At 44.6% G+C, this 72,089-nt stretch overlaps 1 protein-coding gene and 1 non-coding gene across 4 annotated transcripts; one reads left to right on the plus strand and one right to left on the minus strand.

Annotated features, from left to right (window-relative positions):
• Window positions 1-9,879: 9,879 nt before the first annotated feature.
• Window positions 9,880-45,336, minus strand: HAAO (3-hydroxyanthranilate 3,4-dioxygenase). Of its 3 annotated transcripts, XM_084828923.1 has the most exons (11): window positions 45,177-45,336; window positions 43,256-43,334; window positions 37,861-37,944; window positions 37,539-37,735; window positions 34,976-35,082; window positions 28,952-29,041; window positions 27,996-28,039; window positions 19,626-19,771; window positions 17,217-17,285; window positions 13,950-14,032; window positions 9,880-12,462 (listed from the first exon to the last, which is right to left on the minus strand). In XM_084828923.1, the coding sequence occupies exons 4-11, from the start codon at window positions 37,683-37,685 to the stop codon at window positions 12,384-12,386; spliced, it is 765 nt and encodes a 254-aa protein (XP_084685049.1). In that variant the 5' UTR covers window positions 37,686-37,735; window positions 37,861-37,944; window positions 43,256-43,334; window positions 45,177-45,336; the 3' UTR covers window positions 9,880-12,383. The 3 variants fall into 3 exon arrangements, with proteins under 3 accessions (XP_084685049.1, XP_084685050.1, XP_084685048.1); XM_084828924.1 differs by lacking the exon at window positions 43,256-43,334; XM_084828922.1 differs by lacking the exon at window positions 37,539-37,735.
• A 6,927-nt stretch (window positions 45,337-52,263) lies between these two features.
• TRNAI-UAU (transfer RNA isoleucine (anticodon UAU)) lies at window positions 52,264-52,357 on the plus strand. The gene is made up of 2 exons: window positions 52,264-52,301; window positions 52,322-52,357. It is a non-coding gene; the product is annotated as a tRNA-Ile (tRNA).
• The last annotated feature ends 19,732 nt before the right edge of the window (window positions 52,358-72,089 follow it).

A 72,089-nucleotide genomic window follows, 5' to 3' on the forward strand; every position in this document is an offset into this window, starting at 1 on the left:
GCTGCGGAGCACAGCCGGCCGTCCAGGATTCTGGGGGGAGGGACGGAGCGCCTCCCCCCCCACCATCAGCATAATCCGCGAAAGGTAAGTGATTTTCGTACATCCCTAATCTAAACACAGCATTCCATTAGTGTAAACGATGTTGTGCTAGTGGAAACTAGGTTTGGAACTATGTGCAAGAGGAGAAGCCAACTAAAGTTACCTTTGCACAAGCGCAGTTGCACAAATGATTGTGTGTTATGGCTGTGCAACCCATTGTGCATTGTGCTTGCACAACCCATGGTGCAAACGCTTGCACATAAATTTTGTCCAGCTGGTTGCACATTCTGCAATTGCTTGCAGAACCAGTTGTGTGAGTGTAATGGGCAACCATTTGCCAAACTGAAAGACTCAACAGAGCTCTACTAGCGTATTTGAATTTGTGGAATGACACCATTGGATGCTGCCCACTGAGTAGGAATAAATGCATAGTTGTTACAAGGGAGGCATATAAGAAGTGGGGTCCCCCAAGGATCTGTATTAGGACTACTGCCTTTTTAGTTGTTCATAAATGAACTGAGGTTAGGGGTGAACAGTGAGAAGTCTGAGGATGACACCAAATTATTCAGGTTGGGAAGGGATTTGGGGATTATTCAGGGATTCTGAAGAGCTTCAAAAGCATCTCTTCAAGAGGAATGGTCATTAAAATGGCAGATGCAGTTCCATGGGTTGCATCCAACAGTGTCATTCCGCTAGTGTAAATGACATCACACTCGCGGAAATCAAGTTCTGAACTATGCGCAAGGGGAGAATCCAGCTAAAGTTCTGTTTCCACAACCAGTTGCACGACTGGTTGCAAATCTTAGGTGGTTTGCTAGCATTTGTGCAAACACATATGCAACAGGAAAAGACAGCAGAGCTCTATGGCTGAATCTACACATAGCAATTACACCGTTATCATACTGTTATCGTAACTATTGGTACACATGACACCAATGGGCACCAATAGTTATGATAATGGTACGATAACGGCATAACTGCTATGTGTAGGTTCAGCCTACTAGTGCAGCAATTTCTTCTGTTAAATTCCATAGGATTTAGGGCTTGTGGTGGATAGCTCAGTTAAAATACTGACCCAGCGTATGGTCATTGTGAACATGTAAGGGATCATTAGGAAAGAGGTTGAAAATAAAGCAGCCAATATCATATTTATGCAAATCTATGGTGTAACCAGACCTGAAATACTCCACAGTTCCGGTCGGCACACTGCAAAAAGTGGAAAAAGTGGAGAAAAGGGCAATCAAAATTAACAGGGGTCTGGAACAACTCCCCTACTAGGAAAGCTTATAATGTCTTTTTTTATTTTTTTTAATTTAGAAAAAAAAGGTAAGTAAAGAGATAGATCATAGAGATGGATAAAATTATGCTTGGTTTGTGAAAAGTGGTCAGGGTTTTCTCCTCATAATATTTTTATTTTATTTGTTTGTTTATTTATGAGTTGCTTTTCAGGCCCAATACCCCCCACCCCCATGCTCTATTGCTACAACCCAGGATCATGCACTGAAGTTCAGTGGCTGGAGATTCAGGACAGACAAACGCAAGTACTACTTGACAAAGTGCACAGCTAAACTATCAAGGCTATTAATGGCTACTAGTCATGCTGGCTATATATTGCCTCCAGTATCTGAGGCAGTATGCCTCGGTATTGCTGTTTCCAGGGAACATGAGTGAGAGGCTGCTATTGCAATTATGTGGACTACTTGTGGTCTTCCTGTAGGCATCTCATTGGCCACCATGGGAACAGAATGCTGGACTACAAAGACCTTTGGTCTGATCCAGTGTGGCTCTTATGTTCTCATATGGAATTTATTTCCAGAAGATGTGGTGATAACCACCAGTTCACACAGCTTTAAAAGGGGATTAGACAAATTTATGGAGGATAAGGCTATCAAGGGCTTATAGTCATGGTGGCTTTACTGCCTACAGGATCAGAAGCACTACACTTCTGCATGCCAGTTGCTGGGAAAGAAGACGGAAGTGGAAGAAGAGGGCTATTACCCTCTCTTTGCGCTGGTGGGTTTCCCATAGGCACCTTGTTCACCACTGGGCGAAACAGGATGCTGGTCTAATAGGCCTTTGGTCTGTTCCAACAGGGGTTGCAACTGTATCTAGGAAACGGTTATGGTGAGGGAGTCAGAAACTAGAGAACTATATAGACTGGCTAAGTGAGTTAAAAGAGGGGAAGGAAGGAAGGACGGACGGACGGACGCAGTTATAGATGCAGAAGCACCATCACTGGCAACATACTGTTTAAGCATAGGGCTGGTGTCGGGAGGGGGCATGGTTGGTTACCTGCCAAGGATCCACACCCTAGCAGGGACCGACTGGCAAGAACCCCTCGAGCTGCTTCTCCTGTTCACCATTGTTCACCTGCCTCTTTGGTCCAGAAAATGCTGATGGAGAGAAGGAGGAGCAGGAGATTTATTGATTTTATTTAAAATATTTCTTGGCCACCTTTCAGGGCAGAAGCCCTCCCAAGGCAGCTTACACCAATAAAATAAATAAAAATGGTTAAAACATTAAAAGTGATAAAAACATAAAAACAATGATAAAAGCCAACAATAAATCCAGCATAGGGATGTACGAAAGTTCCGCTACGGATCTCGGGGAGGCCGAATGCCAGTGCATTCGGCCCCCCGAAATCGGTGGCGGAACAGCCTGCCCCCCCGCCCCCCCCCGGGAGGAGATTTACCTTGGGCGGATCTTCCTGGCGGCGGCGGCTCCGGTGGCGGTTCAGCGGTGGCGGTCGGTCTTCCGACCAGCTGCTGCTGCCGCCGCCATTTCCAGTTAAAAAAAAAAAAAGTGATAGGCTACGTAAAGATTTACGTAGCCTATCACGGCTAGGTTTTTTTTAAAAAAGTGATAGGCTACGTAAATGTTTACGTAGCTTATCACGGCTGACTTTAAAAAACAAAACAAAAATGCACGTACGCAAATGGCGGCACCCATGGCCGCCACCATTTGTGTTCCTTATTTTGGCACGTCTTAGTCTATGTCAAGATTTACGTAGACTAAGACGGCGAAAATAAGGGGAACGCAAATAGCGTAGACGCTACGCTATTTGCATTCCCCTTATTTTCGCCGTCTTAGTCTACGTAAATCTTGACGTAGACTAAGACGTGCCAAAATAAGGCACCCAAATGGCGGCGGCCATGACCGCCGCCATTTGCATACGTGCGGTTTTTTTTTTTTAAAAAGTCAGCCGTGATAGGCTACGTAAACATTTATGTAGCCTATCACGGCTGACTGCAGGGATACAAACGGCGGTGGCTACGGCCGCTGCCATTTGCATCCCTGCTAGCCAGCGGCTGGATGTCCAGCTGCTGGCGGAGCTGGCCAGCGGCTCCGCAGAATTGCTGCGGAGCACAGCCAGCCGGCCAGGATTCCGGGGGGGGGGAGGAACGGAGCGCCTCCCCCCCATTCAGGATTCCGTGGGGAGGGACGGAGCACCTCCCCCCCCATCAGCATAATCCGCGAACGGTGATTTTTGTACATCCCTAATCCAGCAACAATGGACAGTCATATCAAGAGAAGGCCAAGGTGATAGAATATGTTTTCAAGGCCTTTTTAAAAGCCTGCAATGACAGAGCATGGCGGACCTCCGATGGCAGCTTGTTCCAAGGGTGTGGGACCACTGCAGAAAAGGCCTTCTCATGTGTGATCACCCACCTGACTGCTCTCATGTGTGGACAAAGGAGAAGGGCCTTTCTTTCTGATCTTAAAGTGCAGGCAGGCTAATATGGGTGAAGGTGGTCCTTCAAGTAACTTGGTTCCAAACCGTTTAAGGCTTTAAAGGTCAAAACCAGCACTTTGAATGATGCCACTGCCTACTTGCTCACCAGCTCTGTGCCTGTCAATGTCAAGTAAGTGCTAGCAATGATGAGAACGAGGATGAGGAGCAAAAGCAGCTAGTGACAATGGTGGTGAGAAGACTGACTCACGGAGCGTGGGGGGGCATCGAGGGTGTCTTGCCCTTGGGCCCTCAAGCACCTGAAACTGGCATTGATTAGGCGGGCTGTTGAAACTTTGTTCCATATGGCTTTTTAGTATTTTAAAGCTCTTCGCTCTGTTTTTTAAGATTCTCACCTGCTCTCACTGTCTGCTGTTTCTCCTGTTTTAAAGTTTCAAAATTGTTCTCAATGTTTTACATTGTTTCTAAAGCTTTCAAATTGTTTTGAAAATGTTTTTTTATTATTTTTTATTTTTTAATAAAATGTTGCAAGTCGCCTTGGGGAACCTATTTGGACTGAAAGGCAATTCACACATTTATAAAAACTAAATAAAAATAACAAAACATAGTGGCAGGCAAGGGTCTGTCATCTGTTGCAAGCCTAGATCCAGTGAAAAAGTATGTTGGCCTATTGATGTTGGAGAATTCCGCCACGGATCTCAGTGAGGCCGAATGCCAGTGCATTCAGCCCCCCAAAATCCGTGGCGGAATGAAGCCCCCCGCCCCACCACCCCGCGAAAGGTGCACGAAACGGAGCACCTACCTGGTGCCGTTCACATTGCTTTGTGAATGGTGGCCATGTCTGCGGCTGCCATTCGCTTCTTCATTGTTGCCATGATAGGCTATGTAAATACTTATGTAGCCTATCACGGCTAATACACGGACACCATTTGCATCCCTGCGGAAGCCATGATAGGCTACGTAAATATTTACATAGCCTATCATGGCAAAAAAAAAGGGAACGCAAATGGTGGTGGCTACAGTGGCCGCCATTTGCGTTCCTGGTTTTTTGCCGTGATAGGCTACATAAATATTTATGTAGCCTATCACAACGAAAGACAGGGGCGCAAAGGGCGGCCGCTACGCCATTTGCACCCGTCTTTCGCCGTGATAGGCTACATAAATATTTACGTAGCCTATCACAGAAAAAAACCAGGAACGCAAATGGCGGCCACTGTAGCCACCACCATTTGCGTTCCCTTTTTTTTGCCGTGATAGGCTACGTAAATATTTACGTAGCCTATCACGGCGAAAGATGGGTCACAAATGGCGGCAGCTGTGGTAGCCACCATTTGCATCCCTGCACAGCCCAGCGGCCGGATGTCTGGCTGCGGGCATCCCTGGCTGGCAGCTCCATGGAGTCGCCACGGCATGGAGCTGGCCAGGGAGAATTTCGGGGGGAGGGACGGAGCACCTCCTTCCCCACCGTGGATGTCCCTGGACGAAACCAGGTAAGTGTTTCATACATCCCTATGTTGGCCTTAGGCCAAAGCGCCCTGGATTAAAATAACTGCTCAGCAGTGGACTCTTTTTTCCCATTTGTAAAATATGAATATATGTAGCCAATTGCAAGGATATGTACTGAAGACAAAATGAAAGGAAAGCAGTTTGCACATTTAATGTGAAATCCAGCAGATTACTGGGGAAAATACACATGTTGATTCTTTTGTCTCCCTTTCCTTTTTTTCTCACCAGCCCCTGATGAGAGAGTTTGGGAGAAAATACTCGGTTGCAAGAGGAAGGATGAGGTGGTGTGCGGTTCAACACGTGATCTGCCAGACAAAGGACTCCGCTATGAACTCCACTGTTGTGAGACTAATTACTGCAATGCAGACCATTAAGACAGCACTGAAGGCAACCTTAAAATGTCATCACAGAAATAAAAGGTTATGCTGCTGTCAGGTCAACCCTTTCCCTATCTTCTTTCCCATACGTTTTGATTTATTTGCAAACAGTTCCATTCACACAGAAGAACAGAAGCTGATACCTAGTGAAGAATCCTCACAGAATGAGTTAACAGTTTTGTTTTAAAAGGGGAAAAGGGACAGGATACTGTGATGGGGAACCAACTTCCTCCCTCCCAGGATGTGCCCCCGACATGAGGGCAAGAGTTCCCCATCTGCTGATGATAATAAGAACAGAGACACAGCTGAAACAAACACCACATTCACTGAACAAGAGCCCATTAACCTCCTCTGGTTAATGGCACTGCACCATCTCACAGACGTGTGTGTGTGTGTGTGTGTGTACTTTTCCCTGGGAGACCAAATCCAGAGTTTGAACATGGGGCCTCGTGTGTAGGGATGTCCATAATTTGTGAAATCCATCCCGTGTGTGTTTCGTGGATTGTGTGGTGTCGTTCGTTCTGTTGTCTGAACTTTTTTCGTCATGCAGAAAAATACGCAAATAATTCCGTAAGAAGGTTTGCAACAATTTATGTAATCTACCTTAGTACATAACATTTAGCGTACGGACTCCACACGGCCTGAGGAGGTTGGTCCACAGCAGATTCCACGGGCTGGATTCTTAGAAATCTGAGCTCATTTTAGTCTGTCTCGAATTTCTCTGTCATCCCTACTCATGTGTGCTAAATCTGTGCTGCCTCCTTGGAATCTGTCTCCGTTGACAGCCGGGGTGGGGAACCTCTTTCAGCCCGAGGACTGAATTCCATTTCAAAGAAGCTCTCAGAGTCTGCATTCCAGTGGTGGGTGGGGCCGAACACAATTGTGGTAGGGCCCAAACTACCAAAAATATCAGCCTATTTTAGCTTAAAGTTCTTACTGACAGTTGCGAAGCCTAAGAGAGGCATTTCAACCATTTAGCATGGGGGAAAAAACTGCACATAAACTGGGAAACCACCAAGTTTTCGGTGGTGAGGAAAGGGGCCAGGGCGAGGGGGCATGTCTATCTGGGGAGACCCGTAGGGCTGAATTGGGACTCCAAGCCTGAGTTTCTGCAACCCTGATTTACAGCCTTCTCTGACCTGGTCTGTGCAGAATCATAGAGTTGGGAGCGGTGTCGTGTAGGCCAAGTAGTCTAACCCCCTACTCAATGCAGAAAACCCAGAACTAGAGCATCCCCGACAGACGACTGTCTACCCTCTGCTTGTACACCTCTACGGAGGGAGAGTCCATCACCCCTCTAGGTAATTGGTTCCATTGTCCACACTGAGCATCAAGAGGGTTTGCCTAATGTTCAACCGAAATCTCTACTCCTGTATCTTAAACCTGTTCGATCTAATCCTTGATGGAATTATTTTGTATTGATGTCTCCTGTTAGAAAGGCAATTAGGGGAGAAAATCAAAAATGCAAAGCAGAATGAGTGTTTACCAGTCCCACGTGCACACAAGGCTTAGGATAAAAGGAGATCACACCCTTCTTCAGTAAAGAAAAGGTAACATGGCTTTACTTACAAATGTTCTCACATATAAAATGCAGGGACAGAGTGGAGTTTCAGGAAGAACTTGTTCAGGCCATTTTGTGTTCTATTACACAGGCAGGAGTGAGAGAGCAAACACATGTGCTTCCTGCAATGGCAGAGGTTAGAGAGAGAAAGCAGGGGGAGGGGAGGAGCAAAAGGAAGAAATCACATTGCAGGCTAGAGATCTTAAGTCCAGCTGTGGTCAAAATTCCCATGCATTAACTAACTGGAACACTGCCCTTCCAGTAACTTCCAATACTACAAGTGAGAAGGATCTTGGAATTGTTGTAGATCACAAGCTGAATATGAGCCAACAGTGTGATGTGGCAGCAAAAAAGGCCAATGCTATTTTGGGCTGCATTAATAGAAGTATAGCTTCCAAATCATGGGAAGTACTTGTTTACTTATACTCAGCACTGGTTAGGCCTCATCTGGAGTACTGTGTCCAATTCTGGGCACCACACTTGAAGAAGGATGCAGATAAACTGGAGAGGGTTCAGAGGGGGGCAACCAAGATGATCACGGGCCTGGAAACAAAGACCTGTGAGGAGAAACTGAAAGAACTGGTCATGTTTAGCATTGATAAGAGAAGACTGAGCGGAGATAGGATAGCACTCTTCAAGTACTTGAAAGGCTGCCACAGTGAGGAAGGCCAGGATCAGTTCTCGATCATCCCAGAGTGCAGGACATGGAATAATGGGCTCAAGTTAAAGGAAGCCAGATTCCGGCTGAACATCAGGAGGAACTTCCTGACTGTTAGAGCAATACGACATTGCAACCAATTACCTAGGGAGGCAGTGGGCTCTCCCACACTGGAGGCATTCAAGATGAGGCTGGACAGCCATCTGTCAGGGATGCTTTGACTTAGATTCCTGCATTGAGCAGGGGGTTGGACTCGATGGCCTTGTAGGCCCCTTCCAACCCTACTACTCTATAATTCTATGAGGTTGCAATATTCCCAACAATCCTGCCTTTTGGGACAGCAGAGAACAAGTCTTTGCCCACTTCTATGTGGCTGTTCTCCAGGCATTGGAATAATCTGGGCTGATAACGGGGTGTGTATGGGAAAGTCTATTTTCCTGAGTCTATGTAGTCTGAGAAATTCTCTGTAGAGTGGGATTTATGAGTATGGGTATTGGTTCTCTCTCTCTCTCTCTCTCTCACACACACACACACACGCACACTGCTTGCAGATCAGCCAAAATGTAACATACTTTTTCTCAATAACTTGGTTGAGAGGGCCAAGATATGAATGTGGGGTAAGATAAAATTACTCAGAATACCCCCCAGAAACATGCCATTTTAATTAGCGAAAAATGTTAGGTCTCTTAATAAATGCCAAGGACTACACTAGATTTAGCTCCCACTGAAATTAATGTCATGACTAACTTGTGCCACTGATGCCAATGGGAACTAAGTTCAACTAACTTAGTCTGGATCCAACCCCTAAAGATAGAAGTGCAGTCTGGGAAATAAACTGAGAATATATTGGTTCTATTTCTACCGCTTGCTCTAGCTAATATAATAGGCAAGGTTATATCTTGGTTAGCACCACACGGGGCATAACACAATGCAGAAGGCGTGTGTTAGAAATCAATTGTTCTTCCCTTTGCCCTCCTGGCTGATGATACACCATGGAATCCAGGAAGCAGAGCTTCTGCTAGCTTAAACTGAAGACCCTTACGTCTTGCTGCATATTTATAGGAATTTGACTGCAAAACTTGACCCAACTGTGTACTGCTTTCAGATATAAGACAGGGCAGAAACAAAGGTCAATGAATAGCAACAATATGCATTTTTGTTTGTCCTTTCTATGGTGTGAAGGGTGGCCAGATGCAAAAGGAGGCAGGGCTCCTGCACCTTTAATACATGTGCAGAGTTCTATTTATTTAAATTATTTTTAGGGAGCAACCCTATGGCTGCTAGTCAGTGACTAGATGGCCATAGATTATGTCAGTTTCTGGGAACCGACCTCAGAGCCTATGCTCCGAAGTCGGTTCCCTGAGAACCGACCTTCCCCCACTCCTGCACTGCCTCGCAGGCAGCTCAGAACGGCCCTGCACTCCGTGCTCAGAAGAGGACCACGGAGTGGTGAAAATCGGTTGATTAGTCACAAATGCAGGGCAGCTGAAGTGAGGGGGAGACGATTGCATTGGATAGGTGGTTGCCTCCTATGGGTAGTTTGGATTGCTGCCTTAGCCACCTTTGAGGGTAACAAAGAGAGGCAATAAATACGCAAAACTATAAAAATAGTTCTATACAACTGTTAAAAGTGCAGGAGTCCAGTTCCATTTTGCATCAAGCCACCCTAGTGGTACGACTGCGTACGACAATGCTCAGATACAGACTTCACAAATTATATGCAGCTTCCATTTCTCAGCTAAAAAGTTGCATGGAAAAATGTGTAGGTTTTTGTGCAGTTTTAAAAGAAGCAAAGAATGACGCTGAAATTGGATGGAACGGGCTTATGACTGAATAGATACAGAACTGACATCGACTGATTCATACACCCCTAGTTGCATCCCCAGCTTTCCACGACACTTTAGCATCTTCCTGTGACTGGGCTCTGAAACACTCACCCTCTCCTCTTCTCCATCACAGTGCTCGTTCCCACTGAGCTACCAAGTAGCTCCTATTCTTGTTCCCTCTAACCTTCTGGTGCAGTTTCTCCTCTTCTTTGTTTATCTTTACTGATTATATTAATTAAATTCCTTGTGCAAAAAAACAACCACCTGTTCCTCTCCTAGAGTCACCGCATAGTGGGGCCATAGTTGTATTATTAACTGGTTACACTGAAATGGCATTCTTTACTAAGTATGAGTCTTATTTAGTTGTAATAGACGTTTACAGTCATTAAGCCAACATTGTGTTTGTGGCTGTTTTTTGCAGTCGGTCTCGTCCCTGACAAATACAGTACATCTACCATTGCATATTTTGTGCAACGACCAAGAAATATTGAGAGCACAATCTTCTCCCACTGATTAGCTGCATGCAACCTGCTCAGTATATTTATCAACTGTTCTCATTCCCTCAGCTTTCAAAACTTTCACCAACTCCATATTTCTTGATCAAAACTTATTTCCCCAGCCATCAATTCAGTTCCTTATCCTTAATATGTGACACCCTTTGGCTTTTTCTTGCAGGAATCATACAGGGTCCTTGAATTTCTGTCTCAGGCTCTTACATTTGTTCCCCCTTTCCTTTTGGGTGCTGTGAATTCCTAAATTGAAGGTTTCAAACTATACTGAAATCTGCCAATTTAAAAAATTAAATCTGTTATTGCTGGTGATGCCGTCGTGTGTGTATGTGTGTGTGTGTGTGCAGGCATTCATGTTACAAGAGCTCACTCCTAATGGAACACTGCAATACATGATCTTCTGACTTTAACTTGTGATGGATTCTTTCACATAAAATAATTTCTACCGTTTTAGCCACACACAAACACTGTTTCCAACAACTGATGGAATTTATGTTATTATTTTTTATATAGAGCATCATCAGTGTGCATGTCACTTTACAGAGTAGAAACTGTTCTCTGCTTCTCTGTATGCTTCCATGATAGAAAGAAAAGAGACAATGAGCTTCACTACATGAGACTAAAATCCCACCTCCTTACAGGGGCTTCTGCTTCTGCATTCTTTGCAGGATTAAGATCGGCTTCTATTTACGTAGAATATTTACGTAGGCTAAAACGGGGAATCAAAAAGGGACACAAATAGCGCCCGCTACGCTATTTGCGTTCCCCTTGATTTTCGCCGTCATAGTCTATGTAAATATTTACGTAGATTAAGAGGGCAAAAATAAGGAACGTAAATGGTGGCGACCATAGCCGCTGCCATTTGCGTACGCGGTTGTTTGTTTGTTTTATCCAGAGCCCTCCGCGGCCGGAAATCCAGCTCCGGACGGCTCTGGCCTGGCCGGGCCTGGCCAGCTGCTCCGCGGAGCTGCCGCGGAGCACAGCCAGCCGTGGAGGGTTCCGGGGGGGAGGAACGGAGCACCTCCCCCCCGGCAAGTATTCCGGGGGGAGGGACAGAACGCCTCCCCCCCACCATCAACATAATCCGCGAACAGGTAGGTGACTTTCGTACATCCCTATGGGAGATTCGTTAGGGCAGTCAGTAAGATGCCTGTTCGTTGTGGATACATACCACACCTGGCTGTTTCAAGTTTAATTGAATTTATCAGTTAAACTTATGAGCCAAAAATGTGATGTGGCAAATGCTACTTTGAGCTGCATTAATAGAAGTATGTATGTATGTATTTATTTATTTCATTTCTATACCACCCAGTAGCCGAAGCTCTCTGGGCGGTTCACAAAAATTAAAACCAAACAGCACACAATAAAACAATTTAAAATATATAGAACATTAAAACCACAATATAACAATACAACCACAATAAAACCTAGCAGCAGTGCAGGAGTTTAAAATACAGATTTAAAACAGCAAAGCTAAAAATTTAGAAAGCTAAAATGCTAAAATGCCTGGGAAAATAAAAAGGTCTTCACCTGGCACCAAAAGGAATACAATGTAGGTGCCAGGCGAACCTCACTAGGGAGCTCATTCAAGTATAGCTTTCAAATCACGTGAAATACTAGTTCCTCTCTACTTAGCACTGGTTAGACCTCATCTTGAGTACTGTATCCAGTTCTGGGCGCCACACTTTAAGAAGGATGAAGACAAATTGGAAAAGGTCGGAGGATGGCAACGAAGATGATCAAGGGACTAGAAACAAAGCCCTATAAGGACAGACTGAAAGAATTTGGCATTTTTAGCCTTGAGAAGACTGAGGGAAGGTACAATAGCATTCTTCAAGTACTTGAAAGGTTGTCACAGAGAGGAAGGCCAGGATCTCTTCTCAATCATCCAAGAGTGCAGGACACGGAATAATGGGCTCAAGTTAACAGGAAGCCAGATTCCGGCTGAACATCAGGAAAAACTTCCTGTTAGAGCAATACGGCAATGGAACCAATTACCTAGGGAGGTGGGGGGCTCTCCCACACTGGAGGCATTCAAGATGAAGCTGGGCAGCCATCAGTCAAGGATGCTTTGACTTGGATTCCAGCACTGAGCAGGGGGTTGGACTCGATCCCTTCCAACCTTACTATTCTATGATTCTATTTTGTGAAATTACAATGCTAACTTAACTATTTTATTGTAATTTTATCTTGTTGATACGGTTTGGGTGCTGAGCTCAGGCATACGATCTTTTCTGCATTGGATCCTGAACAATGTAAAGAGCAATGGATCCTTTGTCTCTTGTCCACTGAAACCTTAAAACAGGAGCAAAAAATAGAGAATGGTACTGCCATTAGAATAACCTTAATCATAGCACAAGCTGTAGCATAATATAAGTAATGCAAAATGTGAATCATAAATATGATATGATTGTTGTATCTTTCCTGTTAAAACTACCCCTCTGTTAATCTTTTCATTTGGACTCAAAGCATTCCTTGTCAGCTAATAATAAACTCTCCCTTTAGGATATACATTGTTTGTTAACAATGCTTCAAGAGCTTTCAAGGATGATAATTGCTTTTACCGTGTAACCAAATACCCCACATGCCCTCATCTTCCTCCTGCTCAGAATGTAATTACTGGTAACTGCTACAATGAAAACAAATAATACGGGCTTTGGGGGAAATATTGCTTAATTAAGCAGTCAGCTATACAGAAAGTTGTCAAAATACATGGAAGCATTAGTGTGTCATAATTAGATTAGATTGCCATGATGAGGATGACCATCTTGTCACGGGGCTGGATAGATTAAACATATGGTTTGATTCAACAGTCAAGATGAGTGAGACCCTAGGTGTCAATTTTCCATCACAGACGTAGGCTCTACCAAGTTCAAAACATACTTCACAGATTACCTTTAAATAGGCAACCAATTTGTAGTATGTGTGTGATAAATGGCACAGGGATGGGACAGAAGCTGGGGAGCTGGGGGTCCTGGATCCACCATAGAGTTAGGCCTGCTTGCCTTCACACTGCTATATCATTGCCTCCATTCTAGAAGATTAGAGGTGAGACCATCCTGAAGAACCGAGGTTGGGGTAGTGGTGCTGTACAGCCCATTACACAGTGTGCAGTAGGAGACAGGAATATATGGGCAGTAGCCAACTATGTCATTCCACTAGTGCAAATGACATTGCACCAGCAGAAACTGGTCCCAGACTGTGCACGAGAGGAGAATCCAGCTAAAGATGTGCAATGTGCAAGTGCTTGCACAACAGAAAGACTTGCTCAGCAGACCTCCACTGAGTTTGAGGGATGACACTACTGGACACAGCCCCTTATGTATGCTCAGAAGTAGGCCACATTGACTTCAGTGGAACTTACTCCCAGGTGAGTGTGTCTAGGACTGCAGCCTAGATCATAGTTCGGACTTGACTTGTGGCACACTTGCCAGAAACATTTGGCCCATTTATGCCTGTTATCTTGCATATATGGGCTATTCACGGAGCTATTTTGCCTAAGACTAAATGTGCACATATTTGCGACTGTCATTTTCTTCTGCAAAATGGTGCTGGCGGATGGGTCCCAGGTGAGGGCGGGAGGCTTGGCAAGCATGGAAGGGGGGTCAAGCAGGGGCAGGGGCTCAACAGGCATGGCTTAGGGGTGCGGGCAGGTCCACTGGACTTCTGGACCCAATTGGGTGCCCACACCATCCCTAATGACACACCAATAGCTGGAAAGAACAGAAGGTCATTAGCAACATGTGGCCAACTGTGGACTGATGATAATATTCCATACTTACTTAGCCTGTACAGGGATGAGAAGGCTATCTCCAGTTGTGAGACTCAGGGTTTTACTGTCAATAGTAACAACAGATGTGTCTTCCTGAAATACCAGTGGGAAAAAAATGATAGGCTTTTAATTTATCCTGGACTGTCATTAGCCAGAGACACAGGGGGAAGAATAGCCACAGAGTAGGAGGTAAATCTTAATGAACCAATCTGTCAATCTAATCCATCAGAAGTCTAATAAGCTTACAAAAACAACTCTGAAAATGCGATACGGGATACTGTATATAGCAGCCTTGTTACACATTCTTCCAGAACTATCTACCAGACAGCTGACAAACATCCTGATTTCTCTGCCTTCTTGGGATTGCAAAAACAGGAGGGTTGTCAAGAAGCTGGATATAGCTGGTGGTTTAGGGGGCCATTGTGCAGGCTTAGTATATAGTAAAACTCTGATCCCATCCCTTGTGTATGACTGACAGCCTACTCCTTAGAAAACTCTTCTGGAACAATAAGATGGGTACCTATGTGCTGCACCCCATTATGATTTGATCAAGGTTTTGGGATCCATATACAATATGTAAGTACACATAAATGGATAGATGTGGTACTCTCCTTCTCGCCTCTACCTCCACTGCCCATTTACTTGCCCGTTCCATCTGGGCCCAATCTGCATTAATCTTCAGGGAGCAGGTGAATTTCAAGATGTATTTACTTTTTTACAACAGCAAGTTTTGCTGCTGCTTTAAGCAGCAGCTTGCCTGCTCCTGTGACGTTCATGGGACAAAATGCCCACGGGAACGGCACTACATCATGAAATAATGTTGTTCCAAGGTTCATCCTGTCTCAGAAATACAGTTGGAGCAAGCAAGCAACCATTTGAAGTGACAACACTTTTCTGTTGATTAGAAAACAAAAAAGCCTTCAGCCACCTCGTATGATAAAAAATTATTGAAATTCGCCTGCCCTCTCCGAAAGTATGTCACCGCTCCTCAGGTTTGGAAGGGTACCATCAGCCCCATGAAAGTGTGTGCATGTGTGTGTGGGAGGGGGGGAGAGGGGTATTTGGTCCAGCTTAAAGTGAAATAAGTTAATTTAGAACTTTAGAGAAAATATGAGCGGGTTTTTAGGGCTGTGCACCGCCTCGTTACGAAGCCCAAATAATGAGGCGAAGCAGGCTGTTTCGGAGCGAAAGCTTCGTGATAAGAGGAGGTTCAGAGCAGTACTGAGGCGCCCCATGGCAAAGCGCCCACCTTCCATGAAGCGCCTGCTCCGCCTCGTGTATTCAGAGCTCTACTGAATGCCTCAGCAGTCCAGACAGGCTGTCTCCAAAATGTATCAATTTCTCAATGGGGGGGGGGAATGGATTATTGAGCTGGTTGCTTTGGCAATGCGGCTATATTCTCACTCCCCAGCCAAACATTGCAGAAGGGTGTGAAAGATCTCTGCAAAGGAGAGAGGGCATTTCACAAGGGGTGAGAATGTTTGCAAACTCCCCCCTCGCTCCACATTTTAGCTCAGTCAGCACCATTATTAAATCCATTTCCCTCTTTGCGGTGCTATTTGAATAAAAGAATAGAAACAAATGGGAAAGAGGATTTGCTTTAAGCCCCACTTCCTCATGATAATGCTATACCTCTCCTAACCAGTACAGAGGAACTGTGAACAGAAGCAATCAGGCCAGGTTTTACAGCCCACAGCTCCATATAATGAAGTTGTCCTGAGGTGACTCACTTCTGTGGCATTGTTAATCAACTAAGCGAGCAGTTTACTGATTGAGATGTCTGCTTGAAAAATATAGGGCTCAGTTGTTGGAAGTCCTTTTCAGTCTTTTCTGTTTCTCATCAGATTTTTGAAATATTTCCAAGGACTGGAAAAGTGGTTCAGCAAGACAACAGGGAGCATTATGACGAGGAAGCCATTAATAATGAAAAGGGCTCATCTTTATCTTCACAGAGAGGTGCACTGTCAGCCACTTCACTCCTGCAAGGACTAACAGAGGTCTAGCCTGAGCAGAGTTATACAAAAGTAAAGCAGGGCCAGCATGAGCAGTAAGTGTCTCCACTGACTGGGTTGGTACAACATGCTGACCCACACTTGGTGGTTGAGTGTGGGTTGTTTTGAACCATGGGTTGTTTGTTGAACCAGGGGTTAGTGTGTTGTCTGAATGCATCCAGGGTGCCTTGTTAACCATGCAGTGCGGCTTATTTTTCTCGAACAAGCCACCTTAAGAACCACACTGCACAGTTAACAAGCCAACCTGCAGACAATGTCCAGGATTCAGACAACACACTAAACCACGGTTCAACAAACAATCCATGATTCAACAAACAACCCACACTTAACCACTGAGTGTGGGTTAGCGCATTCTGCGAACAGCCCCTTGTATACATTTAGACACCAGGTTAAGACCTTCTTCTTTAAGCAGGCATTTAACCTTTAACCCGTGGCTTTATTAATTTTACTATGGCTCCTCAATATTTTTTTTATATTTTACTATGGTTCATATTATATTATTCTCACTCATTATTCATTGTGATATTTGTATTATTCTGATACTTGTATGGTCATAAACCACCCAAGTTGCAAATCTAATAAATAAATATATATGCAGGGTTGGGCATTTGTAGAGGTTCATAGTCCATGGAGAGGATTTAAAACAGGGGAAAATAAACTTTCAATAAACAAATCAGTTTAAAACTGAGGGCAAAGGAATGAAATCCACAGCGCTAAAACAATAGCCCCCCACCATTATTTAAAATAAAATAAAACAGACCTTACCCAGGCACCAGAAAGATATTGGGCCAGTTTGCATGGTCAGAGGGTGGTTAACAAGCCACCGTGGCTTGTTAATCACCCTGCACATATATGTCACGCGCTGGCTGGATTTGCGTACTCTTGCCAGTGTGGCTTCTCATGTAATGCGAAATTGGCAAGGGTGGCTTGTTGGGTGGGTAACAAGCCACACAGAACCCATGGGCTGTTGTAGGCTTATTTCCCCAGTGTGAACATCTGAATAGGCCCATTAAAGTAGATAACAGGTGGGTCTCTCTGGCATCATAGTCAAGGGAGCCACTACTGAAAAGGCTTTTTTCTTTTAGCCACCAGCTGTACCTCTCTAGGCAAGGATGGTTGGAGAAGCATCAATGGTTCATTCATAACAGAATGACTTTTCTTTACTTGTGTCTGTGGCCTGAAGAATTTTTTAGACTTTACCTAAATAAACACAGTATTGTGCATAGTTAGTAAGTAGGGTCGGGGGGGGGGGGGGGGACATGTACCATCTGCCATATCCATATATCTGCATTTTTTCCTTCCTCTTTGGTTATTCCTGGTCCAAACATTATAACCTGGGAAACAAACCAAGAAAATGTGATGCATTAAAAAAAAAAATCCAATGGCTTTTAATATATATTACTATGAGAAACTCTTTGCTTGAATGCCAAATTATTTTACATAATTTGTGAGAAGATGCATTACCCCTGCTAATGGCTTCATATAACAGAATGCAAGAACAGATCACACCTACACAGTTCTTTCTGCACTGTTACATTTGCTCTTCCTGTACTCTTCTAATCTTCCCACTCTCAGCTTTGTACCTTTATCCATGTTGCATGCTACCCTTGGGACAGGCAATGCACTTGTCTTTAGCCAGAGACCTTCTATTTGTATTGTTGAACTTAATGGGGATATTTTTCTGGACTTTGAAAGTCACTTATTTCTCTCCCCACACGCCGGTCCTTCTAATCTCTCCTTAGTATCAACTACTTTTTGGAGACCAATTGATTTCTGGATTACAATGGTTAACCTTTCCAGCATTTGGCCTTTGCAATAATGCTCTGAAGGCTATGGGTAAAATCCAACATAAGTCCTACTTAGAGTAGACCCATTGAAATGAATGGGACTTCAGTTAGCTATGATTAACTGATGTTCCATTCATTTCAATGGGTCTACTCTAAGTAGGGCTTATGTTGGATTTTACCCTATGTGCACAGGCCCACATATTACAAATCTCATACGTGTGTGGAGAATTGGAGAGCCCTGTAGCTTAGTGGTACAATTCCCTTCAATTCCCTTCGTATCTCCAGCAAAGAAGATTGCAGGTAGCAGCATGGGGGAAAAAAAATCCTTGCCTGATGCTGTGGTGAGCAGCTGCCAGACAGCACTGCGCTGGATGGAGCTACTTTTTGACTTCATGTAAGTGGAGGAGAGAAGAGAAGGCACCAAATAACCCAAAAGCAAAAGCAATCTAAAAGGTGCAGCAGTTAATTTAGTGCCAAGTGCATTTCAAACCCCCTCATGGATCACTGCATTTCAAATTTGATATCTCTTCCTCAAAAGATATATATGACTGAGTTCTTCCAAACCAAAACTCCTCTTCCACTGCCGGTCAGGTGGTGTGGAACTGTAATACTTGAAACACATTGGGAAACCAATGATCTTCTGTGCACCTTTTGTCCCCTGAGTGTTTCAAACTCAGCTGCCAAAAGGCTCTTCTCATGGCAAGAAGCTCTAACAGCTTCTTGCTGTGGTGCTCACCCAAACGCAGGCAATGTATATACATCAGCCTTCCCTAACTTGGAGTCCTCCCTCCAGATATTGCAGACTATAACTCCAAGCATTCCTGACTATTGGCCATACTGGTTGGGGCTGAAGTCCAAAACATATGGAGAGCTCCATCAGTTTAGTGAAGGCCGTTTTAGACGGATGGAAGACGTCTGGAAGCTAGATTGTGCTTAGCAGGATAGTGCATACAGTTCATCCTCACAGGGCTACCTCTACCACTAGACACAGCGAGATGATTCTGGGTGTCATGAGACAAGTTGTTAGTTATGTAATTCATTTTTATTATATTTTTAATCCCAGGGAGATAAGCATATGGGGTTTTCTAACAAAATAACTCGGCCTTGGGTACTTGGCTCCTGGAGTTGGGTGTGGGGTGAGATTTCCTCTTCCACTTCAGGCAGCAAAATGTCATGGGCTGGCCTGGCCTGAATAAAACATACGAGGCTGTCTCTCAAATGGAGACTATCTGTTCATTCAAGGCTGTCCCTACCATCTGTAGTGGAACCCAGCCCCCGGAAAACCCTCCCTCGTGCAGTTTGGGAGGCAGAAAATGTAACATTTTTTAAACGCCTCCTGAGAACATACCTTTTCATACAGGCTTTCCCTGGGCCTGCTTCTGGGTTTTACTTTGGTTTTACATGATACTTTTAAACTTATAAAGGATTTACATCATGCCTTATCAAGCTGTATTTTATGGTTTTAATTGTGAACTGCCCAGAGAGCCCCGGATGTTGGGCAATATAAAAATGTAATAAATACATAAGTACATTTTACATACACTGATACATAAAATTAAGCAGGGTGAGGCAACTGCCTCAGACGGCAGATGCCAGAGGGCAGCAGTGGTGGCCCATCAGCTGTTCCTCCTGAGCCCCCAGCCATTCACCTCTCTTGGAGGACGGAGATGTGTGTGCCACACAGCCTGTCCTGCACCCACTAAATTATACTGCTGCCCTCTGGTGTAGCAGAGGAGTGTTGAAGCAAAATGAAACTGCACGTCCGGTCAACTTTTGAGCATGAAATGGACAGTGGGGGGGAATCTCATCCTTTACCTCAGGCAAGAAAATGTCTTGGCCCGACCCAGTGTTCACTCTTCTGACCCCTCCTGTTTGAAATGTTTTTACCTCAGTTTCAGAGCTGTCTCCAAAAAGTCTCAAGGATTTTTTCTGAACTATATCTTCTCGATGATCATTCAGCCAGGCTTGCAAGGAGAAGGGATCCATGACCCTGGTGTCATTTAGTGGGAAAGGAGTTTCTTTTTTAAGTTCATCTACACACAAAGAAGGAGGGGAAGAGTTTTCTGATTGCTTCAGGTGTGACTACAGGCACTTGCTTACTGGAAGGACAATGTCTGATATTGTCATATCACAGCTTTGCATTTTAGAAGAACACACACACACACATATTTATATATATGAAAGATAGAAAGACTAACAAAAATATATATTTTAAGTGAAACGTTTTGGCTTCCGCCTTCGTTAGTAGCTGAGCTGTTAAATGGATACCAGGAGTGGCAGTTTAAAATGCCTGGGGATGAAAATTCCTTAGGAGAAAAAAAACAAAGGTAAAACTGGAATAATGCTTGCAAATTGTCCTCCAGATTAAGGTCATTTGGACTAAGAGTTCTGAGTCTGTAGATCCAGAAGTTTTCCCTTTTGTCAAGCATGCTAGTTAGGGATGTTAGAGAATTCCGCCATGGATCTCAGGGAGGCTGAATTCCAGTGAATTCGGCCCCCCGGAATCTGTGGCGGAATGGAGCAACCTGCCCCACCACCCCACAAAAGCCCCGTGAAACAGAGCCTACCTAGCGGTGGCTCTGCCAGCGGATGAAGCAGCAGTGGCAGCGACGGCGGCAGCTCCAGCCGCTGCCGGGCTGCAAATGGTGGCCATCGTAGTGGTGCCATTTGCGTCCCTATGCCAGCCCGTGATAGGCTATGTAAATATATACGTAGCCTATCATGGGCTGGCGTAGGGACGCAAATGTTGTCCCCTACGCAGGACGCCATTTGCGTCCACAGCAGCCCGGCAGCGGCTGGAGGCCCCGCTGTGGGTTGGCCCGGCCGGTGGCTCTGCAGACTGGCCACGGAGCGGAACCGGCCGGGCAGGATTCTGGGGGGGAGGAACAAATCACCTCCCCCCCCGTCGAGGATTCCGGGGGGAGGAACGGATCGCCTCCCCCCACCTGCGGACCCCAGTGGAGCCAGGTAAGTGGGGTTTCATACACCCCTAATGTCAGTGTCTTTTGCTTGTTGTATTGGAAGTAACTGCAAATCAGAAAGACTATGTGCAGGTAAGTTGAAATGTCTTGCTGCAACTGCTCCAGTTTTTTTGGCAAGAATCGCAGATCTGTGGTTAGAGAATCTTGTTCTTAGGTCCGTTGTAGTTTTCCATACACGCGCGCGCGCGCACACACACACACACACAGGACAATTGAAATGATTTATCCATCTGCAAGAACATAAGAACTGCTGTTTTATATCAGATTCCATGTAGCCCAGAAAAATTCAGAAATAATTTGGGAAAGAGTGTCAGTATGGAAAAGTCAACTGAGTGTTGAGCTTGGCCTGGGGTGACCTGCATTGGAATGCTTGCTAAATTGCTGGTGCAGTCCTACCATAAGACAGTGTGAGACGGCGGCCTCAAGCAGCTGGTTTTAGGTGCCATGAAAGGGCAACACATTGTTATTTAATGTATTATTATGCCACGTTTTACTGCCAGGAAGGGGAAGAGGCACTTGTGGGATTTGCTGCCTCCAGTGCCAAAATAACTTGACAGGAGGTGGTACTGGCATGTTCTACTCCACCTCAGGCAGCAAAATGTCTTGAGCTGGCTAGGTCGTGAAACTCCGTGCTGGCCTTGGACCATTCACTTAGTCTAAGTTGCCTTACAGGGTTGTTGTGAGGCTAAAATGGGAAGACTCCAGGTGTATCACTCTCATGGGAGGAAGAGTGGATATCAATGTATGTCCCATTGATTGCAATGGCAGGCAGCGGTAAGTGCATACTTGGTTCTCCCACCGAGATAACTTGTAGTTAGAAGTGCTCAACTTGTGGTCTCTGTCTCCAGCAGTAGCCAGCCAGGAGCCTGTTCTATGGCAGATCTGCAGTGGACACTGCAATTCTATGCATGCCTAATCAAAAGAATGTCCCATTGAATTACTAAACTAGTATAGGATTGCAACCTCAAGTGTTCTGCCCTTTTTATTATATTGAATGCAGCTTCAGGGGGCTGTCTTCCTCTCCAGCTGCATTCTGGATCTAAATCATCCCCTTCCCAAGATGCTGCTTGCCCTGCGTGGGGACAACACAGATACCTGTACTTTCCTATGAAAGGACAAACAGCAGCTAGCTGGAGGAGGTAATTTAGATCAGGAATACTGAGTGGGGGAAAGGATTAAACACCCTTTCCCCAGAACTACTGCTGTGTGCAAATTGGTTTTCCTCGTGGCTGTTTTTCAGTTAAAAATAATAATGGAAGATTCAGGATGTAATCCTATGTACATTTACCTGCAAGTAAGCTCAGTTGAATATAAAAGGGATTACTTCCAAGTAAAATGCACAGAAGTCCACAGTCAGTTATGGATCACTGGCATCATATATAACTTAGCCCTATAAGGCCTAATGCTGGAGTCGCCAACGTGGTGCCCATGGGAACCAATATGCTCACAGACACATCTCTTGGGCCCCACCATCAGGCTCGCTGCCTCTCCTGATTTTTGTTTAATTTCTTAAGATCATTGTTGTTGTTGTTGTGAACTAGGAGGCTGGCATGCCACAAAGCGAAGGGCTGTCCTCCAGCATAATCTTTATTTGGGTTCCAAAGAGTGATTTTGGAGCTCAGACCCCACTCCTGCCTTGTACTTAGGTTCTTGATCAAGTTACCTTTCTTTTAATTTCAACAGTTTGCCTTCTGGTAACTGAGTGTTTTGTGACCAGTCATGTCCAACATGGCAACCATTTTGTGTATGGGCAAGGCCTCAATGGTAGCCATTTTGTGAGAGCATCCCCCCAAACTCTCACAATTCCAGATATGCCCACCAACCCCAAAATGTTGGGGACCCTTGATCTAATGGGTTCATGGTTGAAGGGAGATTTAAGAACATGTGCTGGATCACACCAAGGTCCATTTAGTCTAGCCTTCTGTTCACACTGTAGCCCACAAGAAACCCACAAGCAGGATATGAGTGCAACTGCACCCTCTTGCCCATGTTACCCAGCAACTGGTGTACAGCTCTCCATCTACACTTCACCAACTACCTTGAACCTGCCCGCCCATTCTCTGAGGATCTAAAAATCCTGCTTTAGCATAAATGTAGACAGGAATTAAGATGACATGCTTAGTACCACTGTTCATTACCTCCCTACCATGTATTTGAAAGCATTATGGAGGCTTCGTTGCCCAATGTGAAACAAAACCGGTTACAGCAGTTAATGAACTCTGTTTCTAGATTGTTTTTATGATGTCTAAAAGACTGGCTGCCATCTCAAATTCTGTTCTGAAGTTTTCAGGTTTGTGCCCTGTGAAATTAAGTACAGCCTTCAGTTAAGTGCAAAGAAATAAAATTCCCCTTTCCACCCCAGATTTATTCTTCAAAAGCCACAGGGTGCTTTCACAATATGTCTTTTGGGTGCTTTTTCAGTAATGGCCCAGCTAAGATGCAGAAAGATGCAATGCCTCTCAGTGGTATCCCTAGTATTCATTAAGCACGTAAGTTAACCATGTTACCAATATCAGTAGTGGGATTTGTCAGAGTGGGTTGCTATTGTATTCTTTCATCCTACTTTAAAGTCTTCCTGTATATGTGTTAAGTGTGTGAAGCAGGCCTAGGAAATTTAGGATGCTCTGTACAGGGAGCAACTGGCTTCAAATTCAACTTGGCAACTGGGAACTCCACTCCTGTACACATCAGTTGGTCAGGCAAGCAGTGTCATGAAATAAGACTGGCCATTTAGTGGCAGTTTGGTGTATGTAAACAGCATACTAAACCTACAATGCATTGAGGGAGCAAAGTAATTTTCATGCAAATTGACAAATTTTGCTCAAAGGTACATTTTTCTAGGGCAGCATTCCCCCACCTGGTGCCCTCCAGGTATTTTGGACTATAACTCCCAGTATTTCTGACCATTGGCCATGATTGCTGTGGCTGATGAGAGTTGAAGTCCAAAACATCTGGAGAGCACCAGCATGGGGAAAGGTTTTTTCCACACCAACCTAGCCAATATACTTTCGGATTTGGAATTGTGGAAGATTGTTGTGAAATCACAACATGGGGTAACTCTAGTAGACATTTAAGGAAGGGGAACAAATTTTATTTATTTATTTATTTAGATCCATCCATGTACATAGTGCTTTACGAATGTAGGCCCCTAGCATTTTGTGGATTGCCAGGTGCCTTTTGTTCCATCGTCCACGCATTGATGGAATTGGAGTTTTTTCCAATTTCCCAAGTTTGCACAAATTCCCATTTGTGCAAATCTCCACTTGCGCAAATCCCCCCAAATGCACAATTCCCCCCCATGCACATTTCATGCTTTAGCCTATGAGGAAATGTGCATTTTCAGCCAGTGTTTTTTAAATTTTATTTTACATATTTGTCTACAATTAAATTTGCGTAAAATTTTGGAGAGTAAAAAAAATGGTCTGCAGGTTCACAGAATCCATGTGACTCAAGAAAAGCTGGTCTGCTGTGGAATTTGTGGGTCAGATTCATAGAAATCTGAACTCATTTGATTCTGTTGTGGATTTCCTCGATATTCCTAGTCCCTGCCCCAATGAGTTTACAATCTGAAGCAGACACAGGGAAACAACTGAGGAAGAGGGACGTGGAGGCATAGGTAAGCAGGGGAAGAATATGAAGTAATGCCAGAAGGGCCAATACACTACAGAATGTGTGATTATTTCCACTACATTTACCTTGGGTTACTTACAATATGAGGAATAAGTGTATGGTTCCCTTTTTGGCAGAAGCCACTCATTTACCATCAGTTCTAGTTTTCCAGGGATAACACATTGTAAAATGTACTGTCTGCCATTAAACATTTAAAGCCTTCCCTAAAGTGGCGTCCACCAGACGTGTTGGACTACAGCCCCCATCATCCCCAGCCAGCACAATGCCTGTGGATGATGAGAATTGTAGGCCAATACATCTGGAGTGTATCAAGCTGGCGGAAACTGGTTTATCACATCTTCCATGAAAAAGCCTAAGAGCCAAGCATTCTAGCCTCTTTATTCCTATGAATAAACAATATGAACGGCTTCATTATTGTTAATACAACCGTGGGGCGGAGGGGGGACACTCTTGTAAAAAGTGGCCTTTTTTTTTTTTGCAGCAGCAGAAACAGGGGATGGGAAATAAACATCTTAAGGCACAATAACTCCTCTCTTGTTTTGTAATAATCTCACCTGAGAGGTTTGCCCAGTGCAGCAGTGTGCAAACAATAATCTGAGAGCTCTATTAATACTTCACCATGGGAAGTGAACCACGGAAGACCTCTTGTACATTATAGAAGGAGTTGCCGGAGAAGGCATGAACACGGTGGGGCAAAATTTCTTGTTTTTGTGCAAAGCTTTGTAAGACAGCTATGGCCTTTTTTTCTTCTTCTTTTTTCTTTTCGTCTTTTTTTTTTTTTTGGTTAAGATGCTGAAAGGCTCAAAGGAAGTTGGACAGTAAATTCATCTCAAAAATTATTTCCTGAAACTTGTCAGAATGAGAAGCTGCCAGCTCAGAGACAGCACCCTAGAGCTAGACAGTCCCAGGAGGCCATCCGAGCTAATTCCTGTCCAAAGAAGGCAGTACTACCCACTCAAACATAAAAAATGATAGAAAATGGGTCCATCTAGCTCAATATTATCTACACTTACGGACTTCAGATCTACTGGGTTTCAGGCTGGAGTCTTTCCCAGTCCTACCTAGAGATGCTAAGGATCACACCTAACCTGAGGTGTTTTGTGCCTCACTGCTGTGTTTTAGAGGTTCTCTACACAAGGCTGTTAATCTGCTGTTTATTGGCTGTATCTGCTTTTGGAATTGAAATCCGAGTACGACACAAGGAGGGTTTCCTTTCCTGCTTTTCAACTTCATAACTTCTAGGTGGCTCTGCAGTATAGCAGAATAGCACAAATACACAAGAGGGAATTGTGGTTTCTTTGGCTTTCACAAGTAAATGCTGCATTTCCCCTGCTCTAAAAAACCTGCTCATTAGAGAGCCAGTGTGGTATAGTGGCTAGAGTGCTGGATTGGGAGTCAGGAGATCCAGGTTCTAGTCCCCACTCGGCCATGGAAGTTCACTGGGTGACTTTGGGCCAGTCACAAGCTCTCAGCCCAACCTACCTCACAGGGTTGTTGTTGTGAGGATAAAATGGAAGAGGAGGAGGATGATTATGTATACCGCTTTGAGTTCCTTGGAGGAAAAAAGGCGGGATATAAATGAAATAAATAAATAAATAAATAAATTGGACACAGAAGCAGCACTGGAGGGTCAGGATGTCATCTAAAGAACTCGTAAACAACCAGGAGTAAGGAATGATGAGCACACAATAAATGCTTCATATAGAAAAGCCCATGCCTCCTCTCTGAAGTTTGGCTTGTTCCTCCAACTAAGCTATGGCCACCCCGCAAGAGATTAACCTATAAAACCCATATCACAGTAACCCTATTCAGGTATGCATTAAGATATGGACTCAAGCTTGAAAATGTACATATTTCCAGCCGCAAATTGTTTCTGGGCCTGCAAAGTGCAGATTGGGTAGATCTGTAAAATGAACTTGATGAGATTTTTCACATATCCCTAGATACAAGAAACACATCGGGGGCAGGGGGACAGTAGGCTTCACCCCGACTGATGTATTTCACCCAAACTGGTGCCCTCCAGGAATTTTGGACTACAACTCCCAACATCCCTGACCACTGGCCATGCTAGCTGGGGCTGATGGAAACTGAAGTCCAAAACATCTAGAGGGCGCCAGGTTGAGAAAGGCTGCTGTAGGGTGACCCCACACATAAGGTGGGGTCAGAGCCTACCACCAAGATGCCATCTCCCCTACATATGTTCATTGTACCATAATGAATGCCTGAAAAGGGCAAATGTATCACAACTAGGGAAGTATTAAGAGGAATGAAACAATCCTTCACATGATTTATGTACTGCAGCACGTGAATTAAGATGCCTTTTGAAAGATCCTGAAAAGGGCTGAGCTAAATATTTGGGAGTATCTATTACTGGGACAAAACAATCAGTTTTGTAGGATAGACTGTTTCCACCCTCATACCAACCACTGAAAAACACTTTGATAGTTAATAACATCTTTGAAAATTGTTATTGCTAATGTGTACTGCAGCCTTCTCCAACCTGGTGCCCTCCAGATGTATTGAACTACAACTCCCAGAATCCCCCAGCTAGCTATGCTGTAGAGCTGGGACCTGTAGAGCTTTTCTACATATGGTATTTATTGTGCATTCATGATTCCTCACTCACAGTAGTTTGCAGGTGCTTTACATGATGTTATCCTCCTCCAAGGCCTCTTCCATTTTTTGCAACCAGGATAGCGTGTATGTTTTTTCTAATGAGGAAAGTCTAGCATTTCTGTGAATGGTGGCATGAAACTCTGATGTACTTGCATAATTACTCCATACCACAGCACCACCTAGTGGTTGTGTAATGGAACATATAGAAAGGCAGGAAAAAAAAAAACCCCTGAAGAAAACAGCTGATTTCAATCCCACAAAGCATCCAGAAGCAGAAACCTCAGTAAAGTGGTGAGTTAAAAGCCTCATGCAGAAAAGCCTGTAGTCCAACACATCTGGAGGGTACCTGATTGGGGAAGGCTGGTCTACCGTTTTCTATACTTTCTACTGTACTGTTTGGCATTGTGATTCTCCAGCACAATGAACCTAGAACCTCAGATTTGGAGGGGTCCTTGTAGGCCATCTAGTCCAACCCCCTGCAGGAAATCCAGAGCTACCACTTTCCCAATGGACAGCTGTCCAGTCTCTGGCGAGGGAGAGCACATCGTCCATTTAGGTCACTGGTCCTGCTGTTGAGCTGATCAACATGGAAGGGAGATGTATGGAAAGGGAACAGAAAAAGGCAAGCCATTGGGGCCAATGATAGCTGTATACATCCAGCTGGCAGGAGAGCTGAGATCATTGTTATTGTGAATGTTTGAAGCATATAGGATCCTGTCCTTAAGACTCAGATACAAGGCTGATTGTGCCTTGGGAAGGCTGGGGAACCCCAGATCCCTGCTGAATTCAGCTAAGAAAAGAATGAGTCATCCTCGTTCACTCCCTCTCCCTCTCCCCGAAGTCTGGCACATACTCAGTTACTGGAACAGAAAGCAGAAAGCCAACATTTCTCATGCAATGGATATTTCATCTAAAGCAGTATTAGAAGTGAGAAAGTGATACGAGTTCAGTAAAATCAATCTAATTACACTTAAATTATCATCATTGCTTGCTGAATCATTGCTTTGATGCTGAAAGCAGTTTATATTACCTGGATTAGGCTTTCCAGTTTGATACTGCTTTGAGCTGAAAAATCTGGAACAACAAACATGAAGCATTTCTAACTCCTATGTTCTCTTCCACTTCCAGCTGTTATGAAAATAACAAAATAATAATGCAGAGACTTTCACAGAGTGGATAATTATAGATAAGGGAGAACCTGTCATAATTCTCAATAATTATTTCCTACAAGTGGGGCCTGCAACAAAATGTTGCAGTGTGGAATGCTCCTGTTCAGGGTTTAAGCCAGCCATGCCCTAAGAGAACATAAGAAGAGCCCTGCTGGACCAGATCAAGGGTCCATCTAGTCCAGCATTGTGTTCACACAGTGGCCAACCAGCTGCCCATGGGAAAATCACAAGCAGGACACCCTCCTTCCCATGCCCCCTAACAACTGGTGTACATAGGCATACTGCCTCTGATACTGGAGGTAGCATATAGCCATCAGGACTAGTAGTCTTTGATAGCCTCATCCTCCATTCCTACACCTCCCCTTCCTTCCCAGTTTTCCCATCTGTCACATAGTGTTCTGTAGTCACTGAGCATGCTCAGTCCTCACTGAGCTCTTTTCAGGATTCAAGTACTTTGGCAAACCTCAGCGTGTATCCCACCACCACCAAGCCTCCTCATACCTCCCTCTTTGCATGGATGGTGCCATATTGGTTAAAACTCAGAGAACTGAGATTGCCATTAGTATTTATGATGATAAATCATATACTTTTGTGAACTGCCCAGAGAGGTTTGGCTATGGGGCGGTATAGAAATATAATAAATGAAATGATACAAGATAGCCCTCTGCTAATACTGCTTTGTAATCATAAATGGATGAATAAATGAATGATCAGGGCAAAAGACTGAAAAAATTGTTTGTGCATTAGGACTACTATTAAAGTTATACATCCACAGCAATAGTTTACACTATGTGAAATAAAACCAAGAAGAACTTACTCTTGTATTAATGGACTCAGTTGTGTACCAAGGTCATCACAGTAAAACCATCTTTCAAAAAGGACATCAGTTGATTCTCCAACGTAGTATCTGACAAAGGAGCGGGGAGAGGGACTTTATTAAATTGTTCTGTCATATAAAATGGAAGGCCACAGTTTTTTGTTTTCTAAAGGTGGTTTGACGTATTATGCACTGGAAAACAAAGAAATGTATGATGCTTTGAATTTGATTTGAAAGTATCTGTGCTTGGGAGGTTGGTAAAACTCACAACCACTGAGAAACTTGAAATCTGATTTCAGATTAGAGTGAACTTAGTTTATTCAGAGGGCATGATTACGTGGCCACCGTTCCATGTGTTCATGTGTAAGTTGCCACCAAATAGCAGCCAAGTGGTGAAGTGGGGGTGAGGTGATTTCCATCAGGGCAGTGGCAGGGGGGGAGATCATATTGAACCCTTCCCCCTCTGTCCACAACTCTCACCCACTTCACAAGCCACGGTCTGTTTTTTTTTTCCTTTGGTGGGGCCCATATCCAGCCTCAGTTCCAGGAAAAGTGGCTGGGAGGCGCATGGGACAAGGGTTCAACACCCCTCATACCCAGCGCTTTTCCATTTGAATTTTTAAATTATTATTATTTATATATTGCATTTCCATACTGCCTTTCTGGAACCAATGAAGGTGGTTTACAACTATGCAAAAAATAAGGATAAAAACAAATACAAACACAATACAACATGAAAAACAACCTTAAAAGCATCGCAATTTTAAAAGCACATCTTGCCCCTTCCCAAATGCAGAGCAGGGGACCAGTCACAACTCCAGAGGAAGTGCATTCCAGAAATTGTCCATCCACCCCTACACTTTACTGCGGGAACAGGTAACTCCACGTCTCCACCCTAATATTTATTTCCCTAAAATGAAACCTAAATTAACAAAATATCAAACAGTCTAGTTCTTTGAAATAAAACTGGACTACCCTAAAATATGTGTGGAGGTAAGGTGCATTTGAATAATTAAGGAAGCCAGCTAAATAAGAACTGGATTAGCGTGTGTGTTTGTATGTGAGAAAGAAAAGGTACACAGATACAGCTCCATTAAAATAAGTTGCCCTAATCACATTAGAGACAATCCAGCTAGGGACATACGCATAAGCAGCCTATATCCACACATCGTCATCTCATCCAAGCCCTTCTGAATGGTGAGAGGTGCAAAAGGGGACGTGAATACATATCCAGGCCATTTGGTATTAACATCAGCTAGTCACCTGTGACTATGGCTGGATCTACACTTACCGCCTTTTTTTCGCATCCAATGAGGTTTCACTGCCCGCCTTTCACACTACGTAGTACCCGCCTCGAATTGGAACCGGAATTTCCCACTTCCGTGCTCCCACTTTCAATACCCTAATATCCCGGTATTTCCCCTTAATGTGTTCTGATGTTCTGCTTTCACTACCGTATCCGGTCATAGTCCCCTCCCCTGCTTGTCCATATATGGCAGTGTTTGTATTTCCCTCCTGTCCAATCACAGCTCTCGACGGCCCCATGTCTTCTTCTATTCTACTGATAGAATAGCTTCCTCAGCAGCCCCTGTTTCCTCAGCAACAAGCAAAGGGCTGGATGGGCATGCGCTTGTCTGATATCAGAAGCGAAGCAGGGTTGGCCCTGGTCAGTAGTTGGATGGGCGACCTCCGGGGAATCAGGCTTCCTGCATTTTGCGGGGGGTTGTTCTATCCCTTCAAATGAGACTAAGTTTTACCCCCTCCTATCCCCCGCTCCGGATGTTTTTTTAAAAATTAAGACATTATCCTCGCAGAATCGGGGCTTCTCCGCAATGTTTTTTTTTTCTAATTCAGGAATGATCTTCGAAGATTCAAAGTGGTGAAGCTTCACAAAAAACATTGCGGAGAAGCCGACCTCACTTAGCATCCGAGATCGGACAAGCACGCGCAGGAAAACAGCACCTTGCTCGAGTGTGAACTGAGCTCACGCATTTGATGAAGCACTGCAATGGGGGAAATGGGTGAGTGTGAATAATCACGTTTTAATGCGAGAGCGCTTAACCCGACGAGACACCGAATTCATTGCGATGGAGGGCGCAATGTAGATCGGCCCTGTGAATGGATTGTGGTGTTCGTGAGGTTTTTTTTCCCCATTGGCTTCAGTTACAGATGGACTGCACATAAAGAATACATAGCTGTGTCACTGCTAATTGTCTATCAAGTTTCATAATTATTCAGAAGTGTGAGCGTGGTGGAATGGGGATGGCTGTAGACCCAATCAAGCTCCATTAAAATCAACAGGACTTGATTATGTGAGCCTCCATGCTGCCAGAGGTTGTCCCATTCAGTTCGGGGGGGGGGGGCAGGGAGGAGAAACTGTATGCAGAAAGAAGGGCATGTGGCAGTTTCCTCAGCTTTGAACTGAATGGGGAAAATGCTATTCACATGCAGACAGATGTTCACGGCTGAACATCAGAAAAAACTTCCTGACTGTTAGAGCAATACGAAAATGGAACCACTTACCTAGGGAGGTGGTGGGCTCTCCCACACTGGAGGCATTCAAGATGAGGCTGGACAACCATCTGTCGGGGATGCTCTGACTTAGATTCCTGCACTGAGCAGGGGGTTGGACTTGATGGTTTTATAGGCCCCTTCCATACTATTCTATGATTCTATGGTATTTCTTAAAAGCCCCCATGTGCATATCAGAGGCTGCATTCTTTCAATCCATCCTGTTTACAGGGGCTTTGGCTTGGAAAAGGAATAAGGGTCCGAAGTTGAAACACACACACACACACACACACACACACACACACCGTCCAGTTCAGTCAAGGACCAGGCAATCTGCAAAATCAAGTTAGTCCAAGGTCAAAGCCATTAAGTTCACAGAGCGGCATGTCAGACAAGGATTTAGCAATAAGAGTTGTCAAAGGCAGTCCAGCGTTACTTATAGAAGTTTCAGGCAGAGGAATCATGGGGGGCGGGGGGGCGGGGGGAGGGATGGTACAAAGGATCAGAGCTGGTGAAAAGGTGTTGTTCCAGCAATTTTCCCAGCCTGGAATTGAGGCTTTCAAGCAGGAGCTACCAGAGCCCTATCCAAGATTTAGCTGTGCTCATTACAAGATTCTGGAAAAAGTCCTCCTCATGAGGAGAACCGCTACACATGAGGAGCCCTTTACTCATGAGGAGCCCTTTGCTGTAATCTTGCACTTCTTCTGAGCATAAGGACTCAAGCCTGCCTCTTCAGGCATCATCCTGGGGCTCGGTGGCCATTCCACCTTGGCCTCTGAAGCAGAACTGGCATAGGGGCAGTCTCCCCTGAGGACCCAGGCCCTCCTGCAATGCTGGCATTGTCAATTAATGAAGCTTCCGGATCATTGTGTGAGGAGAAATCCTCTAGCCGGGGCATGACACAACCTTAGCAAGGGACTTAACTCCAATTAATTGCAATTGCCCAAGATCATGAGCCCAGATCCACCGATTTGCTGTAGATGTGGGAGCTTGACTGCACGCACGGCTCATCGATTGGTCCATTCACTTCAGGGCAGTCTCCTCCATTGAAATGGACAACTTGAATATGCAAGCCACAGACTCTGCATAGGAAGCAACAGCATTTCCTGCAACACATCACTTCCTACAGCACTTAATGGTTTATTAAAGTATTTGTATACTTTTCACCTCCAACAGCACAAGAGACGATTCTACACATGGACATCACCAGATGGTCAATATCGAAATCAGATTGATTATGTCCTTTGCAGCCAAAAATGGAGAAGCTCTATACAGTCAGTCAAAACAAGACCTGGAGCTGACTGTGGCTCAGATCATGAGCTGCTTCTTGCAAAATGTTGGCTTAAATTGAAGAATGTAGGGAAAACCACTAAACCATTCAGGTATGACCTAAATCATATCCCTTATGAATATACAGTGGAGGTGAGGAATAGATTTCAGGGATTAGACCTGATAGACAGAGTGCCTGAGGAACTATGGACGGAGGTCCGTAACAGTGTTCAGGAGGCAGCAACTCAATCCATCCCAAAGAAAAAGAAATGCAAGAAAGCCAAGTGGCTGTCTGAGGAGGCTTTACAAGTAGCTGAGGAAAGAAGGGAAGCGAAAAGCAAGGGAGAAAGGGGAAGATATATCCAACTGAATGCAGAGTTCCAGAGAACAGCAAGGAGAGATAAGAAGGCCTTCTTAAATGAACAATGCAAAGAAATCGAGGAAAACAACAGAATGGGAAAGGCTAGAGATCAAGAAAATTGGAGATCTCAAGGGAACGTCTTGTGCAAAGACGGGAATGATAAAGGACAAAGAAGGCAGGGACCTAACAGATGCAGATGAGATTAAGAAGAGGTGGAAAGAATACCCAGAAGAACTATACAGGAAAGATCTGAATGTCCCTGATAGCCATGATAGTGCGGTCACTGAACTTGAGCCGGACATCCTAGAGAGTGAAGTCAAGTGGGCCTTAGGAAGCATTAGTAACAACAAAGCTAGCAGAGATGACAGTATTCCAGCTGAGCTATTTAAAATCCTAAAAGATGATGCTGTTAAAGTGCTGCATTCAATATGCCAACAAATTTGGAACACTCAACAATGGCCGCAAGACTGGAAAAGGTCAGTTTACATTCCAATTCCAAAGAAGGGCAACACCAAAGAGTGTTCAAACTACCGCACAATTGCGCTCATTTCACATGCCAGCAAGGTGATGCTCAAAATCCTACAAGCTAGGCTTCAGCAGTATGCGAACCGAGAACTACCGGAAGTACAAGCTGGGTTTCGAAGACGCAGAGGAACTAGAGATCAAATCGCCAACATTCGCTGCATCATGGAGAAAGCAAGAGAATTACAGAAAAACGTCTATTTCTGCTTCATTGACTACGCTAAAGCCTTTGATTGTGTGGATCACAACAAATTGTGGCAAATTCTGAAAGAGATGGGAGTACCAGATCACCTTACCTGTCTCCTGAGAAACCTGTACGAGGGTCAAGAAGCAACAGTCAGAACCAGACATGGAACAACCGATTGGTTCACAATTGGGAAAGGAGTACGACAAGGCTGCATATTGTCACCCTGCTTATTTAACTTATATGCAGAGTACATCATGAGAAACGCCGGGTTGGATGAATCACAGGTCGGAATTAAGATTGCCGGGAGAATTATCAACAACCTCCGATATGCAGACGATACCACCCTAATGGCAGAAAGCGAAGAGGAACTAAAGAGCCTCTTGTTGAGGGTGAAAGAGGAGAGTGCAAAAGCTGGTTTGAAACTCAACATTAAAAAAACGAAGATCATGGCATCTGGCCCCATCACTTCCTGGCATATAGAAGGGGAAGAAATGGAAGCAGTGACAGATTTTTCTTTCTTGGGCTCCAACATCATCGCAGACGGTGACTGTAGCCATGAAATTAAAAGATCCTTGCTCCTTGGGAGGAAAGTTATGGCAAACCTAGACAGCATAGTAAGAAGCAGAGACATCACCTTGCCGACAAAGGTCCGTCTAATCAAAGCTATGGTTTTCCCAGTAGTAATGTATGGCTGTGAGAGCTGGACTGAGCGCTGAGTGCTGAAGAATTGATGCTTTCGAACTGTGGTGCTGGAGAAGACTCTTACGAGTCCCCTGGACTGCAAGGAGGTCAAACCAGTCCATCCTAAAGGAAATCAACCCTGAGTGCTCATTGGAAGGACAGATCCTGAAGCTGAAGCTCAAATATTTTGGCCACCTAATGCGAAGAGAAAACTCTCTGGAAAAGACCCTGATGCTGGGAAAGACTGAAGGCAAAAGGAGAAGGGGACGGCAGAGGATGAGATGGCTAGATAGCATCACTGATGCAATGAATATGAACTTGAGCACGCTCCGGGAGAGAGCGCAGGACAGGAAGGCCTGGCGTGCTATGGTCCATGGGGTCATGAAGAGTCGGACACGATTGAACGACTGAACAAAAACAACAACATACTTTTCACCATGTGGGTACTCAAAGTGGCTCATCCTGATAGATTTATAGGCAGATTATATTTCACCTGAGTCCGTCAGTTTCTGTCTTTAATCTTTTCCTCTCAATAACCAATCCCACAGTATTCGCGTATCTTTGAGGAGAATGTGGTATCCTTGCTGGTAAGAGGAACATCTGCACAGGAAAAAAAAAATAAGGGAAAAAGCTGAAACAATAAGTAAAACAATAACACCACCTTTCATTTTCTCCTTCTCTCTCATTCAAATAGTCCTTTGTTCTCCTTCTCTCAGCTGCAGAAGACATTCATATGTTCCTTGACAACTATGCCCACATTAATGCTAACAACAGAGAAGATGGGCTTGCGGTTGTTCCCAGCTTGGTGTGCTCTGTTAATGAAACTCTCCCAGATTCAGTAGACAGCTTATATGTGGATGTATGAATGTTCTCCAACCAGTTAAAAAAGCATAGCTGCTGCTAGACACAATTAAACTGAAGAAAACAACTATACTGTCTATGAACTACAGGGCGTTTTATAAGATAGTATAGTTTAGGTTCTGGTAACACAAATTAAAGGCAAACTTGCTGCTAGCGTAAGAGGATTTCTGCCATAATTATCTGTGTGCATTTCTCCATTGCTGCAAACACTTGTTATGTGGGCAGAGGGCAGGAATACAGTTTTCCCCTAATTTATTTTACTTGCACAAACTTTTGGGTGTTGATGCAAGTCAGAACCATGAAACTGTGAGGCAAAAGGTCTACTGAGTTGCATGAAAATGAGACAAAAATAAAAAGCCACGTTTTCCAGCAGCTAGTTGACAAAGCAATTTGGGCTTATGCAATCCAGAATGGATAAACTAAGAGCCTGTGTGGCGTAGTGGTAAGAGTGCTGGACTGGCCCTGCGGAGACCTGGGTTCAAGTCCCCACTCGGCCATGAAATTCATTGTGTGACTTTGGGGCAGTCACTGATTCTCAGACTAACCTCACGGGAATGCTGTGAGAATAAAATGGAGAGGAGGAGGATCATGTACGCCACCTTAAGCACCTTAGAGGAAAAGGTGGGATGTAAGTTTAACAAATAAATAAATGTAACAAATCAACTGTGGGCAACATCCAATATCACACAAGCATACTTCTGCATGCACAACAGGACATGCCTTCCCTCTCCTTCCCCCATATCCTCCTGCAGAGGGGAGAGAGAATCATCTCCGCCAACAGTATGAATTCTGCTGCCAGACGGACACTTGGATATCTCTACACCAGCCTAAAATCCTGCATTTAAAACGGGGCTTTCTGCTTCCATTTTAAATGCAGGCTCACGACAACCGCCTTTTTCCCATGCTTCCTTTCCGCCCACCCCCTTCCCTCTCCTTCTCCCTGTATCCGAGCCTGCCATTATCTTTCATTGATCTCGTTCCTCTTCTTGCCACTTTCCCTCTTTTCACGGAGGGAACTCAAGCGGAACGCTACGGGGTACTTTTGATAGCTCATTATCTGCGATCTATTTAAAAACGGAACAAAGGGCATTCAGTGCAGGAGACGCCTTGAATGAGCACGGCATCATGTAAAGAGCCTGTAAACTTCCGTGAAGGAGCAATCTCAATCGCAGGATAAAAGCTCAGCATGAAGGAGCCCAGATTCAGGCCTACCCAAAGATACAAACCAGGTGAAATGAAACCTGGGGTGTGGGTGCCAGAATTGGTGCAGGTGTTAGTAGCAGTCCTGGAGCATCCGGGTCTGCAAGTCTGGCTATGGCACAGAGGCGACGTCCTCTATTTTTGTTTCTTGCCTTACCTGTGCTGCTCTACTGCCTTTGCTCTAGTGCGGCACAAGAGAGGCAAAACCATCCCGAAGTATATATACTGTGGTATGCCAGACAGTGGCACTTGCAGAGACTGGCTCTTACTTTGGACTTGACATGGCACACTTCCCAAACAGGGTGATCAACACAGGTTTACAGGGATATAGTATCAGGTTCCATCATGCAGAATGTGGAACTAATAAAAAAAAAATTAAAGGGCCATTTACTAATCATCATACGGATTGTAGTGCTGCTGCTGCTCTCTCTCTCTGGCACAGTATGCTATTGAAGTGGAAAGTATGATTGCTACTAAATTGCAAAATACGTTAGATAGGGCCAGACTCCTAAGATGTTGGGCTTTTCTACAGGAGGCTTTTAACTTGCACCATTACCGAGGCTTCTGGTTCCGGATTCTTCGCAGGATTAAAATTGGCTCCTTTACATGAGTGTGTGTGTGTGTGTGTGTGTGTGTGTTTTCTCTGGTAAAATGGAAAGTATGATTGCTACTAAATTGCAAAATATAATGTTTAAATGGGGCCAGACTCCTAAGATGTTGGGCTTTTCTACAGGAGGCTTTTAACTTGCACCATTGCCGAGGCTTCTGGTTCCGGATTCTTTGCAGGATTAAAATTGGCTCCTTTACATGAGTGTGTGTTTTCTCTGGCGGGGGGAGGGGGTTCTTTCTCTGCCTTTCTATATGTTCCATTACACAGGCACTAGGTGGTGCTGTGGTATAGTGGAATTGCACAATTACATGAGTGTTCTATAATGCCATTGAGAGAAAATACTAGATTCTCCTAGTTAGGAAAAGAAAGAAAAAAACAAACAAACCTTGTGATAATGGTTGCAAAGCACAGGAGAGGTCCAGGAGGAGGATGACATCACGTAAAGGACCCACAAACTACCATGAGTGAGGAAGTACAATAAAAGTCTCATGTAGAAAGGCTCGTTATATGCATGAGCCGGGAAAGATGGCATGGGCGAGCACAGCTCTGTTTGTTCATTTTTTGCCACAGAAGATCTCACAGCTGAAGAGGGAAGCCACAGGTCAATGTTAAAAAGTGGTGCGCTTCTTCAGCAATAAATGAATAAGACTCCAGCTGTTTTCTCCCATCCACACATATTTTCCTTAAATTTATAAGCCTATGTTTACCTCTCCTTCGTTAATATAAATGTCCTTATGTTTTCCATTTTCTATTATCTTCAGGCACATATCTCCTTCCAGCTGGTAAAACAACTATAGCGTAATGGGGAAAAGAATGTCATTAAAAATATACTTATCAATTTGCTTCATACACCCTGCCTGGGTTCACACATCCCACGGTTCCCACACCATCCATTCTGGGATGGTTTCAAACTCCAATTCTATGGAAGTAATATTTGCACTATGAACCTGAAGTTCCCCATAAAATCTCTGTACCCCAGGTAATATTTCTTTTGTCATGCTCTGCCACATTTCCTTAGGTGCAAGGAAAGGCCTCATATGCATCCATTGGGAGCATCCAGCAGCTTGTTCTTCCCAAGGGCCCCGCATGCATAGTTCAACTCCTGCTTCCCCAGAGCAGAATGCTGGGAACCCGGTATGGAGGGGACCCACTGGGAGGTGGAGGGCTATACTACCAGCTAAGTTCTGCATACTGTGCATACTGTTCTTTGCATGTAGGGCCAGAGAGATTAGGGGTCCTAAACCCTTCATTTCTATAATTTATGTCTGTATGCTATACATTAACTGAGGCCTTCAGTATTTCAGTGCGACCTACACATACTCGTTTATTCCCCTTGTTAAACAAATTATTAGCAAGAGCAATTATTCATAGCTGGTTGAAGTGAACTCAGCTGCATATTTCACTGAAGCATGGAGAAGAAGGCAGGGCCAGTAATGTAACTATTCTACCCAAAAGACTCCCACCTAGACAATGATTTGCCATTTCTTCTTTTCAGAGGAGATGGAAGATGAATGAGCAGTGGATGAGGATGATTAGTAGTAGCAGTACTATTGTATACTACTATTGTATAGTATTGTAGTATTGGTATTGGAATTTTTGGTACACTGTTTCAGGTACTATTGTTTTATGGCAGAAAATGCAGTATAACCATTTCGATGGCGCTTTCAAACTTCACAGTGTTTTACGCATCATCTCAGCACTCCTTAAAACAGCCTATCCCAACCTGGTGCCCTCCCGATCTGTGAGACTGCAACTCCCATAATTCCTACCCAGCATGGCCAATGCCTATGCTGGCTGTGAATTATGGGAGTTGCAATGTGACACATCTGGCACCATGGGTTTCGTGTATCACAAAAGGCCTGAAAGGTGTACTGCAGATGAGGGAGAAAGTGGCTTGCCTAAGGAAATGCTGGGCAGAAAGCTGATCTCAAGATATTTTGGACCATCTGGCCATGCTGGCAGGGGCTTCTGGGAGTTGAAGTCCTAATCTGGAGAACAACCTTCTGCCCACCCATGGTGCAACGCAAACTAGTGAGTTTAAAGTATATGTGAGAACTGACATGGGTACTTCAGTCACATAACAACAATGGTAAAATAGCTCCCCATATACTGCTCCATTCCATTTCTCAGTGTTATTCAACTTGGCTCTTCCATACCATAGCAACAGCTGTTTTGCTTTCTTTTCCCCCTGAAACCAACTGATTGGTGCATATTTATTTGTGTATTTGTTTATTTTATCATGTTTACATTCCACTCTTCTTCCAAGGAGCTCACATGCAGCAAGCACATTATCCTCATAACAATCCTGAGAGGGAGGCTAGATTGAGTTGACTTGCCCAGGACATCACAGTTTGGTTCAGAGCTTAGATTCCTGTTGTCACCCATTCACATCTGACACTTTATCCATTATCCTGCAATGGCTCCCTTGCTGGTGTAACTGCTGGAAGGCAATCTCCTTCTTGGACTGGGGAAAGGCAAATCCTGAAGTCTTCTGTGATCTAAAGGGAGTACTTCCTAAAATAAACTTTCTGTAGATCCTATCTACTGCTGTTGATATCTGCTTTACGTCAAATTAACTGTCATGGTTCACTCCACGCTCCCCCCCCCCACGCCCCAATCCTTGGAATGTAGTTTGATGAGGGTGCAGACATTTGTCTTGCCAGTAATCCAGAGCCCTATCCCACACTAGAGTGGCCAATTATGCATAATTAAAAAAGAGGAATGCATGACCAAAAAAGATACAGATTTGCATAACATTGGTTTATGCTAATTTGTATAGAAGCATATTTAGAAATCATTGACAGAATTCAATTTGACAATCTATAAATAGGGATGGGGAAATCCCCTTGACGTCTGGTCCAGGGGGGTCCACCGTGGGGGAATCTGGATCCCTTTCCCTGGAGCCCTGGTGCGTCTACCAGAGTTTGCGGGGCGGCTCTCCATCTTTCTAAATGGTGCGATAGGCGGCTGCCATGGGAAAATCATGGCCGTAATTAGCATATTGTATGCCATTTGCAGCCATACAGCACTTACTTCTACCTACCTACATTGCAGTCATTCATAGTGCAATTTAGGTAGAGGTAAGTGCTTTACAGCTGCAAATGGCATAAAATATGACAATTGTAGCCATAAATGGCAGCCGCCATTAGCCTATCACAACTTGTAGAAAGATGGAGAGCTGCCCTGCATGAAATCCAAGGACACACAGATAAGAGGGAGATGGTCTTATGACAGTCTCATAAGAGAAGAGGAAATTGAGCATTCCGCGGGGTGGGGAGGGCAGATGAACCGTCTGCCCTCCCCGCCCCGCGGTATGCTCAATTTCCGCTGCTCTGCTCTCCTCTTATAAGTATGAAGTGTGGGGCCAATCCGCGCTACCTATGAGGCAGCGCGGGAAGGGGTGGAGGTCGGTTCTCAGGGACCCAACCTCAGAGTGCAGGCTCTGAGGTAGGTTCCCGGGAACTGACCTATCCTATGGCCATCTAGCCGTTGACTAGCAGCAATAGGATTGTCCCCTAAATCACTTTAGTAATCAGATACTGCCTACAAGGCAGTGTGGGAGGGGGTGGAGGTCGGTTCTCAGGGAAGACACCTGTCCTATGGCCATCTAGCCACTGACTAGCAGCCATAGGACTGTGCCCTTTAAGTTAATTTGCAGAGCAAATCTAGTTCTGGTGAGGAAGCAGAGCTTGGGTGGTGTTCAAGCTTCCCTTGTGTTTGATCTTCATGAAAGAAAGGAAATGTTTTCCCTTATTCTTATCACAAATCGGTAAGAAGCACCTATTTATAATAATATATATTATATATACATGCATTTTGCCTATCAGGATTTCAAGCCACAAAACTACCAACCATGTAATCAAATAAAGTTTGGTATCAGGTCAGTTTAATCAGTCACATTATTTATATTTATGTTGCAATAGTACCTACAGGAGCTAATCACAGAACAAGTACCATTTCGCTAGTTTTAAAATGCATAGACTCAGAAAATGTAATCCATTAATGTCAGTGCCAAAATTCCCATTGATTTTAACTTAATAGAACTTAATTTACACCTCAGAGACATTAAAATAAAATATTATTTGTGTGTGCGTGTATTTGTATATCAATGGTTTTTATATTATGTTACAATATTGTATTTTTAATGGTTTTCAATCTTTGTAGACTGCCCAGAGAGCTTTGGCTACTGGGCAATATAGAAATATAATAAATAAATCTGCATTGCATGTAATTGGATCCCAACACAGGGCTGATTTCTACCGCCTATGAAGATTTTATGAAAAGATTGCATTAGTTTCATCACGAACATGTCAACCTAGGAATTCATTTGTTCTGTACCTGTTAAATCCTTGTATAGCTTCCTATCTTTGTTATAAATGTGTTTAATTTTACATTTATGTTAATATATGATTTATCTTTCATTACTGTGCTTTTAAAAATTGAAGTACAAGGAAAGGTAGTGACACCTACTGGGCACATGGAAAACAGCAGGCTAATAGTGTGTTAATAATCTGAGGTGCTTTTTAATGTTTGTGGCTTTTATAAACAGCTTACTCTCTTGATAGTCAGGATAACATATTGAGCTAGAAATTCTGACTTGGCAGATGGTTCACTGCGCCTGAGCTATTTAAATAACATGCAAGTGTAATTATGATTGTGCAATAATTAATTAATGCTACAGCAACACAGGCAATTTGGCAACTTCGTTATCATCTGTCTCATCAGGCCTTTCATACAGGGGTGGGGGGAGTTTTATATGATTGGAGGTTATCTGATAAATATATCAGGTCTGCAGCCTGGGGGTCATTTTAGACTCCCAGCTGGCCACGGAGGCTCAGGCATTGGCCATGAGCAGGGCGGTGTTGCACCAACTCCATCTGATATGGTGGCTGCGCCCTTATCTCCCTAACCATCTGCTCCCATCAGTAGTTCATGCCCTGGTCTCCTCTCGCCTAGACTACTGTAATGCGCTGTATGTGGGATTACCCTTGAAGACGGTTCAGAAGTTGCAACTGGTGCAGAACACAGCGGCCAGCCTGATTAAAGACAGCCGCTGGCGAAATCACATCACTCCAGTGCTGAAGGAGTTGCACTGGTTACCAGTTGTTTTCCAGGCCCAATTCAAGGTGTTGGTTTTGACCTTTAAAACCTTAGGGCATACAACCCTGGTGAGAAGGTCTCTTTCCTTTGCTTGAGGCTGGGCTGCCTTGTGGTTGGTCTTTGAAAACTGTCTTTAAAAAATGAACAAAAATTCCAGTCAACACCAAGTTGGTGTCCCAAGCAGAGATGGGCAGGATCTTCAGGAAAACCGTCGCAGACTAACAAGTCTGCTGAAAATGCAAAGATATCAGGCTGCCCTCTCAGTAATGCCACCCTGTCTTCAGAATAACACAGAGGCCCTGAGGCTTCCAGAATTTTCTTTGCCTTCAGGGACAGCCTCTCCACACACACGCACACACCTCTCTTCCCTCAGGGGCTGCTGCTTTTTGAGATGCATAAGGCAGGTACTCCAACTTTCTGTTACCATACTACTGAGACACTTTCCAGAAAACTGTTGTTATCCAGTCACTTCTAAAGCTCATAGGTTTGTATATTTATTTTTTTACAATGATTTTGTTGTTTTTGCAAATTTTTTTTAGCTCTTTGGAAGAAAGAGGAGATAAAAACATAAGTAATATTAATCCCCTGTGTTATCCCTGCCTCTCTGCCTTTCCTCCTTCTGTTGTCTTCTCAACCACCCAGAACAACCCAGATGTTTCCACAGAACGAAATAGGACTAAATTAGTCATGACTAACATGTTCTATCACTTCCATTGGAATATAGTTATGATTATCTTAGCTGCATTGGAGTCCTGCAATTTAGATTTAAGCTCCTTGGGATAGGGTCCTTCTTTTTTTGGTTCTATTTTTCTGAAGAATGCTATATGCACCAATGGTGTTATATCTTAATCATCACAGATGGTGCAAACCTTAGGAAGAATCACTATCTGTGCAAGAACACTGTTGTTCTAATGGTCTAAGGAAGGACATAACTCTTGAAAGTTATGCTCTCATCTGCAAGATAAAACCAAACCATTAAATTGTGACCTTCCCATATTTTACCTCTTCTCCTTCTTCAATGTGATAATCTTTCCTTTGGTTTGGCCCCCCAACAAACATTACATTGAGTTGATGGCGGTGCCTGCAGAAGAATTTTTAAAAAGCCAGATTTTTAAAGTGGTTCATTTATAAATATTGCTATACTGCCCTTTTTTCACAGAGTAGTGTGCAACTTTAAAAAATAGCACTAAATAACATAAAACAGCAGCGACTAATGAAAAATGAAATGATGACAAATTAATGCATAAAAGGACAAAACAATTTAAAAAATCAAACCACAGAATTTTGGCAAATTAAAGACGTTTTTGCGAAGGGTGCAATCAAATCAGTGGCAACACTCCCCGCCCCCCCCCCCAACTGATTCTCTTGGAGCAGAACTAGTTTATATATTGAAAACAAACAAACACTTGCAAGGCCCCAAGCCAGGATTTTTAAAACAACTCTCTTGATTACTATTTGATCTTCTTTTCATGGTGTTGACCTGAGATGTACATGAGATATAATACTGTTGTGTGCTTCCAGCTTCCTCAAGCAGAGAAAAGTCCCCAGGGTAGGACTACTAAGTTTGGCTTCCTTTGTGTGAGAGATCACTGAATATGATGATCTTTCTGGGCAACATCCAACAGAATTTTCCCTTCCTTTCCTCTCTCCTGAAGCCCCTTGCCCCCGTGCGACCAACCCTTCAGAGCAGATTTGGGAGGCTGCAGGAGGGAGAGACTATTCAATCTGCCAGCAGTGTCCATTCTGCTGCTAGAAGCAAGGTAGCAGTTCCTGTTCTATATCAGATCCCAAATAAGGCTTTTTTGGGACGTAACTCTAAACCATAATTTAGTGTTATTTAAATGACCCTGACCTCCTTGTGGGTTCACACAGACTCCCCCTCTTCCAGCACAACTTCAGGAGGGGTTTGGAAGCTTTCAATTCTGTTTTTGATTAACCACAGCTTTCTGTATTGACCAAGCCCAGGTAAACTGCAGTTAATCTTAACTATCTTCATAGTTTATGAAGTTAGCTTATTTTCACTAACCACTGTTAAGATTAACCACAGTTTAGGGGTTAAATGACACACCAAACTGCAGTTAATCTAAATTGGAAGAAGAAGCTTCCATTCTGATCTTCTTGCAGCCATGACAGATGAAGAAAGAGGTGAGGGGAGCACTTGAACAGGGTGAAGCTATATTCATTCTCATGATGCTAAACCAGGTTTTAGCATTAACATTCAAACACAGCTAGAGAAGGGCTGGAGCCCAAGTTACTTTGCCTTCAGCCACCTCATAGCTCACTTTTTCTCTGTGTGACTTTCAAAATGCCAGCTGCTATAGATATACTCACACCTCTCCCTTCTTTTCAGTTCAGTGTCACCACCTTCTTCATTGCTGAGATATTAAGCAACCATTCTGGGCTATTCCAGGCAATCTTCCTAACAAAGGAATGGTTGGCCAACAGTAGTAACACATATCCTAACTTAAGGGGAAGGGAGTAGAAAGCTGTGAGATGCACACGTCCTTAACTTGTAGATTCAGTTTTGCCTCATAGCTTGCAGTTCTCCTAAGACTGCCATAAACTACTGACATCCTTGTTCTTCTACTTTATTATATTTTTATTTTATTATACTTTATTCCCACTTCTTGGTGACTGGAAAAGTCAAACTGCAAAATGACTGCAAAAGATTTCTTATTAGGATCAAGAATTGCCATGTGCTTAATGTTGATGATTGCCCCTTTCTGTCTACAAAACAGCTTTTAATCTTCTTCGTATCAGTCTTATAAAAGTTGTCGAGGGCTAGACATCAAGGATATTTAAGAGAGATATATTTCACTCTCAGTTGCATAAAGCGTCACAATATTTTTTTAAACTTTTATAAAGACGAATACTATTTACTTCTGTATAAGGAATGTGAAAAGATTACCATTCATTTACTTACATAAGCTTATTGCATACCGGAGGCAAAAAAGCAGCTCGATTTTCTTCTACCCATTTCTTTATATTCACAAGCATCTTCTCCACTCTTGATAGCAAAGTGATCCAGAGGAAGGAAATATGTGTTTGCACAGCTTAATATTTTGTGCAAACTTACTGGGTCTGGCACAATACTAGTCAACCAGTATACATCGTTGCAAGTTCCTCCCTCCATATAATGATTGGCTTATAACTATGCGTTCCTCTTGGCAGAATGCAAAATAACCTTGCTGTGTTTGATCTTCCAAAGGTTACTTTGCTCAGTTAAGGGTATCTCAGTAACTTAGATAATGATCAACTTGTTAGTGAAAAAGCACATCTGAGGCCTTTTTATCACAGATGCTTGCACAGTGGTGGTAAAGTGATGTGCCTGCTCCAATATATCATTTTTGTGTGGGTCCCCTGGCCACTCATTTAGTATTACCCCCTTGGCCCTTTATGTATGATACAATGAGCAGCTCATGTCATAATATAGTTCTTAGTCTTCAAAGTGCACCAGGACTTTTGCTGTTTTCAGCTAATGTGTACATTATCTTAGCAGGTAAAGAGCATATAGATTTATATACCGGTCAACTGACAAATGCCCTTGGAGCCTTCCAGCCTACCTCTCACCTCATACTCTCTGCTCTGGCTGTATCCACCTAAGTTTTGTGGTCTGTGAGTAGAAATGCAATGCTGACAGGTGCCGAGACATTGCTGACCTGCCTACGTTTCGTATTTCTCTCCTCCGGCGCTATTATCACAACCTGAGATCTGCATGCTGTGATCAACTAGCTAGGCTTCTTACCAGAGTAAGCAGGGTTGGGAGCCTGAGAAGACAAGATAAAATGCTGCCTCATACATTTTAAAAATGCCACCACTTTTGTGCTACGCTCCCTACTCATTGTCTGCTACTTGGGTTGCTGCAACAACTGAGCCCACTCAACATGCACAGCTGCAGACTCTGCTGACATTCAGAATACCTTGAAGCCTCATTTACTTATCTGAACTGGCACACAGTTCTAAAGGAAGACAGTGGAAGACTGCAGTATTTTCTGGTGCATCAGCCAGTGGTGGGCCCTCAGTCTGCCACTGGATCTTGGCAGGTGCCCAACAATCTTGAGTACTGACATTGAGCCTCTTGCTAAGGCCCCAAGGCTGTCCTTGCTAATCCTGCAAATAGGTACACTAGTTTATCATGGACAAGTGAATCCCCACAATAATTACAATGGAGAGATGCAAGAAGGAAAATACTTCCTTTCCTACCTTTGCCTCTCTCTCTTACTCCTACTTGCCTCCCTCAGTTGCTCTTTCCCCCATCTAGCTCCATGCATACAAATGGCAGTAGACCCAACAGTGTGTGCTAATTCATGAAATCGAAGGATGTGATTTCCTCTTTTTTTTGTTAGTTGGATCCATGGACATGGGTTGCAGAAAGTGCCAGTGGAAGAAATGCCAACTATGACTCATGGAAAAGTTGCACCAGCTACTCTATGGAAAGGTAGGCAGGGGAACTAAGGAGGTATATCAGTGTGGGGAGAAGTGTAGGTAGCAGGCTCACTTTAGAATCTGTACAGCAATCAGAAGCAGACCCACTGATAAGAAGTTGATAGGGCAAGAACCAATGTAGTAAAAGCATCCACAAAGCAAGAAAAATGTGCATGAGAAGCAGTGCAGAAATTAATTATTTCGCACTTCCAACATATGCATTTACTCAGCACTTAAAACTCCATGCTAAGCCAGTAGGAAAGGCAAGTGTAAAACCTGAACACAGAAATTGAGGGCCAAACTAGGCATTGCATGGCAGACACATATAATGGTCTCCCAACCTTTTAAAGCACCTCAGCTGGAGGTGAGGGAGAACTTAATCCATTTCCCTCTAGCAGTTTTTCCACTTACAATTCCATGCCCAGCTGCTTTTATACCTGTGGAGGAAAACATAGGGCATCCATATATTTCCTCCTGCACATGGAAAAGCAGCTGGTGGAGGCAGAGTTTGATTTTGAGCAGAAAAATGAACAGATTTTGAGAAGAACCAGAAGCCCTCCCTTTGCCATTCTTCTCCCTGCCATAACTAATTTTCTTTTTTATGCCAGGAGACTATTTGCCATGTAACTTATAATTTGGTCCTGAGTGTGCTAATGAGGCTAAGCTAAAGCATTTTATTAGAAGAAAGGAAAGAGAAGACATATCAGTATGTCATCTTGACAATCAACCTAATTCCTTTAACAGCCAAAAGAATTATGAAAATGATATATTCTGGCATAAAAATATTACGAAGTAGATCTATGTCAACATGACATTGATTAATTAGTTTACTTTAGATCATGGGTGGACAATCTTTTGGGGTTGGGGGGGCACATTGGCCCTGTAGAACCCATCAGGGGGTGCATAACTGGGCAGGGCTGGTGAGCTGAGTGGGGCCACGACAACCACACACACACACACACACACACATACACACACACAGGATTGCTGAGGTGGGGATGGAAGCTTTAACTTCACCCCTACCTCAAGTGTTCAAAATCGCTGGATGGGGGAGTGAAAGTGGGACTACTGGGGGAAAACAGGGCATATGGGGATGGCTCTCCTTTCACACCCATTTCCCAGCAGAATAGGGCTCCTGCCATACAGCTGCTTGGTGGCCTGGCAGGAGTCCAGTTCTACTGGGAAATAGGGTATGCAAGAAGAGCTGGTGGCGACAGCAGTGGAGCAGGGGGATGGGGGGGAGGCATTTGAAGGGTGGTACAGAGAAGGCCTCCAAGAGCTGCCCAAACCTGCTTTAGATACTTTAGTTGTAGCGCACTGCACAGGGCTTCAAAATTGGACCTGTGAGTTCAAACCCCACCGTGGGATATGGTAAGAATAAGACCCTACTACTCACCTTTTGGGGGAAGGGCTGTAGCCCTGTGGCAAAGCACATGGTTTTCATGCAGAATGCCCAAGGCTCAGTCCTTGGCTTTTCCAAGTAGGCCTGAGAAAGACCCCTATCTGAAAACCCGAAGAGCTGCTGCTAGTTAGTGTAAGCCATCTTGCTCCATATCCCCTGCACCCACTAATAACAATAACAAGTGAAATACTTAAGTTTTGCTTTATTTTCTGTGACTATACAGCAAAATTCCCTAATGACTACAAACCTGGTGGGTTTAAAAAAAAGAAACATCCATTTTTTCTTTGTCAATATTTCTAAGTTATATTTTTGCCTAATATTTAGAGTACAAACCAAATTATTAATTCATGTTAGAAGCTTTATATAATATGGCTGGTAGCCCAAATCAGCTGAAAGTTGAAGTTGAAAGTGAATCCCTTCTGCCATCCATAAATTTGTTCCACAATATTCTAGGAAGGAGGGATTCACCTCCCACAACCAAACATCAGGGCTTCACATGAACACATACTGCACATGAGCACAGCCTCTCCCATCTGAGGAGACTATTTTTTCTGTGACGATGGACGGAACATTGAGATGGAACTAATCCATCTCATCGCCACAACTTTCCTCATTCTATCTTCCACCCTGTCTGTCTGTGATCGTCCTCTGCTCTACCTCATCCACCCCTCTTTCCCAGTTTCCCTGGCTATTTCCTTCCATTAAAACCCACATTTTCCAACCTTACTTCCTGCTTCCCTCAACCACTGGCTAATGTATTTGTATCTGAAATCCTCTCCCCTTAATTCCAGAGCACAGGCCCCATCTCTCTTCAGTTCCCTATACCACCCACTTAGTTCCTCTGTATCCCAGTTTCTAGTACCTTACCAGATATCTCTTCCACCCAGCTCCAAATCACTTCCCAAACTGCAAGAGGAATGTCCCAGCTATCTCTTGTCCCTACACGCTTAGTTTCCCTCCATGCCCTTCCCTAGGTAATTCCACAGCTAACTTCTCCCCCTCTCCATATGTCCCACTTCACAGAGGACAATCCTCAATTTGAAGATGGCTTCCTCCTCTGTTTGAAGGGCTGTTCAATATGAGTCTGGTTTAAAGATAAAGAACTGTAAGAAGGGAGAGGCAGGGGCCTTGAGGTTGTCCATTATCAACAGTTAACACCTGAACAGCAGAATGAGCAGGCACACAGGTCTCCTGGGCACAGCAAATCTTATGCAAATCTTATTGCAGTTCTGCTTCTCACTGCCATGCACAGTGTAGACAGTACATATCGCATTTTATGGCCTGGGCCTCAGTGTTTTAGTTTTTTCTCTATACCCATACATCTGATAAAGTGGACTCTAATCCACATTTTTTGTGCCAAAATAAATCTGTGTAATCTTTAAACCTTACAGATTAAGGTTAAAGTTTATGGTATCACATGGCTACCCTTCTGGAATATGCACCACAGTCTCTTTTCAGAGCCCTTCCACCCATGCCATCCTCAGCTACTTTTCACTCTTGGCCTTCAGCTAGTGTCCCTACAGGAGGGCTGTAGATTCCTAGAAAAGCAACCATGTTAGACTGTGCTGCAGACTGCAGTAAAAAAGAGGGGGGGGGACTATTTTAGTAATAGCTTTTGTAGGCCAGAGCAACAGAACCTACTAAACTGCCAAACAGGATCCTTTATTTCCCAGGCCACCACCTTTCCATGCTCCCCAAGATCCTTTCTTGGCTGCCTCCTTGCTCCCATCCCACCAGAGCTGCCATCTATTCATAATTTCATATAGATTCATATTTCTGGAGCACTAGCCATAGGCAAAGGAATTCCAAAGACCCTGTGTCTTTTGCACACGCAAAAGTTGAACTGTGTGTCCATACAAGTTTCAGTCCACATCTTGTTGGAGTGGAGGAAGGTCTATGGAAGCAGAAAAGAAAGTGAGAAAAAGAGTGTGTGTGTGTGTGTGTGTGTGTGTATGTTGAGGGGACCTGATAACAGCAAGTTAGTTTGTATAAATATAAGGCATATGGTTTATGTTTCCCAAAGGGATCTATACTAGATTTTATCAGGGTTAATTCTAAGCTTTTTTCTCCTACTACACAAGCAGCCCACATATGCCCTGCATCCCCAGACTTTTTGTTAACAAAAGAGAAGAGCGCAGAAAGAATATAAATGGATAGAGAAAGAGAAAGGAAGGAAAGGAAAATAACAAGAGGAAGAAGATTGGGAAAATGAGAAAGAAAAAGGCAGAAAAGGAGCAAGAATAATGGAGATGCCTTGAAAAGCATTGAAGAGGATGCTCCCCGCCCCATAAAATTTGGGGATGAGACTATCTCCCCTTCTTAAACTGCTGCTGCAAATAAAATTTGTTTTTATTTATTTATTACATTTCTATACCGCCCAATAGCTAAAGCTCTCTGGGTGGTTTACAGATTAAAACATTTAAAAATACAATATACAGATTTTAAAAGCCAACTCCATAAAAAACACATGAACAGAACAATATACAAGAACATATATCTAAACCAACTTCAACAAGCAATCTCAAAGCAGACAACCATAACCATATGCCATTCCAGGATCTATTAAAACTTATCATATGCCGCCAAAAGCCTGGGAGAATGGTCTTAACCTGGTGCCGAAAAGATACCGTTGGCGCCGGGCGGGCCTTGTCGGGGAGATCATTCCATAATTTGGGGGCCACCACTGAGAAGGCCCTCTCCCTTGTCGCCATCTTCCGAGCTTCCCTTGGAGTGGGCAGCCAGAGGAGGGCCTTAGATGTTGAGTGTAGTGTACAGATAGGTTCATGGGCCCAGTCCTCCCTGTTTTGGTGCCCAGAGGTGGTGAGCAAGAGAGCGGAGGTAGGAGCCGCCACTGCTTTCTCTTGCTTGCATTCTTCCCTCTCCACCCATACCAGGCTCTCCCTGGCTTGTAATTCAGTGCATCATGGTGCTCCATCTTACTGCTCCTTGCATTCCTCTGCAGTAATGTCGCACTTTAAATGTGATTTTAAGATTTCTATGTGACCCACTTAGGGATTTCATTGTATTAAGCGGTACAGAAATATCACAAATAAATCAATATTCCGTAAGCTCCCTTGGGAGGGCTTCTGCCCTGAAAAGCGGCCAAGAAATGTTTTGATTACATGTTTAAAAAGCGGCAGAGCTGCTTGCTGCTGGGTGCGGGGGAGACCTGGGGGGCTTCCCGGCTGGGCGTGCCTCTCTCCCCCCTGTCCTTTCCCAGCCACTGCTGAAGGGATACGCAGGAGTTGCTAGTCCCTGTTTATCGCCTTTCCCTTCCAACGGAAAGCAGCACCCTTACGCGCCCTTTTCCAAACACGTGTTCGCCATTACCGTTTAGGGCCAAACAAACCTTCCTCTTAATCGCGCGTAGGGAGCTGGGCGCGGCGGTTTCCCCCGCTCTCCTTCAAGCGCGGGAAGACCCGGGTCGGATCGAGACCCCGGCGCGGGGGGGGGGCGGTAAGCGTCCTCCTCACGACGCGTTTTCGCAGCTCCCCACCTTCTCACCCCCCTCAAGGAGACGCTAAAAAGGTCTCCGCTGGAATCCGTGATAAGCCCTCAGGCGACGATGAACAGCCAGAGCGCCAATGACGTGCTGTGCGCGCGGCGTGCCTGGGCCCCTCTCGGCCCCGGAGTCCGTGGCCTTTCCCCGGCCTCCCTCACGATGCCATTTTCCCCTCAGGCGAGGGCCTTTGGCGCGCTTCCCCTCATAGCCTCCCTCTCGCCCTTGCGTACACAGACTCGTCCCTTCCACCTTTCCCGCGTTTTTCCTCCCGCCCTCGTCTCGTGTTCTTCTCCTCTGAGGGGCAGATGGGTAAACGGACCGGCCCTGTCCCCGTCCCAGCGCTGAAGTCTACCCCACCCCGACCATGGTGCCTCGTCGCATCACGACAGGGACCGAAGCCCGCCGGTCCGCCGAGGCCTAGCGACAGCAGCCGAGCTGGCAGAATGCAGAAGGGAGAGGAGGGAGGGAGGGAGGGACGAGAGGAGGAAGTGGCCCGGCATAACATCGAAAGGAGCGTTGGCTTGACTCTGCCTTCTTCTTCCCCTCCAGCGCCTTCTTTTTCACGCTCCCTAAACCCGAAGTTCTGGGCAAAGAGAGATTGGGAGAAAGAAGGAAAACGCTGGGATGGCGTCTGCGCAGGGTAAGCCCTTGATAAAGCGTTCAGGAGAACTTGGTGTCAGGGCTCCAGTGGCGCAATCGGTTAGCGCGCGGTACTTATACAGCAGTACACAGCAGAGCGATGCCGAGGTTGTGAGTTCGAGCCTCACCTGGAGCACATGTCTTTTGGGACCGCTCACTTTTGGGATACTCGGGCGTGTATTTACCAGCAGCCGCTTGCCGCTGTTGCTGCGGAGACACAGGTTCTGCACGGAAGAATTAGCCCGCCGTTAACACGCGTACGGTGATGCGGGGCGGGGCGGGGGAGAAGAGGGCGGGGCGCGCTTTCCCCGCGTGAATGCAACCAGCCAACCTTTATGACTCGACTCAGGATGCAAATACACAATACAAAGATGCAAATGCAGTAACTTTAAAAGCCTTTATCATGTTGCAAGTTCTTGAAGCGCTTTTAGTAATATCGTGAACATGAGAATTAGGCTGCAATCCTGTACCCGCTTAGCGTGGACTCAATGGGACTTGACTTCTGAGGAGACGTACATGGATTGCATTGTTCGGCAGATTTGTTTTGTGTCTTCATATATTTAGTGAGCTATTAAGATATTTTGTCACTATTGTGGCGTCTCACTAATTTATTCCCTACTAATTAATATGTGGTTTGTCAGAAAAGTGGTACATAAATAAAACAATAGCCCCAGATTTGGAATAGGAGAGATGTATACATTTTGCTTCCAATATATGCTTCATTGTTTTTGAGCCAAAGTTGAACTTTAAAAACTTCTAGTAAAATCAGTGAGGAAATCCGATGACGGCTGAAATCACCCCAACTAAAGTCTTAGACTTTAAAAGGATTTAGTGTTTGGCTTTGTAGTCCTCATCGTGTATGTTGTTATAGGGATTGTTTTTTTGATATAATAATTTTATTTTTTATAAAGAGAAAACAACATAAACACACAATACGCATACACTAAAATATCGCTTAAGATTGTAAAATCTCTACCTTTGGCTCCCCTTACACAACAAATGCTTATTATTATTCTCTACTTCTTATCTTAGTTGTATATCATACATTGAGTTCACAGACATTATCTCATTTCTCTCCTAATTTTTAACCATCTCAAGTTCAAAATCCACATACATAAATATCATTTTTCTCTATTTCTTGTACAAATTCTATAAAAAGGTTTCCAATCTAACATAAATTTAGTTGATCCTTCTTTAATTATAAGTTTTGCCATCTCTGCCAGTTCCATCATTTTCATGATCCACTTGCTCACAGTTGGTATTGTTTCATTCTTCCACTTTTGCGCATACAGTAACCTTGCAGCCATTGTCATGTAGAGAAAGAGTATTCCCCCCTTCTCTTTTACGTGTTTATCTGTTAGACCCAATAAAAAAGTTTCTGGCTTTAATTCTATAGTAGTCTTTAATATTCTTTGAGCTAAAGACTGTATTTGTTTCCAAAATATTTTAGCTTTTTTACAAGTCCACCATAAATAATACAATGTTCCATCCTGATCTTCACATTTCCAACATTTTCCAGAAACACCCTTATACATTTTAGACAGTTTGAACAGAGACTTATACCATCTATACATTACCTTATAAAAATTCTCTTTATGATTTGCACATAAAGTAAATTTTAGATCTTTTCCCCACATACTTTCCCACTCTTCCATTGATATATTATGACCAACATTTTGTGCCCATTTTATCATACAATCTTTTACTTGCTCTTCCTCTGTTTCATACCGTTGTTACAGGGATTGTTAATAATATAGAGATTACTTCAAAAATAATTTATTCCACATCCATTTTTTCTTACTGCACACCACAGAAGTAAGCTCCATTTAAATGAGAGTTGGGCCAATTCTTATTGTAACGCTACCTGTGTTGGGATTGTAAAAATAAATAAAGCAAGAATATGACTTGCATGTGGTGAAGAGCTTTGCAAACATGCCATCCGTTTTCTTCCAAAAAGATGGAAAAGCACCATGAGAATCAAGTCTGGTACTGCCCCATCCATGGTAGTGGCTGGCGCCCTTGGATGTTTGTCATCGCAGCTTAAACATTTCATAGCCGACACTGCCAAGGGATGAACAAGGGGCGGCATTAGGTCAAGTCAGCTCGAAGGATGGCAATGGCGGCCGCAGCAGCCTGGCTGCGCCCAGCCAGGAGACCAGCAAGAGCCTGCGCTGCTGGAACCGCCGCATCCGCCCCAGGTAAGTTCCATCCCAGGGGATTCCGCGGGGGGGGGGCAGGAGGCCGTTCCGCCACGGATTTAGGGGGGGCAGATTCTAAAGCATCCAGCCTCACTGGAATCCGTGGCGGAATTCTCTGCCATCCCTAGTATGTATGCCCTGAAAAAAACAGCAGAATGTGTTGAGTTCAGAATTCACCTTTCTGAGAATCTTAGCTTTCATTTGAAAATAAAAAGCAAGTTTCTAACCCTCATTGCTCAGATACTTTTAAAATGTATGTATTCAAAGAGGTATACACCATCCTTATGCATGCATATCATGCTTGAAAGAGCATCAGAAAGACCTTTTGATACCGTAGTACCCAGAGTAGGGATGTACGGACTGTGTAAAATCCGCTCCGCCCCAGAGCTGTTTCTGGATATGATTTACAGAGGATGCAGATGGAGCTTCAGTTCCCTACTTAGCTCTTTCCTCTTTGTGCCACCGCATGACTAAGAGAAGCAGAATAATTGTTGCAAAACAGAAAAAAAGCAAATCAAATTGTGCAAAATAAGGCAAGTTATGAAAATTTGCTTATTTTCCATAATTAGTATAGGTTGTACAATTCAACTTTTCTACATTGAGGATATGGGTTGCCTCAGGGCAGAATTTATTTATTTTAGTATAAAATATACACAGGTCTATAAATAGCGACCTAAATCCCAGGACTGTTTACAATAAATATTGCAACACCCTTTGAAAATATAAAATTCTATAAAAATGATAAGTAATCGTTTCATCATGAAAGTACAAATGCAGGAGCAGAGACAAAGGTCGCTGGCTGTATTGTGCTTAAATTATGTCAGAGCAACAAGCACAGTCTAAAATTGTGTTTCCTCTGTAAAATCATTGGCTCACAGTTCAGGCTTGGGCCTTTCTGAATTTTCTTTTCATTTTTTAGCACAATAAACATACTGGTCCAGCTGTAGTCATGTTTTAAAAATATTTACACTTGATTAGTTGTGTCAGAATGTGAATAGAGAAGTGCATCTGAATTCCGGTGTGCATCCCATTGAAAGCAAGGCAGTGGGGAGAGCTGGCATTCAGATGCCTATTCTGATCTGATGTACTTCCTATTTACAGCAACAATTCCAGATCCAACCATTGAACCATACTTGGAAGCCTGTTTACATGTGCATGTTTCCTTGGCTGAAATTAGGCAACAGGTGCTATCATTTTGTTGGGGTAGATCCATGTTTTCCCTCAGGGTAGCATGTTTATGGCAAGGAGACTGCTTTTCCCAGCAGCAAAACCATGGTATTTTGTTGCTGGAAAATGTAACGTTTTCACCCCAAGTACCATGTTCACTGGGCCACTGATATTTTGTTGACTGTGTTTGAATAGCAACACTGATGCCTACAAAACAGGCAAAAGAATTAAGCGATTTAGATGTGATTGATTGCAAAAACATTAACAATGTCATGGACGGTTTCCCTCCCATTTAAACCCCCCCAATATGAATATAGAAGGCAGAGACACTTGTCCTTCGAAAATTAGAAAGACATTGTGAACAAGATTCAAACTTAGACATACTTTACGTAGAGATGTTGACTTCAATTGTCTAGACCCAACTGTGTACATTTAATGAAATGCCTCTCAGTATAATGGGTACACATGAGCTTTATATTGCAGGAACTACTGCTAAACCTGAAGATATCAGTGTCTTCAGTGAAAAGCAGGTATCCCCCCCCCCCACACACACACACAATATTACACTCCACTTACTTTATTCCTTGCAACTCGGTGAGAGCCACTGAGAACCAAGCCAGCTATCTGCATAGCCCTGCCTTGGGTTCTGTTTCTTGGACACATTATGATATGCCAGAATGCTGAGAGTGAGCAGGAACGCGTGGCATGCACACATTCCTCAGCCCGCACATATGCTGGACCACGCACCCCAACGTTTGGCATGTGAAATAGGTCTACATGCATAGCAATCCTGGATTACCCCAGGATTCCCCATAACATGGAACATGCATGACCCTTTCACACGAATGTACAACACATCACAAAGCATGGCCAGTGGATGGGTTGGGGGTGACGCTAATATGCACACTCCCCTCCCCCTGCACATTCAGTGAATGTACCACCTGCAACTCCATGACCAAAGACAACCAGCTGTGGGAGCTTGGATGAAGAGTTTGTGCCCTCAGAGGAAGACAAACAGGACTGGATGATACGCAATGACATTGACCTTCTTGGGTGCAGCATGGACAGCAAATTCTTCCTGAAAGTACAAGAGAAAGAAGAGGTAGCTCTCCCTTCTCAGGGGGTCCTGTCAATCTCATATGCTACCATATGGGTAACAATATTTTGTTCAGGGGAAAACAAAATGGCTGAACTCCCATAAGACTATTCTTTGTCCCATCTTTACAGTGCATCCTGGATGTGGCAATTGTGGTGGGGAAAGTGAGACCTACATACACATACAAAAAAGGAAGGAAGACCTGCAAATACTTGAGGTGGATGGGGCAGGTCAGAGGAAAATGTTCACGGACAGGCTGCATTCCCTCACATGCCAGCACATGCATCCATGCCTGATTTTCTCAGGGCCAAAGTAGGCATGAAGTTAAATGTGCATTTGTATTTAACATACACAGCTCATTTGCTTGCTTATAATTTAAAAAGCAGGTGGTGGTGGTGGTGGTGGGTGGGCTGATAATGACCAGGATCATACCAAACATGGAGTGGGAGCTAACCTGTTTCTGCCCTGCTGTGGTCCTGACAAAAATCAAAAGAACATGAGAACATGCTAGAACAGGCCAAGGGTCTAACTAGTCCAACATTCTGTTCATACCGTGGGCAAACAGTTGCCCCTGGGCAACCCACAGGCAGGGCAAGAGTGCAACAGCACCTTCCCACCATGTTGCCCAACAACTGGTGTACATAGCTCCTCAGTAGCTACCTGCATAGGAAAGAAATCTGCCCATTGGCTTGCATGCACACATTGCCACTTATATGAACACCCTGGCAGCCCAGTGCATGCATACACAGATGTGTGATGAGTGAGTGCAAGAGCAGGGCAAAAGAAGGAACGGTATCATTCAGCCTCCCCATTTCTCTCTCCCCCTAATCTTCCTTCCTCCCCTTTCTTTTTTCCCTTCCTGTCTCTTTGCTTTTATCCCCCACCCCCATCCCATATCCAGTATCTTCCTTCTTTCTCTCCCTGTTTTTCTACCTTCCTGTCTCTCTACTATTCTCCCCCACCCCCACCCAGGAATCTTCCTTCTTTCTCCCCCCTCTTCCCCCCTTTATCTCTTTGCTCTTCTCCCGCCCCCCCCCCGTAAGGTATCTTCCTTCTTTCTCCCCCTCTTTCTTTTCCCCCTTCCTGTCTCTCTGCTCTCCCCCCCCCCCGCCCCCCGGTCAGGTATCTTCCTTCTTTCTCCCCCTGTTTTTTCCCCTTCCTTTCTCTGCTCTTCACCCCCACACCCACCCAGGAATCTTACTTCTTTCTCCCCCCTTTCTTTTTTCCCTTCCTGTCTCTTTGCTCTTCTCCCTCACCCCCATCCCCAGTCCAGTATCTTCCTTCTTTCTCCCCCCGCTTTTTCCCCCTACTTGTCTCTTTGTTCTTCTCCCCCCCCCCCGCCCCCCGGTCAGGTATCTTCCTTCTTTCTCCCCCTGTTTTTTTTCCCTTCCTATCTCTGCTCTTCACCCCCACACCCACCCAGGAATCTTACTTCTTTCTCCCCCCTTTCTTTTTTCCCTTCCTGTCTCTTTGCTGTTCTCCCCCAGAACCCACCCCTGGTCAGGTATGTTCCTTCATTCTCCCCCTGTTTTTTTCCCTTCTTGTCTCTTTGCTCTTCCCTGTCAGGTATCTTCCTCCTGTCTCCCCCCCCCTTCTTTTTTCCCTTCCTGTCTCTTTGCTCTTCTCGCCCTCCCAACCTCCAGTTAGGTATCTTCCTTCTTCCTCTCCCCTTCTTTTTTCCTTTCCTGTCTCTTTGCTGTTCTCCCCCAACCCTATTCCGGTATCTTCCTTCTTTCTCCCCCCGATTCTTTTTCCCCTTCCTTTCTCTTTGCTTTTCTCCCTTTCCCCACCCCCGAGTCAGGTATCTTCCTTCTTTCTCCCCCCTTACTTTTATCCCTGTCTCTTTGCTTTCCTCCCCTCCCCACCCCCCAGTCAAGTATCTTCCATCTTTCTCCCTCCTTTCTTTTCCCCCTTCCTGTCTCTTCCCTTTTCTCCCCCTCCCCACCCCCCAGTCAGGTATCTTCCTTCTTTCTCCCCCCCTTTCTTTTTCCCCTTCCTGTTTCTTTGCTCTTCTCCCCCCCCCCATTCCGGTATCTTCCTTCTTCCTCCCCCCTTTCTTTTTTCCCTTCCTGTCTCTTTGCTCTTCTCCCCCTCCCCCCCCCCAGCTAGGTATCTTCCTTCTTTCTCTCCCTCTTCTTTTTTCCCTTCCTGTCTCTTTGCTCTTCTCCCTCCCCCCTATCCCCACCCCCGGTCAGCTATCTTCCTTCTTTCTCCCCCCCTCCTTTTTTCCCTTCCTGTCTCTTTGCTCTTCTCGCCCTCCCAACCTCCAGTTAGGTATCTTCCTTCTTCCTCTCCCTTTCTTTTTTCCCTTCCTGTCTCTTTGCTGTTCTCCCCCAACCCCATTCCGGTATCTTCCTTCTTCCTCCCCCCTTTCTTTTTTCCCTGCCTGTCTCTTTGCTCTTCTCCTTCACCCCCATTCCAGTATCTTCCTTCTTCCTCCCCCTTTTCTTTTTTCCCTTCCTGTCTCTTTGCTCTTCTCCCTCTCCCCTATCCCCACCTCCGGTCAGCTATCTTCCTTCTTTCTCCCCCTCTTCTTTTTTCCCTTCCTCTTTGCTCTTCTCCCCCTCCCCACCCCACCCCCCAGTCAGGTATCTTCCTTCTTTCTCCCCGCACTTTCTTTTTCCCTTCCTGTCTCTTTGCTCCGCCTTCTCTCCCCACCCCCATCAAATATTTCGCTCCCCCCTTTCTTCCTTCCTGTCTCTTTGCGCTTGTTTTCTTCTTTTCCCCACTCTCCCCAGCCAGATATCTCACATCCCCTCCCTCCCTTTCCTGCCTCGTCCCCAATCTATGTCTCGATCTCTCGTCCCCGCTGCCTCTACAACACCCCGCTACCATCCCGACCCTAGGCAGAGCCTCTGAAGTAAGTGAGCGCCTCCGAGATATTTCCGGCCAGCTTCCTAGACCGGCTGGACACGTCTTGGAGCCCCTCCAGAGGGATGAAGCCGCAACGACAGAGGAGATGCTGGGAGGAAGAGAAGAACGAGGCTGTTATTCGGGCGGGGGACAAATCCGTGTTCAATGCCGGGGCCCCTCACAGCTCACAGCGGCCTCTGGTGCTTGGACAGGCCTGGTGTCCTGCTTTAGGGTGCATGTCGTTTTGTCAGTCCCTGCTGCCTCTAAAACAATTTTAGAAAATCAAAAGTGATTCAGATATGAGTGATTGCAAAAACAAACAAACAAACAACACCATCTCATAGAGTTCCGCCCTCCCCCATTTAAAATATTCCCCAAATCCCAGTCTGTATCAAATCTAGCCTCTTTTCTGAAACATTTATTTCAAATATTCCCTGGCCGCATTTCAGGGCAGTAGCAATGTGAATATAGAGGCCTAAGACACCTGCTCTTATAAAATTAAAAATGGACATTGTTCGTTTTTAGTCAAACCTAGTTATATTTAATATAGAGGCATGGGTTGCAGTTGGTCTACTCCAAGCATGACTAGGACTGCATTTTAATGAAATGCCCATCAGTATGAGCAATATGTATGAGCTTGTATAATGAAGGATGGGGGCAAGTGGGAAACTCCCTTGACCCCCCCTTCCTATCTTTTTTCTTCATCACCATCAACACTGCAAGACTTTGGAATGGAGGATCCTCTGTCACTGGATTATCTGCACACTCTTGCTTTGTGCCACTGTGCCTGCATATACGTTACAGATATTGCCAGGTCAATTATCCATGTCATGTTGGAGAATGTGTACAAATTCACCATGTCAAAGGAGCATTTTGCACATTGCTGTTTCAATATTCATAGTCTCTGCTTGCCAGTGATGTTCATTGACGAAGCAGTGTACACCATCTCTCAGATGAATTCACATTTTCCAACATCCCTTGGGAACAATTGCCTCGGGATGATGGTAAGGATTTTTTGTTTGTTTGTTTTCATTGCCAATTTGTGCACATCTTCCCTGCTTGCCTGGGTTGGTAACGGCTGCCTGTGTTAAGTCCCAATATGCATACAAACATATGTGGTACAAATACTTGAAATATATCATCATAGAAGAGCATCCCTTTTAAGAGATCATCAATCAAATCTGCTACACTAATGGCTTTTGGTTTGTTTTTGTTTCTAAAGAAGATGTATTAGTGCATTGATTGTTCCTATCCTATTAGTTAGAGCTTGTGACATTACTTAGAAGGAGAAGCAACACAACGCCTGCTTCTTTTGTTCCTGGTATTTTGTGATTTTTTAAATTATTAAAAAGCATTCCTCACTGGTTCTACATTCCCACACCAGGTAGCGCTAATGTTCATCTAGTCTTCTTTCAAGACTGCAGACAAAATAAGTAGGGAGAAACAGCAAAATAAGACCAAGTTAATTCCCTCCCCTAAATCAATGCCAACTTTCCCCAACTTGGCACCTTCTGGATATGTTGGACTGCAACTCCAACGGCCATGCCAATAATGGTCACATCTGGGCACCAGGTTGGGGAAGCCTGTGCTATGCCTCAAGAAGCTTTTGTTCTAAGTATATGTTTTCATTTAGTGGCTGCTCAATTTCTTTCCCCAGGAAAGAGAACCCTGTCAATTTATTTACTTGCCTTGGAGAGCAGAAGTGAAATTGACACTGTGCATGTGCAATATGTCCCTTTATATTTCTACATGTCAGGAATTGGAAGAAAAGAAATGGACAGAAAAAAAATGATTTCCTCTGATCCAGCACAGGAGCACACAGCTACTCTTAAAAGAGGGAGAGGGAGAGAGCGCGAGCATACGCGCACACATGAGTGTGACTAACTCACTGGCTTATGTTCTTATGTAAAAAATATAACCCAAAGAGTAGGGATGACGGAGAATTCCGCCACAGATTTCAGTGAGGCTGAATGCACTGGCATTCGGCCCCCCAAAGTCTGTGGCAGAACGGCCTGCCGCCCCTCCCCCGCGGATCCCCCCGGGACGAGACTTACCTGGGGCGGATGTTCCGGACGGCAGCGGCTCCAGCGGCAGCGGCAGCTGGTCTTCCGACCGGCTGCCTTCGCCGCCATTTGCAGTCTGGTCTTTTGTTTATTGTGTTTTTTTACATAGACTTGATAGGCTACATAAAGACTTACGTAGCCTATCACGTCTGGGTTAAAAAAAAAAAAAGTGTAAGCAAATGGCAGCGGCTACGGCAGCTGCCATTTGTGTTCCTTATTTTTCGCCGTCTTAGTCTACGTAAATATTTACGTAGACTATTACGGCAAAAATAAAGGGGAACGCAAATAGCGTAGTGGGCGCTATTTGCGTTCCTTTTTGATTCGCTGTTTTAGCCTACATAAATATTTTTTTTACATTCCTTATTTTTCGCCTTCTTAGTCTACGTAAATATTTACATAGGCTAAAGTGGCGAATCAAAAAGGAACGCAAATAGTGCACACTATGCTATTTGCGTTCCCCTTTATTTTTGCTGTAATAGTCTACGTAAATATTTACGTAGACTAAGAAGGCGAAAAATAAGGAATGCAAATGGCGGCCGCTGTAGCCGCCGCAATTTGCGTACGCTTTTTTTTTTTTTTTAACCCAGACGTGATAGGCTACATAAATATTTATGTAGCCTATCATGGTTGAATACAGGGACGCAAACGGTGGCAGCTACGGCCGTCATTTGCGTCCCTGCTACCCAGCGGCCAGATGTCTGGCTGCTGGCAGAGCCGGCCAGTGGCTCCGCGGAATCCCCGCGGAGCGGAGCCGGCCGGGCAGGACTCCGGGGGGAGGGACGGAGCGCCTCCCCCCCGTCGAGGATTCCGGGGGGAGGGACGGAGTGCCTCCCCCTCCACCGCGAAGCAGATCCGCGAAACGGTAAGTGACTTTCATACATCCCTACCAGAGAGTTAAAATAAGCCGGCATAAGAGTCCATCTAGTCCGGCATTCTGTTCACAGTGAGGCCAACTAGCTGTCGACTGGGAACCCACAAGCAAGACATGAGTGCAACAGCACCCTCCCACCCATGTTCCTCAGCAACTGGTGTACATAGGCTCACTGCCTCTGGAACTGGCATCCTAAAAGTGCAACATGAGAGAAGAATAAGAATCTGCGCTGGATTTGGGCCAAACCTGACTTGGAACCTTTTTCAAAAAACACACAAGAGGCGCATTTCCTTTTCCCTCTTAATCGCTACCAGGAAAATAACAGAATCTTCTAAATCCTTTCCCCAATGCACCTGAAGACTATACACAAAGAATATGGCCAGCAGCAGCAGGCCCAGAGCCATCAGGACTAATAGCAGTTGATAGCCTTCTCCTCCAGGAATTTGTCTAACCCCCTTTTAAAGCCATCCCAATTAGTGGCCATTGCTACATCCTATGGTAGCAAATTCCATAGTTTTGTACATTACTGTAATATAGAAAAGTGACTATCAACTGTACATCACTACAATGTAAGTTCATGATAAGAAGTCCCCAAAGGAAGTGTGTCTCCTCATGAGGAAAGCAGTGTCATCACCACTAGCCATGGGCTCTGTGTATAACACTATAATCATTTGTTGAGGGAGTCTTGCAAAGGAAAAACAAGTGCAGTTTTGTTGAGATACTTCTCAGGATCAGATGGATTCCAAACCCTTCGTACTTGTTCCTGCGAAGTGCCTGCTTTCTGAAGATCAGGCAATAGATGGCGATGTGACCACATGGGTGGATGGCTTCGTTCTCGTCTCACTCAGCACAACACAAGGAGGAAGCCATTCCAAACTTTCTAAAAATAATAAGAGTCCTCTTGCCATGCACTCCCAATGTCTGTTCCTCAGAGAGAGAAACAATAAGCCTGCATTCCAGTGGCCAGAGGAAAAGCCAGAGCAATAACTGGAGGAATAGTATGGGTGTGTGTGTGTGTGAGAGAGAGATCCTCCAAAACCAAGATTTTAGAAATGAACTGATTGCTGGGTGTCATGTAAAATGACAGAGATGGAAACTGTAAATGTGAATGGCATTTCTATTCCTTTCTGTGTGAGTTTATCACTATTCTCTCGGCACATACAGACCCTGGAGAAACAATCCCTTAGTCCGAGCTTTAAACAGTGGGACAACAACTGAAACCTCCCTGTGTGTTACACTGTCAGGGGCCTGCTGCTGCTGGCCATATTCTTTGTGTATAGTCTTCAGGTGCATTGGGGAAAGGATTTAGAAGATTCTGTTATTTTCCTGGTAGCGATTAAGAGGGAAAAGGAAATGCGCCTCTTGTGTGTTTTTTGAAAAAGGTTCCAAGTCAGGTTTGGCCCAAATCCAGCGCAGATTCTTATTCTTCTCTCATGTTGCACTTTTAGGCCCTGATAGAGTGAATATGATCCAGAGGCACAGTGTTCTGCACACGGATGAACTATATTGGTTTGCAAAATGATAAAGGCGGATGGGGAGGGAGGAGATAGAGGCCAGTTCCAACAATATGTTGAACACATGTGTAACCACACGCCATACCACATGCCTGTGCACTAGGCACTGTTCCTCCAAATGTGCGTAGCCTTCTGTTGCTCCTATTTTTCTCTGGATAAGGGTGTGCTTTACAATCCATATCTCATTCATCTTCTCCGCAAATGCTGTGAGGAGGATCTTCCATGCAGTACAATGCTGTCTTTCTTTCCTGGAAAATAAGTTACGCTGAGCTCAGTGGGACTTGCTTTCAAGTTAGGGAATAGAACAGGGATGGGGAAGGCCATTTGTAGCACAGTGGTAAAGCACATGCTTTGCATGCGGAAGGTCCCAGGTTCGATCCTTGGCATCTCTAGGTGGGGCTGAAACAATTCCTGCCTGAACCCTCAGCGGTAATCTGTTGGACACACCATGGGAGGGGCTGGGGTCTCCTTCTGCTCCCTGACTCACTCTCTCACACACTACTCACCATTCTCATATACACACTCGCACCTATTCCCTCACTTTAATATAGGATTACAGCCTTAAAATCACCATTTTACGGATAGGTGTAGGGTGTTTTCACATAAGACCTAAAGTGGCTCTTGCTTCAATCAGGTTTGTAATGCAAATGTGAAACTTCCATTGGGCAAAATTATATTATTATTATTATAATCATCATTGATTACATTTCTATACCACCCTATCGCTTTCTGGGCAGTTTACGAAGATTAAAAAAGATCAAAATACAGTATAGCATTTACATAAAACACACACAAACAGTATACACCAAGACAACATAATTATTTACATTATTTATGGAGCAATCCTATGGGGATCAATGGTCACCTCCGGCCCCGGGGGCAGCCACCTATCCACTGCAGAGCAGGAGGAGCGATGAGGAGCGCATCTCCTCCGTGCTCCTGCTGGCCTGCTTTTGCAGCTAGACTGCTGATTTTGGCTGTCTAGTCATAGGACCTCGGAGATGGGGAGCTGCCCCAGCCCGCCCCCAGGAATGTCCCATTTCCCCTGCTCCACGCTGCTCTTATGAGTGCGGAGCGCGGGTCCAATCCACGCTGCCTACGAGGCGGTGCAGGAGGGGGTAGAGGGTGGTTCTCCGAGAACCAACCGTGGAGTGTGGGCTCCAAGGTTGGTTCCCAGGGACTGACCAATCCTATGGCCGTCTAGCCACTGACTAGCGGCCATAGGATTGTGCCTTTATTTATTTATTTATTTATTATTGTTACATTTATATCCCACCTTTTTTCATCTTGCAAGGAACCCAAGGTAGCGTACGTGGTCCTCCTCCTTTCCATTTTATTCTCACAACAATCCTGTGAGGTAGGTTAGGCTGCGAGTCAGTGACTGGCCCAAAGTCACCCAGTGAGCTTCATGGCCAAGGGGACTGGAACTCTCAAGTCCCAGTCCAGCATTCCAACCACTACACAACACTTGCAAATCCCTCTCTTCTACTTTATCTTCAGCATGAACAATGGTCAGATGTTTACATAATGAGAGACAGAGGTGGAGGCTTAAAGGTGATTGAATGTGAAAGAGATAGTGTCTCTTCCAAACTTACCAGCTAGTGCAAGGCTGAGTTGGCATTTATAATGAGGGGTTCTAGGTCCCTGCCTTTTGCACCATTTTGTACCCTTTGCTGATCTGGTGACTATTTGCTGAATTGGTGACTATTGCCTTTGATGCTGATCCAGACTTTGCAACTGAGCTTAGTTTGAGCATAGGCAGAGCTGAATCCTAAAATCTCTCCTTTTTTAAAAAAAAAAATGCTAAGACTCATCTGTAGACTATGTGAATTAGTGTCCTTGAGTATGTGCAGAGAGCTTTTCTATATCTCTGCCAAATAACTACTGTCAGCTGCCACACGTATGGGATGAGAGCTTGGAGTTCAAGAAATCGGACTTTAACTGCTGCCACAGGTGTGGCTGAAGAACGTGCATGGCGGGATGACAGATATTGCTGTGAGACGAAGGGGAAGAGTCTCATAGATGAGAGGTCTAGCAGAAGAATCGGTCAGGAGGTACAGTAGTTAATGCTATGGTCTCTGATTAATGACTGATCCCAGATGATAATTTGAAGGTGCATGATGTAACAGCCTTGTTGAAGCTAACCAGGTCTGGCCTGTTTACAGATGGGAGACTTCCCACAAATCCTATGTAGAGTTCTATTATAATACTTCTATATTTGTTATTATGATAGATATAGAGCATTTCCACATGAGGCTTTTATTGCATGCTCGTGATTGGCCACTCATAGAAGTCTGCTGGTCCTTTACATGACGTTGTCAACCTCCAGGACATCTCCCACGCTTTCACCCCTTTATCCTGCATTCAAAAAAGTGGAGACAAGCTGTAATAAATCTTAATGGTGCCATATTGGCAGTGTGCAATGCTGCCATTTCGCTATAATTCAACCACTAGATGGCGCTGTTTCATTGAACATATAGAGCATTGCCAAGAAGGGAAGGTTTCAATTCAAAATCATGTGTTCATCATCTAAAGGAGCCCATCATAAACCTGGAAAGACTCCGGAAGAAGAAAGCCCCAGTAAGAATGTGGGATTTTAGCTTAATGTAGAGAAGCCCAGAGATAGATGCACACACACCAACAGTGAACTCATTCTCTGAGTGTGGATCCTTACATAGCCAAAAGGGCACCCATGCACAAAAAGGAGGTATCATTAGGTTCAGGGAAACTCCAAGGTTTTCAGAAGTACAAAAAAGGAAAAAAGGTTTGCTCGCCTTTAAAGCCCAAAATGGCTTTGGAACCCAATATCTAAAAGAGCACAGATACCAGCCTGCCTATGACTTAAGATTGACAGGGGAGGCTCTCCTCCAAGTACACATGGTACATTATGTGTTGACCATGGGAAGAGCCTTCTCAGTTATGGCACCCTGAGTATGGAATACCCTCCCCAGGGAGATGCAACTGGCACCAGTACTGCAATTGTTTTGGTTCCCATTCAAAACCTTTTTGTTTAGCCAGGCATTTAAATTGGTTGATTATGTCCATTCTATCATATTTTCTGCCTTCTCTGGTACCACAGTGACAGGGTTTTAGTGTTATTCAGTGCTGGCTGGTGCCCACTGGGACTGGTGGGGCAGAGGGCAGGACAGCTAACAATAGGAACCAAGAGATCACAGTTGGTAGCCTTACAGCCACCCTGATCTTCTTGCTAAACATTAAAATTGTACATGTTTAAAAATTGGGGATGGGGATGGCGCGGGTGAACAAGGGGCAAAGGCTGAAGGTGAGCTTATTTTATTGCATTGCGTATTGTTTTAATTATATTTGTACACCATCCTGGTAACCACAAGGATGAAAGGCAGCGATAGATAGATAGATAGATAGATAGATAGATAGATAGATAGATAGAACTTTACAGAGGAGGGGAACTGGAGAAGGGAAGAGACCCCAAATGCATGGATGAAAGGCGGATTTTAAATGTTGGAGGGAGCAATCCTATGGCCACTAGACAGCGGCTAGATGGCCATAGGTTATCTGCTGGGAACCGGCCTCAGAGCCTGCGTTCTGAGGTCGGTTCCTGGAGAAGTGACCTCCCCCCACTTCCGCGCTGCCTCAGAGGCAGCGTGGATCAGCCCCGTCCTCCATGCTCTCAAGAGGAGCATGGAGCAGCCGGAGAGGGGTGTGGCTGGGGGCGTTCTGGGGCAGGGAGGGTGGAAATGCCTGCACGACACATCCACTGTGTCGTACGGCAGCCTCCTCCTCCGCTAGGCCCCCCTGCGGCTAGACAGCTGAAATTGACTGTCTAGCAGAAAATGCAGGGAGGCTGAAGCCCAGAGAGAACGGTCCCCTCTGTGCTTCTCTGGCCCTGCATTGGATAGGCAGTAGCTTCCGGGTTCAGAGGTGGCCACCTATCTGAATAGGATTGTGCCCTAAAGAAACAAAACTTGCGGGGGAGGTATAGGGGGTGAAAAGGGACCCCAAACTGCACAATGCGGACTGAGCATGCTTAGCAGCCACAGAACACTGACTCCCTTTGAGCAGGAAGACAATGGAAAAGCAGGGAAGGTGGAATGTAATGGAGTATGCTAGAAGAGAGTATGGCTGGCTGGCTGGTACCCTGAAGAGGAGTACATTTTGTTGCAGATTCCACTTGTACACATGGAAATCATAAATAAGCTTCAGTGACACCAAGCAAGGTTTCAAAAGGCACTCTGTTACCAATATGTTATTCAGACTACAGTTTTGACATGCTGAGTATCTGAGACCCATGTTGATGTCAGATAAAAACAGCCGGCATTTAAGGATGTTCAAAGCACATCACTCGGAAATCCTTATGACAGTCCTGTAGAGTAGGATATGTTATTATCCCCAGATTGCAGGGAATATGAAGAGGGCTGAGAGACTGGAAGCTTGGCTAGAGCCACCTGGTGGAGGCTGAACTGGCATGCATAGCCCGTCCACGACACCAACCCACCAGATCTATGTCTTCAGACAGAGAACTGGAGCTTTTGTCTGGCTTGGTGCCACCTCATGGTATTTCCTTCCTTCTAGGAAGGAAGCCAGGAGCAACTCACATGATCTTAGGCAGTTGCTCCATATTTTTTTCCAGAGAAGCTGCCCAGGTCAGATTATTTGTATTCCTTGTTCATCTTGGAATAGGTCCTTTTACATATCCACGTTTGTAAAAAATACCAATGATGCTCTCCCTGCTTTTCTAAAAGTTGGACCAGCTTTCCCCATGCTGGTCTGGGAATTATGGGAGTAGCATTCCAAAACTTCTGGAAGGCACCGGGTTGGGGACAACTGAGTTAGACAAACATGAACTGTCAAGAATTATGGCAGTAGAAGCCGAAGCCATGATGGCTGATGCGGTTGTCACGTACAAAGTAGCCACTTGGACGCTGATTGTTTTTTGGCCGTTTCTCAGCCCAGCAGCTCAAGGCCACACTCTGCTCCAGCTAATTGGGAAAGTGATAACAGCCGTGTCTGGTGGGAAGATTCAGCCTCCTTGGAGGGTGGAACGGGGTGTCCTGGGACTGGGCTATGATTGGGTGTTTCAAATCTGCCTTGAGTTGCTAGGGCTGGGCAATAAAAAGGGGGGCAAAGAAAGGGTGGGTGTCTCTTCTTTTGCCCTGACGGTATTAGGGTGTGTTGCTGCTCGATGGCCATCCTCCTGAGAGGCCCATACTTTGTTATGTATAGGATAGATTAGCTAGCTTTTTTGTTTTGCTTCTGGGAGTGTGTGCCCAGGTGATTGGCATTTCTGGTTTGGGGGTACTGTAATCTTGCTGGTAATTTTCTATACAACCTACCACCCGTCCCCTTTCCCTTCCTCTTTGTTCCCTTTCCCTAATAATCATTCATCCAACTTTCAGTTGGTGTGGTGTGTCCTGTGTAACTTCAGTGCTAAATACAGTGCCAATTGGCCTGGGAGGGAAGCCACTGGGTAATCTTGGGAAGACTTGTGGCTGAGTTGGGCCTGGCCTACCTTGCAGGGTTGTTGGGGCGAGACCAACCATCCTTCAGATGGACTATTAAGTCCAGGCTGTAACTTCAGGTCCATCTCCATCTATAGTCACTTGTAGCTGAGGCAAGAAAAGGGGGGGGGGGACTTGTTTTGTCTCCTCTGACACAACTCCCCTGCAAGCTTCTGGCTATTCTCTTTTCTTGGCACAGTTTATCTCCAAGTGGTTTATCTTACTCTCTCTTACCTTTTCAAGAAGCACTCCCGTATTAACTCCAATGGAAAGCAATGTTATGAGATGTGCGAGAATTTTGTTTCAGTTTGAAAAAACATCAGAACATGCCCCAGCTTGTGAACCTGAACGCGATCGCATTTTTCTCAAGCTTGCAATTGCATTCACAAAATGCATCCTGTTTGAAAAATGTATGCTTTAAAATGCATATTTTTTTTCAAAAAATATATACATTTTCACCCTTTAGTCAATGGGAGAAAAGTGGGCATTTGGGTTGGTGCTTTTTTAAAATGCACACTTTTCCCATTCAGAAAAAAAGAGATACTCGCATTCGGGAATGGGAATGAGTTGAAATGAGCTTTGAAGAAGAAATTGGAGAACTTGGAGAAGCTCAAGGCTAGCTGATTCACCCTACAGACTTCCCTTCTCCTTCTGCATTGTTTGTCCCAGTACTTCAGGAGGGTGAAACTATATGCAACATTTATTTATTTCATTTCTATGCTGCCCAGTAACCGAAGCTCTCTGGGTGGTTCACAGAAATTAAAACCAACAAGCACACAATAAAACAATAGAAAATATAAAAACATTAAAACCAGAATATAACAATACAACCAGAATAAAACCAGCGTAAAACCTAGCAGCAATGCAAAGATTTAAAATACAAATTTTAAAACAGCAAAGCTAGAAGTCTAGAAAGCTAAAATGCTAAAATGCATGGGGAAAATAAAAAGATCTTCACCTGGCGCCAGAAGGAATACAATGTAGGTGCCAGGTGAACCTCACTAGGGAGCTCATTCCACAGCCGGGGTGCCACCACAGAAAAGGTCTTCCTCCTAGTACCCACCTGCCTCACTTCCTTTGGCAGGAGCTCATGGAGGAGGGCCGCAGAGGATGATCTTAAGGTCCGGGTAGGTACTTATGGGAGGAGGCGATCCTTCAGATAACATTAAATTTGGGCCATTTCTGTCGGGACCAAAGGACAAGAAGAGTGGGTTAAAAACCTTTTCTTCCTATCCTATGGTCCCAATGAAAATGGGACCACATCCGAAAGCAGCTATTAGACATGGGAGTGAAGCTGTCAGTGGCAGTAATGGGACCTTCTTACCCATGCCAAACAGCAGGTTGCAGGGGGAGGGGCGGCTGCTTCGAGGGAGAAAAGGATTAAACCCTCCTCCCATGCGCCATGGTTCCAATCTTGAACACTCTCCTCAGCAGTGCTGCTTATGGTAAACAAAAAGATACAATGACATTAAAATATGTGTTTAATGTCTCATGTTTCTTGGCCCGTATGGCTGTTCCTCCACCATCCCACCATGTTGAGAAGGACAAAAACGTGTAACTGGAACCTGTGCATGTGTATGTGGGAGTCAAGCACACTGAGCTTAATGAGACTTACTCCCTAAGTAGGTATGCCCAGGGTTCCAGTGTTATGGTACCAAATGAAAATAAGTCTCAGCCTCCAGTTCCCCTTCAGGGAAAAATCCCAGCACACAAAAATGAGATATGTTCATGTACTCTGCTTATGGTGACCTCTTGGGCATTGCCAAACAAGAGGAAGAAAGAGGAGTCAAATTTGCACAACAGTGGTATTGCTAGATTACTTTAATCTAAATAGAAATACAATGTATCTGACTACAGCAGGGAAGACTGTGACCAGGTGACCTGTATGCCTGCTCAGTCATGTTGTCCAGGTACTAACTGTTGATGGGCAAGTTCAAAGCCGCTGCACTCCCTACCTTCTGATGGTTTTTTGATCTTTAAACAGGCTTTAGTTGGGGCAGCCCTTCGAACAGAGGACGCCTTGAAATGAAGGACTATTCACTGACAGCCCTTCAAATAGAGGACTGTGTTCTATGAAGCAGGACACATTCATTCATTCATCCATTCTTTCTTTCTTTCATTTATTACGTTTATATCCCATCTTTCCTCCAAGGAGTTCAAGGGGGTGTACATTATCCTCCTCCTCTCCATTTTATTCTCACAACAATCCTGTGAGGTAGGTTAGGCGGAGAATCAGTGACTGGCCCAAAGTCACCGAGTGAGCTTCCATGGCCGAGGGGACTGGAACTCCCAAGTCCCAGTCCAACATTCCAACCGTTACACCACACTGGCTCTCACATGGCCGCCCTAACTTTGCTGGAGTTCCTTGAAGGAACAAGGGATTCAGATGTGATTGATGGATGGATGGATGGATGGATGGATGGATTGATCGATTGATCATTTGAAATGCATTCTTTGCCCCAGAAACTGTGGCTCAAAGGACTTCCCTCAACAAGAATAGAACTCTACCTTTGAGCATTTAGGAGCAATCCAATGTGTGTTTAGACAGAAAAAATGTCCTACAGCTCCCAGCATTCCCCAACCAGCATAGCTGGCTGGGGAATGCTGGGAGTTGTAGGACATTTTTTTT

Source organism: Heloderma suspectum, chromosome 1 (genome assembly GCF_057233095.1).
Source record: "Heloderma suspectum isolate Gila_16-S chromosome 1, 16-S_ref, whole genome shotgun sequence".
In the NCBI taxonomy this organism is placed as follows: domain Eukaryota; kingdom Metazoa; phylum Chordata; class Lepidosauria; order Squamata; family Helodermatidae; genus Heloderma; species Heloderma suspectum.

Excerpts from the sequence above, each read along its gene's own strand:
- HAAO (XM_084828922.1), bottom strand. The coding sequence starts at position 45,250 with ATGCTTGTGAATATAAAGAAATGGGTAGAAGAAAATCGAGCTGCTTTT. Across the intron at positions 29,042-34,975 it reads ACAGAAACTGACGGACTCAG|ATACTACGTTGGAGAATCAA; the intron begins GTGAAATATAAT and ends CTCCTTTGTCAG. Across the intron at positions 19,772-27,995 it reads AACTGGAAAGCCTAATCCAG|ATGAACTTAAAAAAGAAACT; the intron begins GTAATATAAACT and ends CTTTGTGTGTAG.